Raw genomic sequence first — 72,089 nt, forward strand, 5'->3', positions numbered from 1 at the left:
CACACACCCAGAATCACTAACTTGTTTTTAATTAAGGAATATTTCTTGAAATATTTTAGAAGGCATTTTGGACATTTTCTTACTGCAATGTAATCATTGAATTTAGGAGACCAGAAAAGATAAAGAAACCCTGAGCACTCAAAATACAAAAAAAAAAAAAAAAAAAAAAGGCCGCCTGGCTGACATGACAGAGTAGAGCGTGCAACTCTTGAATTCAGGGTCATGAGTTGAAGGCCCATGTGGGGCATGAAGCCTATTTTTTAAAAAAGAGAGAAAAACACAACAAGAACAACAATAATAACAATAATACTTACTGAACACTCCCTGAGTGTCAAGCACTGTGGTAAGTGCCAACAACGAGTTGCATCCTTAACTAGTATTTGTACTACAATTAACAACCAACAACAACTTAACATGATCTAATATCTAAAAAGATATGAAAATTCAAATAGTCCAAGAATGAAATCATTTATGTGCCTTACAACTTTCTAAAAAGGGACATAACTTTCAATAGTCTTCTATTATCTAGAGAATTCTGTAAGTCACTCCTGAAAGAAGCATTATTAGTGAATTAAGCACAAGCAAAGGCTTGGAAAAGTTTCAGCCACTTACTGTATGCAGAAAACACAAGTATTTGCTCTAGTGTAATATTTATTAAGTCTTTACCATGTGCCAGTTCTGCATACTTTCAGTGCATCAACTTGTTTAATCATGACAACAAATCCACTAGGAAAATAGCGTTAGCATTATGGTCAACATAGAGTGAATCTAAATGGATTGGTTTGAAACCTTAAAGCTAAAAATAGTGCTTAGGTGGCTCAGTCAGTTAAGCATCTGATTTAAGCTCAGGGCATGATCTAATGATGATCTCATGATGAGCTCATGGTGAGTTCGAGCCCCGCATTGGGTTCTGTGGTTGGTGAGTTCAAGCCCCACATTCTGTGCTGACAGCTCAGAGCCTAGAGCCCTCTTCCAATTCTGTGTGTGTGTCTCTCTCTGCCTCTCCCCCTGTGTTCTGTCTCTCTCCCTGTCAAAATTGGATAAACATTAAAAAAAATTTTTTTTAAGATATAAACAGTAACACTTATTATTCCTGATTTCCCACAAAGGAAAGCTGAGGTAAGTAGAGATTTGAAGAGCCATTACAGAAGTTTTTGTTGTTGTTGTTTATTAGAGGAGATTATATATATATATATATATTATATATATATATATATATAATACATATTATATATGTATATGTATAATATATATATATACTATTTGGTAAACAAGTCTTTGATGAGGTCATCTCTAAAGCACCCGAATTTAAACAATTAATGAGTCTAGCTGTATCTAAAGTTTTGTATCTTGTGTTTTTTGTGTCTTGAGTTTTCTATTTCAAAACATTTAGGGTGATTTTCAACAAATAGATTTCTCTATGAATATTTAAAGAGAAAAAGAAAATTTATAAGTTTAGCCTTGTTCTTCACAGAAAGGCCTCAATTATTGTAGGCTTAATTCAATTGCCATTTGCTTAACTTTCAATTTAAGTTCAAACTTACTTTTTGACTAGTGCCTGAGAAAAAGACAGTAACAGAGAAATTAATGACCTTCAGCAAGTCCCTATTTCCAACTGCAAAGTCTTTGTTATGATGGAGAAATACTTTATTTTGGAAAACAGGCATTCCTACTTAAAGTCTGGGATTTTTAAAGATTGAAACCTGGAATATAGCACCAAATCCAAGAAATTTCATTCCTTGCAAAAGCACCAGCAAGAATTATGTATATTTACAGCAAAACTCCAAAATGCAAATGAAAATAAATATGTGCTATGTGAGAATAACAGAATATATGCCATATTTAGGTTAGTGCTGAGTAGAAAAACTAAATAAACAAAACACCACAAGGGAAAAACAAAGGTCATAGCAATGTAGGCAAAATCTAAGCATAAGTGTCTCTTTAAAATAAACAGACATTGCTACTGTACTCACCTGGTAGAACTATGTAAAAGAACTTCAGGGGCACCTGGGTGGCTCAGTCGGTTAAGTGTCTGACTTCAACTCAGGTCATGATCTCACGATTCAGGAGTTCAAACTTCTCATCCGGCTCTGTGCTGACAGCTCAGAGCCTGGAGCCTGTTTAAGATTCTGTTTCCCTCTCTCTTTCCCTCCCCTGCTCGCTCTCTCTCTCTGAAAAATAAATAAACATTTGAATATAAATAAATAAAAAGTAATTTCAAATTAAACTCTACACTTTTCTATGTCCAGATGTTCAGCAATATACTATGGTGTCTGGGAACATGACTAGGAAACATACTTTTGGTAGGTTGACAAGATTGGAAGGGGAATGCCTTGCTTATTATGTCTATGAGAAGCTAAACACTCTGAGTAAGAACTTGAGGCTCTATTAAAATGGACTTAACACATTATCATCACTTAAGAAAGAAAAACATGTGCTCACTCTAATAAGATAAGAAATTTGTGTCTGTTGTTGCCCAATTGCTTATTAAGTTTCTGCGGGTTCCAAATGAGGACTATTGCTTAATCATCAGCAAAGGAGAGCTCTTTTGTGCTCTGTAATAATGATGACATTGAATTTATTTAAGATATTTCTTGTGATGAGGTCCCTGGACTTCCACACTGTCTCGGTTATTCTTAAGTGCTGGAGGTCTGGTTCCACAGCTACTCTGTCCGGAGACACCATGTTTTCCTGTGCCGAAAGTCCCAAGTTTTCTCCTCTCTTGACTGCATCTAACAGTGTGGAAGGAAAGATCCCGAAGGATCCAAGTCCCAGGAGTGGGGCTAATGGGTCTCAGCAGCTGACAAAAGTTGAAAATTACTACTGTGCCATGTGATAGATGAGCGATACCACAGCTACAACCATTTCTTTGGAACAGAGGGAAAGTTGGCCTCTCAATAGCTCTTATAAGGTTTTTCTAACAATTTTACTGAAAATTCCCTCAACTTATTTGTCTACATGGGAATCATACAACTTCCCAAGTGGCCAAACACTCTCAGAAAACATCACACAGAGGGGCGCCTGGGTGGCTCAGTCGGTTAAGATTCTGTATCTCCCTCTCTCTGACCCTCCCCTGCTTGAGTTGTCTATGTTCTCAAAAAATAAAAAACATTTAAAAAAAAAAAAAGAAAGGAAACATCACATGGAAATAGAGGACCACCGCTACTGACACAAAGCTGCCAATTTCAAGTGGGTCCTCAGCACGGCCACTATGATCTTAACTGTCCTGTCCCTTCTCTTCACTCTTACTTTCTACAACGGCTTTTCCTACTTTCTCTTCTCTCTTTAATCCTATATCCCCTGTCTCAGAGCAGATAATCTTGACTTCTACTCCACAAAGGAAGTAAAGTAAAAGTCATCAGATTAGATATCCTTTATTCAGATATGCAAGCTTACTCACACATCAGTTCTTCTTCCCTTTTGTTTCAAAGGAAGAGATTTACATCCTCTGAGACCTCTCCTTCTGCCTTCCCAGGATTTCTTATTTTGATGATCCCTCTATCATTACTTTATCTATCTCATCCTTTCTTTCATTTCTCTCAAAATCTCTCCCCTCCCCAGCCTCTATTCCATTTTAAAACCAGTCAAAGAAACTGAAAAACAAGACTCTCAACTCCATAGCCTACTTCAGCTCTGGGCACTCCCACCTTCCATAGCAAGGCTTCTCAAAAGAGTTAGCTTCAATCACCCTCTCCATTTTCTTACCTTCCACTCTCTGCCCAACACATTTCATCTAGTTTTACACACAGTTCCACTGAAATTTTTTACCAAAGTTAGTTATGACCTCTTTGCCATTGAGAGTCAATAGACATTTTTTTCTGCCTTCATACTACTTTGATTCTCAGGTGTATTGGGTCTCGTGACCATTCCTTTTTCTTTGAAACTCTCTCTTAGCTTCCTTTGGGATTACTTAGTCTTGGGATTAGTTGGTCGGTTCATTTTCCATCAGCTTTTGTTTGTTTGTTCATTTTTTAGTTTTCTTTGCTAGTTCCTCTTCTCTTTAACTGGTTTTTTAAAAATTTAGAATGTCTCAGGATTCTCTCCTAGGCCTTTTTCTGCCTTTTCACCCTCTCACTTTAGGATCACATCCATATCCATAACTTTACTGACAGTCTACATGCCTATGGTTCCCAAATCTAGAACTAGCCAGGCTACCTTTTTGAGCTCCATTGGAACTTCCAACTTCTTACCACATATCACTGGATGGATGTATGACTGTATAAAACTGACTTGTTTCTCTTCCCCTGCCTCTTAATCTTGCTTCTACCCCACAGTTCCTTCTTTCAACATATGGCCCTCTCTTCTTTTGGTGATTCTTGGAAAAATCTGGAAGATAGTCATGACTCTTGCCTCTCCTTCACCCCTGAAATATGTAACCTATTATTTCAGTCTCTCAAGTACACCTCTTGTAGGCTTCGATTTCTCCCGTCTCACTGCTTACTGCTTCCTTACCTAAGCCAGAGACTGACACCAATACTCCCAAAATAGCCTCTTTCCTGGTATCCTTATATCACACTGACTCCATTTTACTCTTCCCAGTGTAATCAGTGATTGGATAAAAACACTTATCTGATTCCATCATATTCCTCTTACAACTTCCATTGTCTTCCCATTGCCCTTAGAATAATATTTTTTAACATGACTTACAAGGCCCTCCACATTCTGACTTTACTCTGACACCCTCCATTTCACACACAACATGTCTTAACGACACTGGACTGCTTTCAGTTTTTAAAGAAGCCGTATTTTCTTTTGCCACTGGATCATTAAACATACTGTTACCCCTACCTAGAACATCCTTTCAAAGTACACATTTTTCTGACTATTAGTTCCATTTTATAGATATTGGTATAGATAGAAGTATAGAAATGTAATAGTTAATCCTCTTTTATATATTCCCACAGCAGTTGTTACCCCCCCATTGTTATGAACATTTCATTTATAATAAGGTATTTGCAAAGTGTCTATACTCCTTGTTAGAATCTATACACATGAAGGCAAAGACTACATCATCCCTGTTTGCCTTCATTTTTCCAGCATCTGACATGGCACCTGAAACACACTGGGTCTTGAAAACATTTGCTGAATAGGGGTGCCTGGGTGACTCAGCTGGTTAAGCATCCGACTTCAGCCCAGGTCATGATTTCACAGTTTGTGAGTTCAGGCCCTGTGTCAGGCTCTGTGCTGACAGCTCAGAGCCTGGAGTTTGCTTCAGATTCTGTATCTTCCTATCTCTTTGTCACTCTCCTGCTTGTGCTCTGTCTTTCTCTCCTTGAAAAATAAACATTAATTTTTTAAATTTGCATAAAAAAACATTTGCTGTGTGGAAGTTTTCTGCATGTTTTACTCATTCGCTTTTGGAAACTTCCAAGTGAAAGGCACTATACTCAGTGTGAAGCCTATAAACAACCTAAATTTTAGCTCACAGGTTTTAGAAAGGTGCATTACATCACTAGTATAATACTAACACAAGGCAAAATGATATTTTTTGAAGCACTATGCAAATCCAGAGCAGCTAAAAAACACTTCTAACTGGAAGAATCAACAAAGTTTAAAGCATAACATTGCCTTTGTAGTAAATTTGAAGTGTTGAGATAGGGATATGGGGCACTGAGTAAATGTCCGTGTGAATGGATCACATGTTCTAAAGTTTCAGAGTGAGAAAACACAGTTTTACCCTGATAAATTTGATTTTAGGACAGGATATGTGTAAGAGTCGGGGAAATGGTATGCTAAGCCAGAAGCTGACCATGGTGAGACTTGTCAATTCAATAAACTTCAACTGTATTGTCCAAGTAAAGGAGAATCAAAAGAAATGTTTGGAAAGAAATGATAATCAGAATTGTACTTTGGGAAGATTATCCTGATAGCAGCAAATGACTGGACAGTTGGCTGAAAAACCTCTTTGATCTAGAAGAGAGGAAGGAAGGGGAGTTCGAGTTGGAGAGTAAGTGTAGGAAAGACAGATTTAAGAAACCTTGCAGGAAGGAATTTTACAGAGAAGCAACTGAGTTCAGGTTTAATACATACCTTTTACACATGCGTAAGATTAAAAAGGTTTTCATTTTAAATCAAACTTTCACCTGCTCAAAATAAGAAATACATCAATGTGGTTGGTTTTTAATGAAAATTTGCTGATTCTTAATCAATTCAAATAATGAGATACCAACTTGAAGATTAAAAAATTCACATGAAATTTCAGAAGAAAATAAAAGGTGACACATCTTTAAAACCCCAGATACAAGGTGGAAACAGGCTGTCTCTCTGAGGAGTGTATTTAGCGGCTCTAACATACACAGTGACCTCTATAGAGTTCCCAAGAGGAGAGGCTTGATCTATTTTAAACCACTGCCTTCTTTCTAGCCTCTGAGTACAATGGCAGAGTTCATTAGATATTCAAGTATTTTTGCAGCCATGGTAATAACACAACCCATTACAACTAAGCCAATATAAAAACGGTGGAGAGGTAAGATCACTATACTTCACTAGCCTCTCTAGAAGAACCATTAAAGGAAGAGATGCCAATTCCATTAAGAGCTAATTAACTCATTGTATTTGGCTCTGCTTCTCCAGGACATCAAACATTCTTAGACTACAGATAAATTAAGCACATAACTACAATAAAAGACATTTAGATTCATCTCTCCCACTGACTCCTACTTATCAAAGCAAAGGTAAAACTCATTCACCCAGCAATAATTTAATGTAACTAAATCAAGCTCTGTGCTAGGTAGACCCTGAAAGTATAATAAAAAGTAAAGCCTGGTCCTTTTTATCTTCAAGGATACTAACATTTTGAGACAGGAGACACAGGGGCCCTAAACTGAAAGTTCATTGAGAGAAGGAAAAGAAAATGAACTAAGCAGATTTGGGGGAAAAACTTTGTAAATAAATAAGAAAATAAAATTTTATAGAAGTTATGATAAAAAAAAAGTTTGCAAAGTACAACGTGGAATGGGGTAAAAAAGTTTTCTATGTGGGAAGGACAGACTTAACAGAAAGAATGCAAGTATGTTGCACTTTAAGAAATCAGAAAAACATTTTGTCTTCTCTAAAAGAATGAGTTTAGGTTGGATGACCTCTGTGATCACATCTAGCTTCAAAATTCAGTGATAATATGTTGTAACATACACCTTCTTTAAGAGTTTGTATCTTAAGAGTTGGTGTCTAACCTGGTGGAAGTTTCTGAGAAGAAAGGGAAATAGTAGAGTCATTATTCTATAATGGACTTTGATGGAAGAAAACACACATTGTATTAAATGACTACAAATATCAACATGCTTGGCAAGATGACCATATTGTTTCAGTGTGTCTGAATCTCTTGTTCAAAGTAAATATCTATTTCACATTGTTTTTCCATTCAAAACTGTCACCCTCCCTCTCCCTCTCTTTCCACTCCCTCAACCACACTCCCCACTCAATATATCCATCTCTACCTAGCAGTTTCATTTTTAAATCTAAAAGCAGGTAAAATGGCATTTTTTAGGAAAATTCAGATATCACTAAAGCTAAATCCCTACCAAGTAATCTGAACACTCAATATAGTACTATCTTAGAATATATTTTTGAAGAAAAATTAAAAGCATTTATAAATGAACACTACAGCCATTTGCCAAAATGATGTTAACATTAGCCAAAGGAATACAAAAATATTGATTTCAATAACCAGAGTGGATATTTCTGACAACTACAATATTTCAGCAGTAAATATTTTAAATGCACACTTACTTTAATAGAACACAAATGTGTACTTGTGTGACCTATTAAAGCATCCCTAGGTGTTGTTTTTTCTATCAGGACTTCATTAACATTCTTACTTGTCAGATTTTTTTTTACCTTTCTCCTAAAAATTCTCCTTTTCCATATCTATGCAGTATATCTACTATCATATGAATATTCTAATATATAATTACTGGCCTGCATCTGTGGGGAAATAGGTTCTACTTACATAAATGGGTTAGAAAAAAGCTTAGGGAGGAAATCCACCACGAAGGGGCAGAAGCCCCCCAAGTTAGCTAGCGAGATATTGTAATAGGATCACGAGTAACTTGTTACATCACCTGCAAGAAAATAATTTCTGTCTGACACCAATACCACAAACTCCACTTGCCCCCCCCCCAGATCCTTTGCTTCTTACACACACAAGTTAATGGTTACTGTCTGATTGTTTTCTCCACGTTCACATGTGTAAGATCTTTTCTTCACGTGGGTAATATCTTGAGAACTCAATACATATGGAAACAATATCTCTCTTTGGGGCTCTTGTCTCCTTCTGGACATTAGCCTCTCTTATATTCAATTCTGCATCCACTCTCTTGCCGGGCAAGGTCAATTTGTATTTCTTTAGTTGGAGATGATCTAAACCCATAGTCTGCAACACACATCTTTTTTATTTTTTCAAAATTGTTGCCTTCCTAAGAATTTCAAATTTGTTTGAAAATTGTTTTCTCCCAGGGTACATCAGTGTTAATGTCTCTGATGTGCATTAAAGAATATTGAGACAGAGGAGGTAATGATAGCAACACGACTGAAATGGCTGTGACTGAGTCTGATAAAGTTTTAGTAAAGACCAGAACTTGGAGGTGCCTGGGTGGCTCAGTCAGTTAAGCTTCTAACTCTTGATTTCAGCTCAGGTAATGAACTCATGGTTGTGGGACTGAGCCCTGCTTAGGATTCTCTTTCCCATTCCCTCTGTTCCTCCCCTCTCCTGCTCCTGCTTGCATATTCGTTCTCTCCTCTCTCTCTTAAATAAAAGAAGTTTTAAAAAAAGACTAAAATTTGAAAATGTGGCTCTGTGTGCATGCTTATCCATAACTAAATGCATTAATCATAATTCAGGCTTCTGCTTTTGATACCATGCATAATGAACCATGCTTCTTAATGCTTTCCCTTTCCATTTACTATTTAGTTTATGAGTCAGTTATTGGATTTTGAGGGTTTTTATAAAGGACTGATAATAAAAATTGATTGCAATGTACTCTGAAAGCCTCTCCTGTTAACTGTTCTGGAGAGAAAAACAGGTTTTTACTTTCTGTTCCTTCATAACATTCCCCAGAAGATTATATATTCCAGAAAGAGTGTACCTGCAACATAACTTCCTAGATTTTCTTAGAAAGTAGTTTAAGAATATTGTCCTTTACTTCAATTAAAAATCTAGTATTTGCCTTGAAGCGTTACTGCACTGGCAGCTATCAAGAAAAATAAGACTATTGGTGATCATTTTGATTAAACTAAATCGCTCAAAGTTTCCAAATAACTACTAATACACAAGGAGGAGATCTAATTTTTAATTTAAATTAAAATAACCTAACTAATTTCAAATAAAATTTAAACTCCTACTGATTTCTGGAGGTTTGGCCTGCATGATGATTTAAGAGTGAAGTATTATTTTTACAAAATAATTGCACACTTTTTATTACAGGCCTATATAATTTATTGACCTTTATAGTATACATGACAACATAACCAATTTGTCCCTCCATATGTTAATCAATCTTAATTAATAGCCTTTTGAGGCTATTGCAATTTATGTAAGTCTTTGGATACTAACAGAAATAGAGTAAGTAAGCTATTTGATAGGTCAAGAAAAACTATTTAAGACAATTTTCCTGAGAAGCCAACACATAATAACAGTTGCTGATTTAGATTTTTTAAAAATCAAGGTCTATTTGTATTTATTTAGTTGGGAATAATTATCAAATCCCATAGCTCCTTTGTATCTTACTTTGTCTATTGAGAGATGCTGGTGATAAATTATAGCTTCCTTCAAGTCATACTTAAACAGTGAAGTTAATTGAGAAAAATGAGCCACATAAAACAGGACCATGTTTTCTACTTTTCATTTTAAGTCATGAGCTCTTAAATCCATGAGGCCTGCACTTAAGACATCAGATGACAGCTGCTTCCAATCACTGTTCAGGTACTTGGTCCAGAACCAATTGCCTTGATTTATACACTGTGTTCCAATCAGTTTCTAACCTTTTTATTACTGATAACATTTGTCATTCTTCAATTTACAATCTAACTTTGCCTTTCTGCCAGGTATTTTACCCTGTTTTTCCAGTATGACCTTGACCATCACTTCCTGCCTGGAATTTTCTTCTATGCCGCTTCATCTTTGCAGAGTAACGCATTTAGTCCAACCTCCTGTGGGTGGCTCTCCTGCCTGAGTCTCCCCAGCCTGAAAGCAGGATCTGCCTCTTCCTCAGCCAGGGGTGCCTTGAAGGAACAGCTTTCCCCACTGGCAAAAGCCATAATATGGAGTGGTGGGAAGGGCCTCAGGCCTGCCAGACAAAACTCTCCTGGCAGCCAACCTGAGATTCCAGCCAAGGATCATAAGTGTTGCTCTTTAAAAATAACTTTGTTTTTAGAATCCATATCCTCCTAGCCGCCATTCCTACCTTTTCCTATTGAAATAATTGTTTTCCTACATGATTATTAAGAACTCAAGATTTCTTAAGATTTCAACAATTGTACTATAGCAGAACAGATGGTGATTGGTAAGATTTTTATGTTGCTTGTCATCTGTCTTCGCTTTATTCTGTTATAGTACTGAGAAAGAAGGAGGCATTTACCAAAGTTTTCCTTTCACCAACAAGAGACTGTACGTGCAGCAGAGAGTGGCCCAGGGGTGATGGTAACAGAAGTGATGGAAACTAACCAGAATAAGAAAAATCCAGATGGACCCAGGGAACAGTATCAAGCCTGATCCTCAGCAGATGATTTGAATTCCTAAAACCTGGGATGTACTGAGTTTTTGTTTCACTGTGGAGGTTGCCTTCTTTACACATGCCTTCTGAGCGGGAAGTAGATTTTAACAAGATTAAGCCTTTTGTTGCCTGGAAAAAAAGAACACATTGGTAAAAAAAAAAAAATCATCAAAATACATTTAATTAAGTACATAAGCTACTTAAAGCAGCATAGCACTTTCTGGAATAAAGGGAGTCCTAGCCATGTTGATTTGGGGTAGCAGTCCTGAGAGGGCCAATTCAGGTGAGGTAGCCCTTGGCAGTGGGAGGACTAAGAACAGCCTGTAATAAATATGGGGATATATTGGGAAGAAATCACCAGTATGATTAAGAGGTGAATAAAGGAAGGGCAGAGGAGAGCTTAACCAACTTTACCAATCTGGCAGGATTTACAGCTAATTTGTTCTAAAGATGTATGTTCTTTGCAGAACAGAGGAAGCAACCAGGGAAATATACACATATGATGTTGTATTATAAAGAATAATTAATATGTACCCCCAGGCCCAGCCTCAAAATTCAGATGGCCTGGAGTCCACTCTCCCTTCTTCTCCTATTCCTGGGTCTCACGCATGTGGACACCCCAACCTGAAGGTTTCATCTAGCTCCAAGACGATCCTGACCAGCCCATACACCTGCAGTGTGGGGGCCCCATTAACAGGGAATTCTGGAATCCTAGGTGGCTAAAAAGCAGGGATCCAGGTCTGGGTAAAGGTGGTCTTTGGGCCACTTAACTCCTCAAATTAGGAAGGGCAGGGCAAGAAAAGGCAGGCACCCTTAAAAGTATGGAACTGTAGCCTCCTCCTTCCCACCTCCCAGCGGTGACAATACCCTGGTGTTATATACACATGTGGACAATGCTAATTTAGAGTGACTTTCAATTTAGTTCAAGACATGTACAAGACTTCATTAACACCACTTAGAAAAATAGGGAACATCTCAGTGAATGAGAAAGCACTGTATTAAGTGTATAAGTATGGGTAAAAATAGTGATTTCTTTGGAAAAGGTCAAATGTGTTCACTGGATCATAGAATAATCAAGTTTAAAGCTCACGTTTCATTTTACAGCGGAGAAGAGTGAAATCGAATGAGTTTCGATATCTAGACAGTATCTCATACCTGGTAGCAGCTTATAAATATTTACTGAATGATGAAATTATTACCCCAAACTAGAGAAAGTGGGAGAGCCAGGAGACTCCTGATTCCCGCTAAGTTGTTTTGCAGTACCCATCCTCACGTCTTCCCCAGCCATAGTCAACGTTGCATTCAGACGTAATCATAGCCCTATAGCTCCAAAAGCCAATATGTGAAGGGAGAGGGGAAAGCAAAAAGACCCCCTCCCCCCCCCACCAATCACAGGAATATGTCTTTGTGCACTTCTAGTTAAGAAGAACACCATAGTTCCAATCCTTTTAAAGGGCATAACAAAGCGACCCTGGCAAAAAGGAAGCCATTGTGTCTGCTTAAAAGGGCTTAGAAGAAGTAGTTTAGCTTCTTTAGCCCAAATACACAAACAAAAAAGATATTGAAGTATATCCAAGTGTACCTAAAACCCCTTTCTTCTAGAGAATTACTGAACAAAAATCTGGCCTACTATCACTTTCTGGGTACCTCGGCAAGTGGCCTGTGCCGAATTTATTTTATAGTATCAAATATTTTATCTAAACACGGTAGTTACTTGAGACAGAAAACTGGATTTAGTAAGTCTTTTATTAGCAATCCATTGTTTAAAAAAAATAATACAACTACAGATCGGCTAAAAGCATGGAGTCATTCTCTATGAAACCAATGTTCCAAATGTAATTCCATCTGCTTGATACTTTGACATTTTAGGTCTGGAAAAGCACAGGGTGAAAGATGGCAGAGAGCAGGGAAATTTTAGTTGAGAAGTGCAACAGCTCACTTAGAACAGAGCTTCACGAAAGCAGAACACAAAACCACTGTGACTAATACATTTTTCAGATTTATTAAGTAGAAAGGCTCAGAGGAAAAGAGAAACAAGAGGCAAACAGAACTGGCTCTTGCACCAGCTCTTCAGGATTCTGGCATGAGGCCCTATGATTATTTTCATAGCTGGGCAGGAATGATAGGTTGTAAATGTATAACTCACTGGCAAGACAATACTTTCTGAAAATAGTATTTTCTACTGAGATATCAACAAAAAAATGGGTGTAAGAGTCACACCAACTGTTTCTCTAGATAGGGTGCACCTGTTTAAGAAAGAAAAATGTCTAAAGAATTTGTTCTCCGATTTCACATCTCTTGACCTTTGCAACCATTAACTTCACAATGCTAATAAGGGACAGCCCAAAAGTTTAAATGAATCTGTACTTGGAAAGTATATTGGATGTTTATTCACCCAGACCAAATAAAACTCTCTTCAAAAAACAGTCAAAAACGTTTCCTTATTTTGCACAGATATAACTGGAAAATCCATATTGAAAGGGCTAGACAACAGTGATTGTTGCTTAAAAATTAATACCTTCACTTTTGGTAACAGCTTTACTGAAATGCAATTCATGTGCCATACAATGATTTTTAGTATATTCACAGAGTTGTGCAACCAATCAACACAGTCAGTTTCGAAGCATTATATCACTCCCAAAAGAAATCCAGTAGACTTTAGTGATCACCCCACCCACCTAGACTCTGAGCCCGTCATAGGAAACCACTAATTTACTTTATGTCTCTGTAAATTTACCCATTCTGAACATTTAATATGTGGTATTTTGTGACTGATTTTTCTCTTAGCATAAAATTTTTGTGGTTCATTTATTTTATAGCATGTATCAGTAATTCATACTTATTTTTGACTGAAGAATATTCCACTATATGAATTAAACTACATCTTGTTTACCCACTCATTAGTTGATGGACATTTGGGTTATTTTCACCCCTTGGCTATTATGAATAATGCTTCTATGAAAATTGGTGTACATATCTTTGCATGTATATGTTTTTACTTCTCTTGAATACATACCTAGTAGTGGAATTCTGGGGTCAAATGACAGCTCGATGTTTAACTTTTTGAAGAACTGCCATGTTGCTTCCCAAAATGGCTGTACCATTTCACGTTCCCACCACTTACGTAATGAGGATTAAAATTTCTTTACATTCTCACCAAGACTTGTCATTATCCAGCTATTTGCCCACTTAGTACATGCTTTATCTTTTTAGTATTGAATTGTAGGAGTCCATTCTATGTTCTAGATACTGTCCCCTTAGCAGATATATGATTTGCGGATAATTTCTCTCATTATCAAGAGTTGTCTTTTCACCCTTTTGAGACTGTCCTCCGAAGCACAAAAAATTTTAATTTTGGTAAAGTCTATTTAATATTTTCTTTTGTTGCTTATGTTTTTGTAGTGTATCTAAAAAACCATTGCCAAATCCAAGGTCATGAAGATTTATACATATGTTTTCTTCTAAGAGTTTTATAGCTTTAACCTTTTGAATATATTTGAGAGAGAGAAAACACACACACGTGGGGGAGAGGGGCAAAGGGAGAAGATAGAGAGAGAGAAAGAGAGATAGAAAGAAAGAGAATCTTAAGCAGGCTCCACACTCAACACAGAGCCTGACACAGGGCTTGGTTCCATAACCCTGGGACCCTGACCTGAGCTGAAATCAAGAGTCAACCAATTGAGTCACCCACGCACCCCAGTTTTAGCTTTTATACTTAGGTCTTTAATATATATCAAGTTAGTTTTCACATGCAATCTTGAAGTAGTAGTCCAACTTCACTCTGTTCAAGGTGGGTATAAAGTTGTTTTAGTGCCATTTAGCAAAAATAATCTTTTCTCCATATTGAATGGTCTAGGGACACTCACTGAAAAGCAATTGACCATAGATATGAGGGTTGATTTCTAGACTTTCAATTCTGTTTATGGATCTATATGTCTATCTTGATGCCAATACTGTGTTGTCCTGATTACTGTTATTTTGAGTAAGCTTTAAAATTGGGAAACGTAAGTCCTTCAACTTTTTCTTTTTTAACATGCCTTGGCTATTTTTGGATACTTGGCTTTTACATATGCATTTTTGGATCAGTATGTCAGTTTCTACAAAGAAGCTGGCTGGAATTCTGATAGAAATTGTGTTGAATTTATAGATCAGTTAGGGAACTATTGCCATATTAGTAATATTAATATGATATTATATGATATAATATACATATTATATGTTATATTAATATTAATATAATGATTTCCAATTCATGAACACAAGATAATTTTTTGTTTAATTCATTAGTTTCTTTTTAGAATATTTTGTAGTTTTCAGAGTATTAGTTTTGCATATATTTTTTGTTAAATTTATTACTAAGCGTTTTGTTCTTCTTAAAATATTTTTATTATTTCTTTATTTGTTTATTTGAGAGCAAGAAAGAGAGAGAGAGAGTGCACATGATCTGGGGAGAGGGACAGAGGGAGAGAGAGAGAAAGAGAGAGAGAGAGAATATCTTAACAAGCTATCAACAAGGAGCCTGACGCAGGGCTCAATCCCATGATCCTGAGATCATGACCTGAGCCAAAATCAAGAGTTGGACACAAGGAACTGAACCATTTAATCAATCGCAGGGTCAGCAGTCTTTTTTAAAATATTTATTAATTTTGGGGAGAGCACAAGTGGGGAAGGTACAGAAAGAAGGGGACAGAGGATCGGAAGTGGGCTCTTTGCTGACTGGCTGACAGCAGTGAGCCCTACGTGGGGCTTTAACTCACAAACCCTTAAGTCATGACCTGAGCAGAAGTCAGACCGACTGAGCCACCCAGGTGGCCCACAGTAGTCTTTCGTTCAATAAAATAAACTTCTTTATAACATGATTTTACACAGAAATCAAAAGTACAGAAGAACAGTGTCATATCACTGTGCAGTAATATAAATAAAACAACAGAACACCTGTCCACAAAAGATCAATTAAATGTTTAATATATGTATCCCCAACATCACAAAATGTAAATAACTGCCACATACGGCAACTTTTCCCATCTACATAGAAACCTGTTTCTGCAATCACTTTGCAACATATTGAGTAAAAAACTACAGCATCTGGCCCAAGACTGATAGCAAAGCAACAAAAATTAGTGAAGAATTATAAAACAGATTCTGTGAACACTGAGGCTTTCAACATGTCTCTCTGTCTCTGTACAAAATGCATCTATCATTCCCGTATGGCTGTCTTTATTAGGATTATGTTTCTGAGGCACTCATTAGCTGATGTGTTATCCCAGAGGGGACTGAGGTCAAGGGCAACCTCCTGACCCCAGGATGTGGTCTCCAGAGCCAAGGAATGTTGCAAGAAGGGAGACCATGAAGTTTTCCTAAGAAAATATGATCTCTTTTAGGGAGTTTTATCTGGAAGTTAGAAGACAGATGCTGCAGTGAGAGCCAGGCTAACATCCCTCATCAGAAAGGATAGATTAACCTGTGACACACCTTTTGTGCTGTGCTATTTTGTATTATGTGCTTGTATAAAGGAAATGTATATAATTGCAGGGAAAGTTTAAGCAATTAGTCTTCTAGTCTGGCTGGCTGTATTTCATATTTTTGACAATTACCCACTCACACATTTTTTTAAGACAAAGGCTTAACTGTTATAAAAACAGTTATTGAATGCATATTACAATTTGGCAGGGCTGATAGCCTATGTTATCACTAATTCATAATAAACCAAACCGCAAGAATGCTTACTTACAAGTGACTTATCCGAACATGCCCCTATAAACTGTATTGAAATGCTGTTGATTTTAATCTCAATGGAGCACTGGAGCATCCTTATTAGTGAGAAGGTAGGAAAAATCAATCTAGAATTGAGTTAGCTATTATCCAGGATGATCTGAATTTTAATCTTGATCTGACTTTTAATTTTAGATCTACCCTTTTGTGACTATGTCATATTGGATAAATCAAAAAATCTCTTTTAAGGCCTGGTTTTGTTTGTTTGTTTTATTGGTAAGCTAAAAGTAATGAAAAGTACTTAGTTTATGAAGTATCTTAAAGGATGAGATGAGAAAGTGCACATAGAAAAATTCAGCACAATGCTTGGCACATGGTTCTCAAATAAACTTTGGTTCTTATTCCTGTTCTTAGCCTATCAGAAAATCTTAATAATTTATATGTCTTATACTCACATTTACTTATGATTAAGAACTAATAATACTCTATAGTTTCCTCATTTATAACATATGCTTTGATCCTATCTATTAGTAACGGTAATGAAGTACTTTAAATTAAAAAAAAAAAAAAGTAGAGGTGCCTGGGTAGCTCAGTCAGTTAAGCGTCTGACTTGGGCTCAGGTCATGATCTCATGGTTCCTGCATTCAAGCCTCCTGTCATGATCAACTGCACAGAGCCAGACACTCTGTCTCCCTCTCACTGCCCTTCCCCTATCCCCACTCCAATCCCCCATGCACTCTCTCTAAAAAATAAATAAACATTTTTTAAAAATTTAAAAGATAAATATACAGGGGCACCTGGTGGCTCAGTTGGTTAAGTGTCCAGCTTCGGCTCAGGTCATGACCGCATAGCTCATGAATTTGTGCCCCAAGTTGGGCTCTGTGCTGACAGCTCAGAGTCTGGACCCTGCTTCAGTTTCTATTTCCCTCTCTCTCTGACCCTTCCCCACTTTTACTCTGTCTCTCTCTGTCTCTCTCTCTCTCTCTCAAATATAAACATTAAAAAAATTTAAAAAGATAAATATATAATACAGATTATATTTTATATATACTATATTGCTATATATAAAGCACATATATACTATGCTATATATAGTTATATATATTTATACAATATATTATAGTATATCTATTTAATGCAAATATATTTTATGTATATACATAAAATAAAATTCCATCTTTATACCTTAGCATTTGGATACTAGCAGGCAACAAACCACAGCCTACACTGAACCATATGCCCCCATTAATTAAAAAATGGCTATTATGGCTGGGGTATGTCTTTTCCACAGGTTCTAGGAACACACTAGATGAGATAGAACAAGTCCATTTTATCTATGTATCACCTCGGGCTCTTAGCATAGTACCCAGGAAGTCGTAAGAGCTTGAAAGTGTTCAGGAAGCAAAAATTGCATCTCATACGGATGAAAGATAGGGGACAATGATAAAGTAGATTAAAATGCTGAAAATACAAGGAAAATGTCACATTGGATATGCTATAAACATAAAAATATTTTACTTAGTAAATATTACTGAAAATTATATATTGGTACAATAGTAACTTTACACAATTTATAAATAAAATTATAATATTAAGGATGTGTTCTCAAATAAGTTTTTATTAATATGGTCAGTTTCAAGGGTACAGAGACTTTGATGGAGGTGTTCAAGTATTTCTCATCCACATACCTATACTTCTATCTACATATTGATCCATCTTTGTTTTTAGCCTGAAATTTCTCTCACCTGAAATTTTTGTTCATATCCAGATATGATGGAAGAAGGGAGCAAGAGGTACGACTGTCAGTGGGCATAAAACGAAATTTGCGAAGTCTCCGGGGTGTCTAATTCCCCAAGTCTCATAGGGACCACACAAATTATATCCTAAAGGAACTCTGCTTGTCAAACTCCTGATATGTATTTAAGATACTTCACAACTCACAGTTGGAGAATTTACCTTGATATGCTCTTTGCATCTCTGTTGCTGAATGAAAGCAATCACCTTCTTTTAAGTTCGCAATAAGATTTGTAGGGGTTTTGGTTTGTCTGTTTTGAAAAAAGGACAATGACCATCTTTACTTGTGGGTAAGCCCAATACCCTAATTCAACTACTTATGATCTTTCTTGTCACTAGTGTCCTGTCATAGATTGTCCCCTACATAGGTGGTCTTCCTTTATCAATGTAAAATATCAATAAACATATATAATTATAACTTAAATATATTATTTATATATAATGTGTATAATGTTTAATATATTATACATAATACAATAGGTTATATAATTTATACTCATATATAATACATATTATCTAATACTATATATAACATATATTATCTGTATATATGAAATGGACATTGAAACAGAGATAAAATGTATCTCACAATGTGTTAAATAATTGTTATTTATCAATATTTCATATAATGTTGATCTCACTGACATTATTTTACTTTTTTGTTAACGTCTTGATTTTTTTTAAACTTACTTATCTTGAAAGAGAGAGAGAGAGAGAACACTTGTAGGGAAGGGGCAGAGAGAGTAGGAGAGAGAGAATCCCAAGCAGGCTCCATGCTCAGCACAGAGCCCAACATGGGGCTCAGTCTCACAATGCGGAGATCATGACCTGAGCCAAAACCCAGAGCTGGATGCTTAATCAACTAAGCCATCAAGGCTCCCTCACTGATATTTTTTATTTTTTTATTTTTCTTAATTTTTTAATGTTTATTCAATTTTAAGAGAGTGAACCTGTGAGGGGCAGAGAGAGAGAGGGAGACACAGAATCTGAAGCAGGCTCCAGGCTCTGCTGTCAGCACAGAGCCCAACATGGGGCTCGAACCCACAAACTATGAGATCATGAACTGAGCTTAAGTTGGACACTTCACCAACTGAGCCACCCCCATGCCCCACTGATATTATTTTAATTGAGAGCAACATGATCGTTTTTTTTTAAATTAGTTTGAGCCTTTGAGGTACAGCAATTCAAGACTATGGCTTTAAATTCAGTGTGTTTTAAAATATGATTTTAATGAAAAATATTCTTCACAAGGCCCATAGACCCAGAAGAGAGAGGTGCAGTGTAGGCTCTGCTTCGCAAATCCCAATATCATTGCTCAATCCCATCTGCCAATTATATAAAAGATTTTTTAAATCCAGCATTATATCTCTATCTTCCCAAAAACAACTGGTTATTTTTTCATGCTAGTTAGAAAGTACTTGCATCTTTAACTAGAGGAGGTCTCATTTCCTCCAGTCCAGGACTTCCTACCTCACCCTCTAGTCCTGGACCACCTGACTACCTCCAAAACCACATGTCAGTGAAAAAGAAGAAAATGGTTCTTCTCTCAAGGCTGCAAAAGTGGGGAGGGGGGGGTACGCATATATGTATGTGCGTGCGTGCTCATGTACACATGTGTATTGATAGATATATATGTGTATCAAGGTTTGTTAAAAGCATATAATTGAAAAACTAGCATTTATTGGTTTACCTGTGTCTCAAAATGAAGGTTTACATGAAACTCAAATGACCTTTTCTGTGTTAATAATTCTTTGAGATATGCTAGAATAAGAGGGAAAGAGGGAAGGTAGGAGGGATGAGAGATGGGAAAAGAGATGTTTTATGCTACAGCAGAAGACATATTTATGTCATTAAAATGTAAAAAGGATCGACTGCAGGAGCAATAAAGGTAGAGGCCATATCTATCTCCTTCCTAAGTGCTCCATTTAGAATCTGATCCTTGTGTGGTTTCCAAATCCAGCTGTTGAAACCAACCATGATGAATGGACCGTAATAATTGTGTGATACGCTTCATATGGTACCTCTCAGAATTGCACATGATCTGCAGCATCATTTAAAGAGGAAAAGAATGTGCTTCATCCGAGCCCTTCTCAGCTTATAAATTGGCTTCATAATAAAAAAGAATCATGAAATCAAATGTAAGCACATCTAACAGTAGTCTAAAAAAAAAAAAAAAAAAAAGGCAGCCAGAGAAGCTTCTTACTTTCTATGGCCAATTCTATTTCTTCCAATCAAAACTTGATTTTCCAGGTAACTTAACAGACTGTACCTGGTGTCATTTGCAGGTTTTTCAGTTGGAAGAGGTAGAGTGGACCTCCTCAGTTCATAGTGCGAGTATAATTCCGGCAACGTCTGCATTTCCCTTAGAGCATCCATATTAGGTATTAAAAAGTGAAAGGTTAACTTTAATTAAAAAAAAAGTCAAAGGAATAACACTCAAGGAGTGAAATCTGCAGTACATTGAATCATGCTTTAAGAAAATATGACTGACTTTCTATCGTGACATTTGAGGTTTTGCAGTGTTCCAAACTTCAAGTCGCTACAGTAATTCTCAACATGGGTGCCTGGGTGGCTCAGTCAGCTGAACTTCTGACTTTCACATTTTTAATTCACAAGACAGCAATAGTTAGTAAACCCTCCAAGTGATTCTTACACAGGCTAATATTTTGAGAACCACTGACCTAAGGAAATACATATTTGAATGTTGGCATTTAGGCAGAAAAAAAAAGTACTTTGGGGCTTTCACAGGTCTGAAGGAAGTCTCCCCTGAAAGAGAAACACCTGATGAGGGAAATGAGGTAGCTGGAAACTTGGGGAGAATAACCCTTGGGGGCTGAAGCAATGTACAGAGGAGAAATGCAGAGCAGTCACCTGCTTTGGGCCAGCCCGGTGTATTGCTCTCTTGTAGGTTGTTCAGGCAGAATATGCTGGAAGACCCCTTCTGGAGCGGTAGAAAGGGGATGCTATAAGCATAACCTTACTGGCGACTTTCAGGATCCCTTCTTACCCCTGGGATTCCACTGTTGTGAACGGTCCCAGGAACACCCCTCCCCCCCGCCAAATGTCAAAAATATAAATGAATTTATAGATGGGGTTAAGAATAATCAGGTTTGGGAGGGGAGGTGGGTGTGGCCAGGCAGGGGATGATGGAGGGAGAGTGCTGCCTGAGTCAGTCAGATTCAGACTTCATTCTGATAGTCCCTTCCTGGCTGGTGATCTCAGGCAAATTACTTAATCTAACTCAGGTTTGTCCTTATCTATAAAAGGGGATAATCATACCTACCTCAGAGAATTGTTGTGAGGATTAAAAGAGATAATGACCCGCTTGGCACCCAGTAGGAGCTCGATTGTCCAAAGGCAGCTGGCAGATCTAGCTCTCCCTCAGGCATAATGGAAGCAGTCCTACCTTTTTTCTTAAGTAGAAGCTTTTCTCCATGGGTTTTGCGTTTCATTATCTGCTTTGTCTTGCATGAATAGAAATGGCCAGAGAGGAAGAGCTGTGTCCTCCCCTGAGAGAAGGTGGGAACGGGTTAGCAGTCAGCTTGTTCTCTCCTCCTGCTCCCCAACCTTCCCAGGCTCTCCCCTCCAGCTCCTGTGTGGGTGGGGGTGGGGATGCTGCCATAGGCGTGTTGACGTACTCCAGCACTCAGCTCTGCTGGGAGGAGAATCGGTCTTAATTACTCATTTACCTAGCATAACTCAGCAAATCTGTGTTTTAAGGAGAATTATCCTATATAGACCTTAATTTCTCCATTTCCCACTTGGCCTCAGAAAGGTGAAATGGACTATTCAGGATAGAGGAGGTTAGGTCTCCGTTTTTGTTTCTTCCATCCTGTTTTGGATGTGTGAATTCTAAAAGTAAATACTTATAATGCATGGATGAATTCTGCATGCCAGCTACCTGTCAAGTGTAGCAAGAACTCAGCCAGCTACTGCATTAGGTTTTGGTTTAAAGCCACTCTAAATGATTTATTGTTTTTAAATTATTTATGTGGCATTATTCCTTTCTTGTAAAATGCAAAAGTGCTGTCAGGAACAGCACGGCAGCAAGGTTATGAATGGTACTACAAGTAAATCAAGGTAATTAGAGGCTTCAAGTTGCAAATACTGACAAGTTCTCCACCAGCCACCACTTCACTGATGATAATAAAATTTGCATGATTTCCTGACATTATACTCACCACATATTTTCACTGCATGCTCACTGTAATTACTTAGGGCATGATCTCACACTCATGGCAAGCAGAACTCCCCCTGAACCCAGCTGTGACTATTACAGATGCTTAGAAATGAAGTGAGTGGAATTAAGGGAAGAGTTCCCTACATAGCTTTAGGGATCTGTGATGTATCAACTGAATTTTGACAGCTCAGCAAAAGGAAAGTAATCTCAACTAGTCCTAAGTCACAATCAGGTCAAATGATTGTGGGACTAAAGTATCTCAGAGACAGGATTTGGGTCTTGGGTTTTGTGGCTATTGATTTCTACAATTTGTTTTTTGTTTTGCTTTGGGTTGATTTGGTTTTGATGTAAGAAAACATCAAAGGTTATTTTAATCTCTGATATGACAGGACATATAGGCATAACTCTAGGTGTAATTATGGAAAGAAAACTTCTGTGTTCTTCAAGGATCAGAATCGACGAGTAAAAGGGATTCAGTACACTAACGAGCCCTTGGGCATCTCTTAAGGTCTGAGGTAATTCAAGCAGGCCAATTCAGTATCTGTAATCATATCTAACCTTTCATTTTGTCAAGTTATTCTTCAGTGCTCAGTGCATCCCTCATATATGCCAGCACATGCTCTCCATGCTCAGGCTCAGAGACACAAACGTACATCTGACCATTTGCTCTTTTTTAAGCCCTAGGAGAGAAGGGAACATTTAGGTCTTGAACCATGCAATATATAACAGAGTTCCGAGGATAAATATACTGTATAAGCTAAAGCTTGGAATACAGAAAGAAAAACAAAAACGAACAAAACCTGACTTGATTCTCATCTTTGCCCCACGATCTGAGGAGATTGATAGAATCCCTCTGCCTCAGTTTCACCAACCTAAAAAGTGAGAAACTACTCATTTACTTGAAGTAGCTGTGAGAGCTAAAAAGATAACGTAAAAACACTGGGCACAGCACCTGGCCCTTAAGACATAGTGGTCAGTTATGAAAGAAAAGATAGAATTAATTATCCAGAAGTGTCCTATTTTATTTTATAGATTTTTTTAGTAAGTCCGCATAGACTAGAAAGCCTTACTATGGGAAGTTAGTGTCTAAGTTAAAACTAGAAAATAGCAAGAAAAGGAGCTCTGTTTTCTATATTTTAATAAAACTCTCTCAAATCTGAAAAGGAGGATTCTAGAGGCATAACAATAAAAGCAACCTCATAGAGAGAATTCAATTTTAGACTTTGGAAGTTACTGCTCCACATCATAGTGGTCCTAAACCAAAGGCATATCTACTGGTAAATCCGTAAAGTAATGAAATCTTCTCCTGGCCCTGGTCAAAGTTACAACCATTATTACTGATGTTACCTTCTGTGGAACAGTTACAATGTAGGTATCTCCTTTCTTTGCATGAGTAGTTTAGGGAGGGGGGTCACTTTTGTAAAGGTAAGCTATATGAACTTGTAGTAACATATATGCAATCTTTAGAAAAGTAGAATAAAAGTCCATTGTAAATAGTTTGTGTTAATTACCCCAAAAGATTACATCAAACTCTGCGGTAGGTTTACTCATCTTTAATTATATCCATTTTTAGACCAGTGGTAACTTATGAGATTTCTGGAATGTGTTTAGTAATCCACTGAGGAGACTGACTCAGAGTCCCAGAAGAAAGATACTCAGTATGTCCAATTGCCGTGACTGTTGACTTCTATCATTTGTTACCCACACTTTAACATGAATAGGGAATGCATCAAAAGTACATAGTTCAATTAGCACAATAGCAAGCATGAAGCTATTATGTAGATGTGACATATTTTATGTTGAATCACATGAGTGGTCGTAACTTCTGCTAAAAATATGCATGTCATTTTTCTTAAAGTGCCCTTTCCTTTGCCCCCTACTGTATTTTGAAGACAAAACAGACCATCTTTTGTAGAATTCAACAGTTTGCTCATTCTTAACAATAGTGTTCTCATTTCTTCAACTCAAGATCTGTGGAAAATTAATCCTTTCAGCCCTTCCAGAGACAAGATCACAAGCTTTCTGAATGAGTACCTCACGACTGAATGTGTGGCTTATCACTACAATATTTAAGCACATCTTAATGTCATTTCCTGTGAGTGCTATTACCATAGTTTTCCACGTCTGTGAGATTTTGAACAAATTATGTAAATTCTAGTTACTGTAGCAGCTGATCAATCAACATGTTTTCAACTAGTAAGTTTTACTTAAATTTTTTAAAAGCTTACATTTGGATAGTGACTTTGGAGCAATTTAATCCAACTTGCTGTATCTTAATGTATACATTTATTTTTTGTCTTGTTTTTTGTCATTTTTGTGGTTATAACTATTAGATTTTTTTTTCTCCTTTTCATTTGGAAAGAATTCACTCTCATGAGACGTAAAAGAGTCTTAGAAATGAGCTTAGGGGGCATCTGGGGGCTCAGTCATTTTAGTATCTGATTCTTGATTTGCGCCCAGGTCATGATCTGGTTCATGAGTTCAAGCCCTGTGTTGGGCTCTGTGCTGACAGTGTGGAGCCTGCTTGGGATTCTCTCTCTGCCTCTCTCTCTATCCCAGCCCCACTTTCACTTTCTCTCTTGCTCTCTCTCAAAATAAATAAACTTAAAAAGAGAGAGATGAGCTTATATATCAGTAGATTAATGGGAACTAAGCTAGGATGTGTGACCTATTTTGAGAGTCAAGATGAAGACAAAATTTAAATACAGTGGGAGAGTTCAAAGGTTTTGCTTATCTCTACATTGGAATGATCTCATCAGCTTCTTTTACTCCAGAGTGGGATAATGTTAAAAGACCTTTGACAGTTGGCCTATAGCAGCAAAGAAACTAATGTTCATTCATTTTTTTCATTCACTCAATTAACTGCACTGATTGAATTAAACATTTATTACTGGCATCCTTTCCTCCCTTCTCACTAGTCTGTAACTGCTAAATTTTGAATTCCTAAGTGTACCACAGTCAAAAGTTTCAAGAACTGTGTCTTCTTACAAAAGACTTTTTCTTGTCCCTCTCTGTCCTCAGGGCCTTTCTAAAGGGAGCTTGCAGAAGTCTCCAAAGTTTTGGTGGAAGAACAGAGTTCTCTATGATTTACAATCTGAAAGGAGGACAGCTCTAACGGCAGCCCGTCTGGAAAGTGAGATGAGGTGGAAGCAGCAGAAATCCCAGCTGTGGTGGTTAGGTTCATCTGGAAATTAGACTGGGCTAAGGAACGCCCAGATGACTGATAAAACATTATTTCCAAGTGCATTCGTGAGAATGCTTCTGGAGGAGCGTAGCATTTGCATCGGTAGACTGAGTAAGGAAGATAGCCTTCCCAAGTGGACGGGGCATCATACAATCCACTGAGGACCCACATAAGGCGAAAAGATCGAGAGAGTATAAATTCACTCTCTGTGTTTGAGCTGGGGTACTTGTGCTTACAGATGGCAGATTATGGGGTTTCTAGGCCTTCATAATTACATGAGCCAGTTCCTATAATAAAGCTCTTAGACATACATATCTATAGACATAGACATAAATACCTATTGGTTCTCTCTCTAGAGAACCCTGACCAACACACCTGCTCACTTTGTGGAGGAACTTTACAAATCAGCAAGTTAAGCTCCCTTAACAAGTTCAAACCCTTCCAGTGAACTCATGGAAGTGCTAATGTCAGGACTCTGACCCCCATCTGCCCCCTCTTGGTTCTTCCCATTACAGAGCAGAGAAGCCAAATGGCTCCCAGTTTGGGAGAGCTTATATAAAATAAGACAATATATATGAAACAACCAAAGGAAGAATTAAGTCATCCCTAGTCATTTTTACATATCTGCACATAGTACATGTTTGAAAAATATTATCTAATAATAAAATGTATGGTTCCTTAAAATAATAAAGCGGGGTTTTATATAAATCTATTTTTACTTGCTGCTGACCTATATGATTTGAAACTGATATTATTTAATAATGAATGTATATTTGACCTCCAAAAGGAAATAAAGCATAAAGATCAAGCAATTGTCAACTCAGTTTGCTGAGTCCGATAATGAGGCTATACCACCCAAAACTTCAATCTGTACTGCATTGTTAGTGGTGGACATTGGACCTAAATTATCTCAGTCATATTTTCATTTCTTTTTGCCACAGCAAATACAACAAGACAACTTAGTTTGAACATGATTCAGTTAAAGATGGTTGCTAGAGGTAAAAAATAAGGATTAATATCAGAAGATACAAGAAAAAAGTGTGCCTGGCACCATAAATAAGAACACATTGTGACTTACGCATAATGCTTCAATCTTTTGCTTCATCTGTAGAATCAACTTTTCTAACTCTGATGTTCTGGAAGGATAAAAGAGTCATTTCTGATATAACCCGGCATATGCAATTTCTAAAAATACCTGCAATATGCAGAATTGGGCAAAAAAGACCATGGGACCCACGAGAAAATGGGGGTGGGAACACAACACTCAAAACTTCATGAGAAACATGTAAAAAAGGATAGAAAGCTAATTAAAAAATGATAGTACAATTTATCCATGTTACATAGTTAAGAAATACATAAATACTATAATTAATGCGGCATTCTACTTTTTAAAGGGTCTTATGTTTGTTTACATTTACTTAAGCTTCCAGTGTAACAGAGAAAGAGAAGAAAGAAAAAAAAGTGAGACCAAACTTTTATCATAAAAGAGATGATGAAAAAAGAGTAGAGAACAGAGGATGTGAGAGAAAAAGGCAGAGGGGAAAGAGGAGGGGGAGTTGTAGCTTACGAGTTACTGTCAGGCGGTTTGCGTTAGTCAGCTGGGGCTGTCATAACAAAACACTACAGAGCCAGTAGCTTAAACAACAGAAATTTATTTTCTCACAGACCTAGAGGCTGAAAGTCCTAGATCCAGGTTCTAGCAGATTTGGTTTCCGGAGAAACTTTTACCCTGGCTTCCGTCTTATTTGAAAACTGACCTCTGTGCCCAGGAGCTGAAATAATGTAACACAAAGAAGCAGAGTTGTGGATCAAGAAGGAAGATAGTTTATTGCTCTTCTGGGCAAAGGAGGCTGCAGCCGGCTAAGGCCTTCAAAACTGCAACCCCACCAGGCGGAAGGGGCTGGGGGCATTTATAGGAGATACAGGAGGACCGAGCCAGTTTAGACAGGAGTTGCCTCGGTGCGGCCAGCCTCGTGCTTGTTTTCAGGGTGCTATGGGTGTGCCTGACACAAAAGGCTCAGAAGGGAGCAGGAGAGGTTGGTGGAAGGGAGGGGGAAAGTTAGTGTAAAATCGAGCCTGGCTGACTCATCAGTGTAGCCATTTTGATTTTTTTGTTCAACTTTATGCTTTTAAGCAGTTTCACACAGAGAAGTGCCTTCTTACTTTGTCCTCACGTGGCCTTTCTTTGTGTGTGTGTGTGTGTGTGTGTGTGTGTGTGTGTGTGTGTGTGAGGGAGAGTGAGCTCTGATGGCTCTGCCTCTTCTTACAAGGATCCCAGTCCTATGAGATTAGGGCCTCATTTAACCTTCATTATCTCCTTGAAAGCTCTAGCTCCAAATATAGTCACATTGGGAATTAGGGCTTTGATATTTGAACGAGGAAGGGGGTTGCACAATTCAGTCCATGACATGATTGGAAGAGGGGTATCTGAAAGCAGGTGGGAAGTCGTAAAACCACATGAGGACAGGTGTGGCTCCCTGAGTGAGGCAGGCGTAGAGGGTGTAGAAGGTGTAGAGGATGCTGTGTATTCCTATGCAGCCTGGTTCGACTGAAAGGCCTAGTATTTCCGACAGATGGAATCACAGAAGCAAACCTCAAATTCACATCACGCTCACATTGTTCCGTTATATAGCAGGCGAGTGAGAACAAATTAATATGTTCAAATCAAATGCGGTAACAGGGATGACTGTATTCATTCATTTAATCAATAAATATTGAGTATTCAAGGTACTCACACCTACTGAGGGGCCGACTCACATTCCCCTGGGGAAACCTATAAACACAGAGCTATACAAGATTGTTAAGGAGTGTGAAAAATGACCTAAAGATAATAAGATGACGGAACAGAGTATCTTGGGGAAGAGACTTTATATAGAGTGGAGCTCCAAGGAGAGGGGTCAGTGAGGAACTGGAGGGAAAAGAGTCCAGTCCCCTGCGGTTAGAGTACTGAGGTGCACGGACAGCAGGAGATGTGATAGCAGAGCAAAGGAGGGACCAGATCCAGTCTAGTGGGTTGGGAACCTGCTGGAAGGTTGTAAGCCAAAGAATGACATGATTTATGTTTTAAAAATTTCACTCTGATTTCTCTATAAAATCCATGCCAGTGGGAAGGAGGAGACCGGTCGGGAGGCTTTGCAATGGATCAAGGTAGAGATGAGGGTAGCTTGGACCAAGGTATAGAATAGAGAGAAGTGGTAAGATTTAGAATTTATTCTGAAGGTTTAGGTGAAGGAGTCACTTGTGGCTTGGATGAGGGTTATGAGGAAAAGGGAAGACACAAGAATGATTCCTAGATTTTTGGCTCAAGGCACTGAATAAATAAATCATCATGCTTTTATTAACCTGTGGAAGTCAGGAAGATTAACCGGTTTGGGAACTGGAGTTGAGTTCCAGACATGCTAGTTTGAGATTCCTGTTAGACACATAAGTAGTGATGTGAAGTAGGCAGTCAGCTTGTGAACCTGGAACTCTGGGAGGATTGAGGCTGGGGATTTAGATTTGGGGAGTCATCAGCACAGAGAGGGCACTTACAGCAGAGGTGAGGTCACGTAGAGAGTGAGTTCAGAGAGAGAGAATAGAAAAGAACCAGAAACAGCCCTGGGGACCTGAATGGTTTAGAGGCCAGGTAGAAACAGAGTTAGCCAAAGAGACAAGGGTGGAGTGGCCACTGAGCTGCGAGAAAGACCAGGGACTTGTGGCACTTTGGAAAATTTGTAAAAAAAATATGTTACCTCAAAGAGGAAGTGATCGACTCTCAGAGACTTTCAGACTTGTTAGGGATAAGTCACCAACTGATTACATTCCCTGTAGTATTTTAGGACATACAGTCCATGTGCTTTGGCATAATACACATACACACACAGAGACTCAGAACTAATACTTTGTGTGGTAGAGCCAAGAGTTAAAGCCTCAAGTTCACACATGGAATAAGTATTATTTTAGGGTCCGTATAGGCTATGACGCTTCTGAATTTGTCACTGCTTAGAACATGAAGATGTTAAAATATGTGCCTCCAAATGTGAAAGATCTTTCTAGATCCTCTTCTTGTTCCCCCTTGAGATTTCCTTTCAGTCCAGCGATCCCCTTGGTGCTTACTGACCGAAATCCCTTTAGGTAGAGAATACATTTCTGGTAAACAATCTGTGGCAGAGAATGACACTCATGTTAATTGGGGAGGGCTCTTGCATTATGCCTGTAAATAGAGTGGCTAAATGTAATAAATAAAAATACAGGATGCCCATGCAATATTTAAATATATAACACTAAAACAGTATTTGCTTTTTACCTAGGCTTCAAATGTAACTGAGTGTGTTGTATTTTATCTGCATCCTCACTTACTACAAAGTTAAGAAGGCGGGGCAGAGGGAGAAGGTGATCTTGGACACGGTTACAGCAGCAGCTGATCCTAGCAGTGTTTTGGAGCTAGTATGGCCCTATATGTATTAACAAATTGCAGCAAGTGGGCCAGGCCATTGTATCTCTGAATCAGCCAGTCATTGATCTCAGGGTGCTTCTGGAGTAAACTGGACGGGACAAAGTTGTTCCCCAAGGTCCAGGGACACAGCCTTGAGCAACTGCATCTCTAGTAGCTGGGAATGAGTGTCCCAGAACTGAAGAGGAAAGCTGCATAGAGCACTGCAGTATCCAAAGTCTAATGCCAGCACTTTAGAAGCTATTCATCTCTCTTTATCTTTTTAATTTTTAATTTTTTTTATTTTAGAGAGAGAGGGAATCTTAGGCAGGTTCCCTGCTCAGTGCAGGCCCAACGTGGGGCTCCATCCCATGACCCTGGGATCATGATCTGAGCCAAAATCAGGAGTTGGCTTAACTGACTGAGCCACCCAAGCACCTCTTCTTTCTTTTTAGATAATTTCCTTTTATATCTAATTAGACAAGACCCAGGTCCTGATCACGGTTGATGAGTTTGGTTGATGAGTTTGAGCCCTGCCTTGGGGTCTGTGCTGACAGCTCAGAGCCCGGAGCCTGCTTCGGATTCTGTGTCTCCCTCTCTCTCTTCCCCTCCCCTACTCATGCTCTGTTTCTCTATGTCTCAAAAATAAATAAACATTAAAAAAAAGTCACGTGCTCTACTGACTGAGCCAGCCAGGTACCCCTACACTTTAAGCTTCTTGAAGGAAGAAACCATGCCTTATTTATCTCTAGTTACCCAGTCCTTAGTACTATATTAAGTGTACAGTAGGTAGTCAGCCAATCTCCATAAAAAGCAAACAAGTAGGAAATGAATAAACAAGCCATCCAAATTGTAATTTATAACAGCTAGATCCAGCCTCCACTAGGTGAGATGTCATTTTATTTTTTCTCTTATTTTCTCTAGTGACACAAAACCGGCTCTATTTTCTCTGGCCTTTGGATCTCTTTATTAAGCAGTTAGAAACTTGACCAAACCCTGAATCATTCAGTTCATGAGATGCTTACTTGGTGCTCTACTGTTTTGATGCACAACTCATGACATGTTTTAAAGAGTTAAGGAGACAGGGATCCCTTCCCCCTTTGGTCCTTGCTTTTTGGGAACTTTGAGGATCCTTCCTAAATGGAACACAACATTATAGTTGCCTTAACCATGAAAACCTGGCGAGGAGAACAAGAGGCCTCTATTTCTCTCTTAACCAGCAACCTCACCTCATATGAATGCTTCCTTCCATTAACCCTTGAGTGAGTCACGCTGATGCTTGATGATAACCCTCTGGTGGACATGCTTCTCCTCCCAGAATGAGTGTTGACATGAAGAAGTCTCCAGATCCCCTACAGCCAGACCAGTGATCCCAAATTTTAACTACATTGGATCCTGCCTGTACATCCTGCCTCTGGCTCAACACCCACCTTTACGCCCACAGCACGGAGCTGTGACCACAGAGGCAGATACTTGCAGGGTGGTCCTCTGAACACACCCTCGGGTCAAAAGACATGAAATATTTATTGACTGCAGGCCAACGTTGCAGGCACGCTGTCTGAAACCATGGCAAGGGTGCCTCTGTAACACCCAAGGTAGACAGGGCAGCATTTGCCAACCCCCTCACATGTCCTGGGGGAGGTTCGTTTGTACGAATCCTAGCAGCCCCAAAAGCAGCAGCTGTTCTCAAGACAAACAGTGGGAGGTAGTGTGTTATTATTTTTTTAAGTGCTAAATTGTTAACAATTTTCCAGCTTCCTGCAAACAGGTAAAAAGAGAGCTGAAAGGTTAGGGGGGACTCGGGGCCACATTCACTCTTTCATTTTTTAATGCACACATGTTTCTATCCTGTGTACATCGATGTCTTGGGAAATAAATCATACTCGCAGACACAAGTCAGTTTTTCCCATTTCTGAGCAATACAAAAATTAGATGGTCATTGCTCTTCTCATCATATCTGTCAGGTCAGGGTTGGTCTTAACCAATGGAATTTGAGGTCTCCCTACATTCCATTTTCCCATAGTCTATCAGACCTCTAATTATCTTTCAATGAACACAGAATGATCTTGCATCTTTGTCAATAATCAGTGGAAAACATGCTACAATTTCTAAAAGAGGGGGCCAAAGAAATTGGTGAAGTACTCCCAAAGCATGCACTGTCACTCACAGCTTAAGCTTTTGAGTCTACCGTAGTAAGCAGTATCCTAACATATCAAATTTCTTTGACAAGAAGAGGTGTCATTTTCAACTCACTGAGAACTGAATGTATTACACAGAAGATATGATCCATTTCCCTGATAATAAAAGCCAGAGTATGAGTTTTTTCCCTACAGGTCCTTTATTTAATTTTACCCCTAGAATCCAGCACAAGACAGTGTACTGTCAGGGGTTAAATGGACATTGAACGTTTTCATTAGAAATGTATTTGAGATTATGGCCATAAATTATTCGCAACCAAGAATTCATTACTCTTTTTGTTGGAGCAGCCTCCTTTGGACTGGGGAGTTTGCTAGACTGAGTTGATTTCACATCATTAAACATTAAACCCCCTTGACTAGTAGAGAGATCTTGTGGTTTGTGCTCTGGGCCAGCAAGCTGGGGTGTGTGTGTCTCTTTGCCATTTAGTCTCTTGCTCTCCAGATGGTAAAGGCTGAGAATCTCAGAAAACATGATTTCTTTTCCTATTTTAATGTTTATTTATTTATTTTGAGAGAAAGAGGGGGAGCACATGTGCACATCAGCACGCAGAGGAGAGGCAGAGAGAAAGGGAGAAAAAGAATCCCAGGCAGGCGCCCTGCTCAGCGCAGAGTCCTATGCCGGGCTGGATCTCATGAACCATGAGATCATGACCTGAGCTGAAATCAAGAGTTGGACGCTTAACTGACTGAGCCACCCAGGTGCCCCTCAAACAACATAATTTCTAAGGTGAAAACTGACACTCTCTGAGCTGATCCAATTTTACCATCCATAGATACGACTCACGTGGCAGCACATATGCGCTGACTTTCTTTCCTAATCATAACTGACAACAGCTGCAGCCTCGGAGGGGCGTCGTCGTGGTCATCGACATGACTTCCATTCTGTCCTTACTTCAACAGAAAACGTGCTCCCACCTCTCTGCGATGCGTCCTTCAGGCATAAAAAGGCATAGGCTGAGAACCTTCGTCTTGTATGCTGCTTTTCCTTTCTAGCATGTGAACTTGTTCTGTCCCGTGGTCTATTAGGTCTGTTAGTGAGGTCTTGGATATCTTTCTGGTCCATTTAATATTCTAGCATGCAGTCACGTTTACTCTCAGGGGCCCTTTATTGGGGACAATGTAGGACAACAGTGAAGCTTAAAAATGTGTAACCTGTGTCCAAGTATGAAAACAGATTATGGAATACAGTGAACCTTCAAAGAGAGCCCTATGGTAAAACGAAGTGCTGCTGTGGAAGCAGAGACATAATTGCACTCCAGAGAGTAAAAGACATTGTGTTGCCTCCTCGGCAGAAATTCACCCCTCTTTATGAAAATCTGATAAATTTTCCAGTTTCCCACAGAGAAAACTATGGAGAATTTAATGAGAAATACATTGCAACTAGACCTGTCACCTTGTGATTATGTAGTCACTAATCTCTCTGTAGGATACAGCAAACATCGGTCTTCTCTGAGAGAGTTTATCTGAATTAAGGGAAAAAACACATCTAGAAATAAATTACCCAAAAGAAATGTCTTCACTCTCCCACTGATACCTACTGATGTCCCACTGGACTGCTTGCTTGGCCTCCAAATAGCAAAAGCATCAGAATTTGCACAGTAAGCTATTTTTATGATTACCAAAGACATTGAAGTTTCATACAGTGAGTACTTTCTTCATACTTCAGAGCAGCTTGCACGTGCATTTATAGTTTGGACTCAGAATTTGTGTATGAAAAGTCCAAGTACAGTGAGAGGGGGTAGCAGGTGTTCCTTTTCTTGTAGGAGCCATTTCCTATGTCATATGAACGTCGGTTATATCATTATCTTCATCAAATCTTACTCAACACTATATCCATTCTGTAAGCATTTCTGAGCACCTAACGTATGCTAGAGACCTATACATAAATACAATTATATAGCAAGTTCTGGAATAAGTGGAATATTTCACAGGCTTCCTAGAGTCTGTAAGTCAGAGAGACATGTTATTCAAAATGGCTATCCTTGAAGAGCGTTTCTGAAGTGCTTATCAGCCTGAACTTGGGTTGGGTAATGTGCAACCAAGGCAGATATACTCCCTCCAGAAATTCAAACTCTGAGTGTACATTGATGTTAACATCCACAAGCAACATGCTAAACAAGGAAGGAGCAAATAAAGGAATGTTTCACTAGTTGAGGGCCTTGTACAACTGTATTTCAGAAAATACTGTCAGAATAAAGTAAGGGAATGATAAGGAAATTTATGTGACAAGTTACACTTATTTGGAGGAGTGGTATCAAGATGAGATTACTCATATTCCTTTATGAATTTCTAGGAGGCTTCATGGAAAAAGTGGGATTTCACTCAGAACAGAGATGTTGGCACGTTTGACAAGGTCTTAGAACTATTAATTATCAACAAGGATACTATTCTGACCATTCCCCTCTGGACTCATTCAAATTTGCAAAGTCCTTCATAAAACGCTAAGCCTAGGCGTGATCCCCATTTTGTAAATCTCTTGCTCCAATCTCATGCTAAGTTTATTTTTTTTAATCCAAACAAATATCTCTTTTAAAAATATCTCTTGTGTATCAACTCATTGGCAATTTTTTTCCATGTGGTTATCCAGTGTAACCTGAACATCAATTTTTAGTTTCATCTGAGAAGGAACCATGTCCTTTTTTCGGTACCTCAACATTTTAAGGTTTGTACGTACAATCATTGATGACAAAGCTGGAAATTACATTAAAGATCATATGGTAGATGATAAAACAAGGCCTAGAGAGTGATGTGGGACAAATATATGGCAGTCAGAAAAAAAGAATAATTTAACAAAATAAAAAGTATGTAAGAGCTCTTGATCTCTAATCTACTATTTTATTACATAAAATTACTTACATATGGCTGGATGATTTGTAGCTCAGTTGCCTCATGGTGTGTCTAAATGTTGTTTGTGATTCTTAGATGTAAAAGTACCTCCATGACTCAGCTCAAGCTGGGCTCCCCCCCACCGCCCCATCCTGATACTTTCTAATAGGCAGAGTTAGATGGAGGAGCTAAATCTTTTCTTCAACAAATATCTAATTATTTGATAATCATATCTCAAAAACTGGCTAGTACAATTGGACTGACTACTAAAAGAAAAATTAGATGAGTAAGGTCTTAAAGCCTCTCAAAACTTTTTAAAATGATCATTGGCTTAAAAATAGATTTCATGTAATCAAAATTAAGATGTCACAATGAAATAAATCTTAAAGGAGGTGTAGAATCCCTTTAAAAAGTTATTTTTGTTTACTCCTCATTGCAGCAATGCTGGCAGTACTGTTTTGATTTTAAAATTGAACTGTACAAGCAATGTCCTACAACTGTAACAATGGTGCCAGAATTCAAGGTTTTGGTTAGTGCAATATTTTCATTTAGTTAATAAAAATGTGGGAAATCACAGCTGGTTCCTCCATTCTATGGAAGAGTAAAACATGTTAATGTAAGAAAATTATTCAGTTTTCTAGTTCAAATTCAATTTTATAGAAAATTTACCTGCCAGATTGATGGTGTTTTATTTTCAGTCACAAGAAATAAAAGCATCTAAAACAATATAATTATTATATTTGAAAATAACTTTTGTCGGTATCCTTTCTTATCATCACATAATCTTGAACTCCTGGCCACTATAACTCAGCAAACAAACTAAGACAATTTATATACATCCACCCTCTCAAATTAGTTTCTTCAGAAAGAAGGGATGGTATTATTTGTGAAGTAAAACCAGTGTTATTACATCTTACTGGAGCCCTCTATTTACTTCTATAGACATTCCAAATAAAGAATATCTTAAACATAATATAATTAATAAAACTGAATTGTCAGTAGGAAAGTATTTGCGTCTCTCTTCTAGGCAAATTAGGTTCCTAAATTTTAATGTCAAATTCACTGACATTTTTAGATAAAGGTAATCATGATTAAACAATTTTATTTGATGTTAGATGGGCCAAGTTACTTAAAAATGATCAAAAATGACATAAGCAAGGACCCCTTTCAAATGTTCTAGGTATTAGTAAGGAGTTACATGTTTTCTGTACATGAGTTCATTCAATTAATTAATTTAGGTAACTTTAAGCTTCAGTGAGCATTAATTAAATTTAATTGTATATGGCCAGTAAACTGAAGATAAGTGTAATTTAAATCTTATTTTTAATTTTAGCTTGGCTTTAAATTTTGAAATTAATGAGTCCTGACTTGCATAATATATATTTAGTAACTATCCTACTTTAACTTTCATATACTAATCAAATCCAACTAGGAGTACAAGATAAGCTATTATTTTGTGGTTTAATGTAAACTACCAGCAGCATTAGCCTAATGGAATATATGCATTAATTTAGTTTGTTGTTAATCATCATTAATATCATCTTTTCCTTGCCTATTTAGGAACATGTGTCTACTGTTCTGTTTTATAATTTTAATTTTTCATGTGTACTAAGAACTTGATACACGGTGTGTAATTCTTAACATACATTAGAATAAACTAGAGGGTTATTTTCAGCTTTGTACTATGTATATAAGGTGATATGCTAGCTGGACGAGAGTTGGACATATTTTGTTTCCAAAATCTTGTTTCATTTAACCCAAGAGAATTTTAATTTATAAATTAAATAATACTTTTGTAGCATTTCATCTTATGTGTTTTAAATTATGTATTAATTGCAAACAATGTTTAATCAGACTCTTGGATTTATAATAAAACACAATATTAGACTATAGGTATGATGGTTTCATTGATGGATGATTTCATATATATTATGTGTATAGTTAATTTCTATTTAAACAAAGCAATCTGCTTAAGTAGTAGTAAGTTCAACTGTGATAAATTTCTACTTTGTGTGCCAAAATAAATTTTAAAAAAGTTTGTTAGTATCCTTTAAAAGAAAAGAAGCATGCTTCAACACACAACACAAGCTTTCTGTGAATTCTTTTGCTCTTCCTATGAAAGACATACTTCTAAGCACTAGCTGTACCTTTTCTTCTTGGCGCATTTCTGATATAAACCCTTATAGTTTATAGAACTCCATAGAAATGATTACCCCAGAAAGTAAAAAATATTATGTAAATTCTCTTGAGTTAAATTTTCTGTGATTTATGCCCAACATTCAGTATGTGGGTTGAGAATTAAAGCGCCATTTTGAATCATCAAATTCCCAAATTACATTTCCCATATCGCATGGCCACCTTTTAAAAAATATACATCAGAGAGTATCTATTCTAAAGGGATAGAACTATTCACTAGAATGGTTACCTTTAGGATAGCAAACTCAAAGGTTGTTTGGCTGAGTAATAAGAATATTTTTGACAATAGGACCTGACGTGCATAACTGTTACACGATTCATCCTCTTCGACTCTCCATGTTTTCCTGCTAAGTGGGTTGCTCCCCGTGGATCTATACAGTGGGGACAGCAGAGGGTCATGAAAGAGGTATTTTTAAGCACTCCGGTTTCATAGTGTGTGCTTGATGGACAGAATAAAATGTATTCCTCCAGCTGTTCAAGAATGAGGGCAGGGGGGTAGATAAAAGGAGAAATGAAGGCAAGACAGAATCAGATCCCAGTAAATGCTGCAAACTTAAGTGTGGTTGTGCCTCAAATTCTTTCCCTTACCTCCGGTGTATGATTCCATCAAAAAAATCTTTATATTTTCTCTTTACTCCTAATCTATTATAGTCCAGCCACCAAAGGGGTAGGATTCCACATAGTGTCATGAATTTACACACACACACACACACACACACACACACACACACACAGAAATCTTAGCTGAGCTTTTTGTGCTGTTGAAGACAATTTAAGCATGTTAAAATGATGGACTAAACTTACATTATCTGAGGTATGGTAAAAAAAAATAAAAATAAAAAATGAAAGTGCAATGAATAAGAAAAATGAAAAAAATCCACGTGTTACAAATGGGCTATAAACACATTTATATTCATAAACTGCATTCAAATGGTTATGTCATATTAATTAAAATAACAAAAGTAAGAAAATATGCTCAGTGCACAGGTACTTTTTTTAAAAAATAAAACAATAAAAAACAAAAAACAAAAGTTAATAAAATATTTTATCTGCATCAAAATATTCTTTGGAAACCAAAAATAAAAATGTATCATGTATGTTTTTTCAAGTTGATCTGTAAAAGTCAGAAAAATACATAGTCCATGCTGCTTAGCTTTCTCAAAATACAGAGTATGCACTAAGCATAAAGCAAAAGACTTTACGTCATCCTGAACTGAAGCAGCGTGCACCCTATGTTGGATAAAGAATTCCAGTTCAGTTCCCATTGGAAAACGTTTTTGTTTCAGTCGCACTGAAACAAATGACCTGATTTCACTGCAGTGGAGCATAGCTGAAGCTGGATCCGAATCTTCTCTTCAGACCAGTAAAGACACCCAAGGAAACTCCTGAGGGGAAGGCATGGTTTCTCACAAGGCCAAGACGAATATTATCCAAAGCGAAACTTGAGTCTGTATTTTACGGTGTTGGGACTTTTCCGAGGTGCAGAAAGGGGAACCTTTGGCTTGACGGGACTGGGTGGTTTCTTCTTCTCGGGGACGGTAACCGTGAATGAAAGTTCTGGCTGCTCTACTTGCTTGAATCTTGGCAGAAAGTGGGTAGAGATGTGCTGGGGTTTAACCCGGGGGCTGCAGCCTCGCTTAGCTTTCCCTCTCTTGTTGAGGGCCACGTACCACTCCCGGCCCGCGGGCTCAGTTCTGTGTATTGCTGAGGCATAGGTATTATAGCTGTTTTCTTGGAATCGCTCCCTGAACTTGCAGTCATCTGTAAATTTGGCCTGGTGGAGGAAGGAAAGAAGAAGAACTTTTAAATAGTAATAATATTTCAGCATGCAATAAAATGCGGTCTTGTACTGTAAAAGAAAACCAAAATTTCCATTGACCAAAGGCTTCCTCCTCCATTTGCTCTTGTAAAGACATATTGGCCTCTTTTTCTCCTGGTTTTTTTTTTTTTTATTTAGTTTGAGAGAGACAGAGAGAATGTGAGCAGGAGAGGGGCAGAGAGAGAGGGAGAATCTCAAACAAGCTCAGCACCGTCAGTGCAGAGCCCAACGTGGGGCTTGAACTCAGGAAACTGTGAGAGCATGACCTGAGCCAAAACCAAGAGTCGGATGCTTCACTGACTGAGCCACCCAGGTGCCCTAAGACATATTGGCTTCTTTTAAAAAGTTGCCTTAAGTTATTATTTTCATTTCTATCTAACTACTTTATTTGTCTTTGTAATGCTCATTTCCATTTACTGTGTACTTAGTGAAATAACATCCATGTATATAAAAATGATACCAGGAACTCTTAATATATTGAAAGTCTGTTATAGTGTTTAAAGTGGTTTGAGATTTGCAGTAAAAAAATTAACCTGTAACATTTTAATATTTCCCCCTCTTAAGCCATCAAGAAAATAAATAGAACTGAATTATTAAGGAACAATTGCCTGATAAAACATGAATTCATGTTTTGAGAAATGGGGTCAAATTATTCCTTTGAAATAAGAATACATTTTTCAATGTTATCGGTGTGATTCATGGTGCTGAGAGAGGGGTAGCATATGGCCCTATTAATATTGCATGTGTTAGAGTTCTTTAGGAAAAAATAGATCTTCACACAGTGATACAGGAGAGAATATTTGATGCCAAGAAGAAAAAATTACTTTTGGAGTCACTAGCAATACTTCATCCAGATCTCCCTCTCTCGCTCTCTCTGCCTCTCTACAGACACAGACAGACAGACAGACAGACAGACACACACACACACACACACACAGTGTCTGCCCTTGAAATGTTCCCAGAATAGTGGAAGAAGCAGACAAGTAGACATCCGTCACGGCACAGCTTGATACAGGGAATTAGGACAGCAATATGCAGAGGGCACAATGGTAGCATAGAATCTGAGAGCATGGAGGTGGCTGGCAGAGGGCAAGGAAGTTTTCTGAGAAAAGGTGACATTGAGCTGAGTCTTCAAGTACAAAATATTAGCAAGGCAGGTGACGTGAGACAGGATTCTTAGGGAGCAGAAACAGTGTCGTCACAGATCAACATGACACCTACTATCGGTAGTAGGTAGTTCAGTGAGACTTCCCTGGAGGATGCATGGTAGAAGGAACAAGAGAGAAGGCTGAGCAAGTAGGCCAGTAAGAGCTCTGAAAACGCTTATGTGCCATGCTTGTAATGCTGATGACTTCTGTTTACTGTGCACGTAGTGAAATAATATCAATGTATGTAAAAAAAGTCAGAACTCTTAATATATTTCAGTTGTGTTCCTGTTTTTAAATGACTTTGAAATTTCTAGTTAAAAAGTTAAATTTTAACAGAAGATTTTGTTAAGGAATTAAAGGAAGATGGTCTGGGAGGTAGCGTGGAGTCTGACAGATCTGTGATTAGATACCAATTCTGCCAATCAATGTCTTAGCTTTTGGCTTTTTACCCACAAGTCTTATACCTGGGGCTACTGTAAGTACCCAAATATTCTTCTAGGGAAGAGATTGGTAGCTTTCATCAAACCCAAAAGAGGCCATAACTCCCAAAGAATAAGAATTTCTATCCTAGACCAGATCACTGGGTTTCAGAAGTTCAGGGATCATCATTGTATAGAATTCCTTGGCTTGCAAATACCAAATACACTGATGTCTATATAGAAAAACACTCAATATATATATATGATATACATTCTATATCAGACCAAGAGAATTCTATACTAGAATTAAAAATTATTTTTTCTTACTTATTCTAATGATGCCAAGCTTTTCTCTGCAATACAGATCACAATGCTGAAATCTGAAAGTCAGAACAGTGCAAGGCAATCTACATAGATCTACTGTTGATGGTCTTATGAATTTTTTGACTCATGCAAAGTAGCAACAATATTGGAAGACAACCAATTTCAGAGCGCTTCATGTTACACATGACAGTTTATCCAACTTATTTACATTCAAGTATAGTTCAACCAGTAAAGCTCTTTATTTGAAGACTATGAAGTAATATCTAGAATCTCTACAAGTCTACTGGTGATTTTCCTGGATTTGATCTCTAGCCTCTGGAAACAAGTGTCTTAGAAAAATATCACCTATGGCATTCCTGTCATCTTGTCATACCCTACCAGCCTATGTCTAGGCCAAGGGCACTGTGCTGATATCACTGTCCTATTTTTTTTAAGACTTTCTTACAAGTCAAACATAGATTTTTTTAAATAGTTGCTTAGCTCTTAAAAGGACTTAAATGCGTTCTTATTTCATTAGATAGTCCCAAAGCCTTATCTTAAAATCAATGCTACAGCCATCTGTAATGTTTTCTGCTACATAAAAGGATACGCATTTTAGAGAGGTATAGGGGGTTTCATCAAACAGACTAGTAGGTATGTTTGCCCTGCCTAACTTTTTTCAAATGTATTTGAAAACCTTTTTAAAGGTATATAATACATTATACCCCAACCTGACTTCTAGTCCTATTTTGCAAAAGTCCATTTTCTGAAATAAAGATAGCAGTGACTATCCAATTTTGACAGTTTTTTTAAAAGTGGACAGAATTATTTAACCTTTATGAACACAAACACACACACAGCATGTTGAATTAAACGTATAGCAATTCCATCTTACAATCTTCAGATGAATGAAAGCCTACCAACTCCACCTGCTAAAATTACTTCATCTAAAACCATTCTCTTTTTCTCCTTATGTCCATAAGTTCTTTCTTAGAGGAGCACTAACTGGGCTCTAGATGTTCACGGGTCACCTAACTGTCACCAGGGCAGAGGAGTTCAGAACCCCGGGACCCGCACGACACGTGCAGCCCTGCAGGCTTTCCGAAATCCCACTTTAGAATAGGAGTAAAAGGCAGTCAGACTATTTTGGCTTTCTTAATTGACTTCTAAATTAATGTTTTGTCTCTGAAAAATTCTTCCAGCTGTGAGGGAACAGAACCATTTGAAACAAACATTTCAACAATTTTTTTTTCATCAGAAGATCTGGTTTCTTCTTGAGAGATTGACTGTTCCTGTCACTATTCCCAGCCTTGTTTATTCAGACAAGATGGTGACCCTAAGCAATGGATTTCTGTCTCCAATATCATGCATGAATCAGTTTCATAGCAAAGAGTCACTAAGCAATATAGGTCTTAGCTACAGGTGTTTAAATATATAGACATTTACCATGACAACACATGGTTTGGATAATGAATTTTCCGGGCTACTTTTAAGTTTTTAAATCTCCTTTGAATTACAAGAAGTCCTTTGGCAAAATTATACTTTTAAAATAATAGAACTACGTTGTTTCCCTGGAAAGAGTGATGTTGGCATAAAGACTTTTCCTATAGTTCAGGTATGAGGTAGCAAGGTGAATGAAATTTCAAAGAAGTTGTTGAAATCAGGACCCCCATTACCTCAGCGCACAGGCACCATCAGCCACAAGACCAAACATAAAGAATTTGTATCTTTGTTTCAAATTCAGTTTTTACTAGTCTATTCCACAGATGATTATTGACTATGTATCACATGCCAGGCGCTGAGCTAGTTGCCACTTTTATAATGAAAACCAGTACAGATATGGTCCTGTCCATGTTCTTTGTTGAGTTAAATTATATGTTTTTCTCCTTTTTTTTGATGTTTATTTATCTGACAGAGAGAGAGAGAGAGAGAGAGAGAGAGAGAGAGAGAGAGAGAGGGAGGGAGCATGCACACACACACACATACGTAAACACACAGGCAAGTGTGAGCAGTGGAGGGAGAAAGAGAGAGGGAGAGAGACACAGACAGAGAGAATCTCAAGCAGGCTCTGTGCTGACAGCCTGAGGCAGGGCTTGATCCCACGACCCTGAGATCATAACCAACACTCTGGCACTCCCCTCTTTAACTTCTCCTTGATCTTGCAAGTGTAAAAATAAGTTACATTCAACAAGTCATAACTGAAAAATTAAAATTAAATGTTCAAGTCTGCTAATTTTTATGTAATTTAATATAGTCCGAATGGACAAAACAAATAAAACTTAAACAAATTAAACTGTTTTTGCTTGGCTAGCCTAATATTCAGAGAAAGGGAAAGAGTGCAATTAAGGTAAACAAGCAATTTCGAATTAGCAGGGCACTGTGCCTTGGTTCTCCTCATCTCTTCACACACCGGGAACACACGATGGATGTTTAGAAGAAAGGTCAAATTCAATTCAAAGAAGGTAAAACTTTGGTTCACTGGGATATTTTAGAAAAGACTAATTCTGCTTAGTTGAAATCTGAGGGTTAAGGAAGCCAAACAGACAATTCTTTCTGAAACAGTATTTTTCAAAAGCTTTCTGAAATCTCTTAACATAGTGTGTGTAAACATCATGTTGCATGATGATTGAGGATCGTGCAGTGAATGAGTCGAATCTACGCAGATAAGTGCCAGTTCTTACTACGTGTAACGATACAGGCAAATAGGTAGTATACGAAAGAGGTATGGTGAGAAGGAGTCAATCTGGACCAGAATGGGCATAATCCTTGGAGTCTACGGGGGGATTTAATCATGTTTAGTTCTTTATTTCACTTCATTTTCTTTGATTTGTCTCCCTCTTTTGGAAAACCCTATGAAGAAAATAATTAACCAAATACAAATAATCAAAATGTCACTGTGGGCCGAAATATTATTAAATAATTAAAATATTATTATAGACTGCAATAAAAACAATTATGAGCCAAATGGTACTGTAAGCAAAGGTTCCTGACTGCATGCATCCCTGCTTCTGGTTCCCTACCCATTTTAGTGCTTCGTGGTTTCCATCTTATTCCCACCTACAGGGCTGCCCGGCCAGGTGCCCTTAGCCGAGGCTGTTTTGTGTGGTTGTGTTAAATATTCCTTGAATGAAGGCACACACCTTTGGTGGCGATTAAAGGCCGAGAGGCAGCCCCTGCTCCCATTGCTTCCAAGCAGAAAAGCCCAGGGGGTTACACCCAAAGGGCTGCCTTTTACTCTTCACTACCTAGGCTTTGTATAGGTCAGTTGCAACCATATTATGCTATCTCCAGGGCATGGCCTACTTCCTGCTTGGCACCGGACATTGTTTCATTCTATATCTCAGTTCTTCATCCTGAGCGACCCAGGGAACATACAAGTTGGATTTAATAATAAAAATTCTAAAAAAAAGCAAAACAAAAACCCCAGCCTGAAGTAATATAATGAAGAATAACAACCACAGGATTTCTCCCCCTCCAAACTTTATGAATTGACTTAAAATTACTCCAGGAGCCAGTTCGAAATGCAGATTCCCCATGCTCTATCTCTAGAGGTCTTTAGTAAATCTAAGGTGAGACCTCAGAATTGTGTCATAAACCAGCACCCCAATGTGATTTGATGCAGGTGAGGTGAGAGTGTTCTCTCTGATGTTTTTAATAACTCAGAAAGCGGGGCTATTGAGAGCTACTATGCGCCAGGGGTTTTACATCTATTTCACCTTCACAATAATCTCATGACTAGTAGGATGTTATTCTCTAATTCTCCAGTCAGAGAAGTAAAGACAAAGATTCATCTAAAGCCCCATGTTTACCAAGTGCCAGGGTCCGCACCTGTGACTTCAATCTCCCATCTTCTGATTCTTAAGAGTCCAGCTCCTTACATCATACAGACCCAGGGCATCTCCTAGACTTCTGGATAGTCCTACCTATCTTGAAGTTGCTGATACTGATAAAAATATTCATAAAAAAAACAAAACAACAACATCATTCCCCCAACCATTGGAGAAACACCATCTCTCGCTGTAGGCTGAAACAGATCTCTGAAGTTCATCGCACCCAGATTTTCACAATAAAACTGGCTCTCTAGCTAGATTAACATAGTGTGAAATTAAGGGAAAACTGGCATTTACTGTAAAGGCAGAACCCTGAACCCATTTCTGAGCCTGAATTACTGGACATTGGCTTTACTACGTAAATTGAAAGCCTTTAGAGGGCAAGAGAAGTTTCTATGCAAATGCCTTTAGAGGGCTCGGGGTCTTGACTGGGAGAGTGAAGTGCTTAATAGGTAATTTTTTTTATGATGGTGGTGGTAACTATTGCTCAAGCGTCCACTTCCCCCTTCAGTAAACAGGCCCGGCTCCCGGGGCTGCTGACTCCTGCTCACACTGCCCCCAGCGCAGGAAGTCCAGTCCAGACTCTCACCCCAGGCAAGCCAGCTGGCACCCTCCGAAACCAGGAAAGGAAGACGTTCTAGTCCTTGCTTAGGGCTGATCAAGCACACATTCCATGCCTGTTTCGTAAACTCTGCAATTAGCTTTCCTTCCAAACATGATCCCTTAAAACCCTGAGAAACAAAAATAATTCTACCACATGCTTTTCTCTGGACCTTTAAAATAAGCTAAAATGTTTTTTCCCCCAATAAGTAATGTGCTCTTATTCCTATTTTATGAAAAGGCCAAAAAATATATTATAACCATTTTTTCCAGGATTTATATTTTCTTTAGGAAAAAAAAACAAGACGCAACAGGGCTCCAAAAGTGTTATGAGATGACGATCATTAAGAAATCCTAGCCTCTTTAAGAGCTTGAATCTGAGAATTCTGCTTTCAAATTAGGCTCCTTGAAAAAAAGAAAACTCTAGAAATAAGGGGTTCTTGTTGGCATGAAAAGTGCCTAAAAGTTGAGCTAAGGAAAAAAAACCCCAGTGATAAATAGGATTTGGGGCTGGTTTAAATATCTGAGGGGTCACAGCTGCCTGACCCCCAAATCAGAGTGTCTTCTTCTGAGGAGACAGGATCATCAAACAGCTGCCTGAGAGCAAATTAAGGAAGCTCTCATTTAAATTAAATGCGGAATACTTCCCAGGCACTATTCTAAGTATTTTATGCATATTATCTCATTTAAACTGCTCAATTATCACAATAGATTGTTATTTTATTCCCCCCTCCTTTTATAGCTCATAAAACAAAGGAAGCGAAAGATTAAGGAAAATGACTAGTTTTGATTTAACTAGAATGACACCATCTAACTGCGTTTGTAACCATCACCCTCAAGGTCTCTCGCTCCTACATCTGCACCCACCTCAGATAAATCCAGAAAGGCGCTCTATGGGGATTTCCATAGAGATAACAAACCTGAGGAGAGAGCAGGAACAGAGTGAGGAGGGAAGGGAAACAGGCAAGCAGTCAGAGACAGAAAGAGGAGGGTGCTCATTTCCACAAGGTACCTCAGCCCGGAATGAGTTCAGGACAGTGGAGGTCACAGTGAAGGCTTTGACTCACCCTCATGGCTCTTTGGGAAGCAGTCACCTAGTCCCATTCTCAACAATGCCCAACACATCTTGAGAAGGAGACCACACATCTTCACCCTTGTGAAGGGTGCAGAAAACCCTGCATGGTGAGAATCTGGCTGCACTGTGTATTTGGAGTATACTAGCAAAGATTTCAAAAAGAGCTGCGTGTAGATTGCGATGTGTGTAGGTGAAAGAGTCAGGAAGTGGTGCACATCAACATGGTAGAAGTTCAAATAAAATTTCTCTGCTGAGTTAACAAATTTAGCGCAAGAAAAAAATCAGCACAAATACTATCTAAGTGTACCCATTCTGGGCTCATACTTCCGTTTACCATCTTTGCATCTACTGATAATGAAGCATTTTCTAAATGAAAATTTTCAGTGAATGAAATACAGCCCTCTTCTGCTTTTAAGTTCATCTTGAAAAGTGTCTCCTATGTAATGCATCATTACATTGAATAACCAATGTGTGTAAAACTTGATAAGTTCTGTGGCAAACTCAGAAACTGAAGACACAGAAATAGATGGAAAAAAAGATTCCAAACAGATAAGATAGGGAGGCACAGCACGAGCAAAATATTGTAAGGATGCACCACAATATTTATTCTTTGACATGGGGTATAAAAATATTATTAAACTATGCAATTGTTAATTCCCATAAAATAATAGGTGAAAACAATGTGATTGGTTCCAAACAAAACTTACTTCTCTCAACTGAATTTTACCTACAAAGCATTATAGCATTTACAGGGAAACAGAATCTTAAAAGGATGGTTCTGGTTCAATCACGTGTTAATTGTGTTAACTTACAAAATTATTTAATATCTCTAAGACTCTTTCCTCACCTAATCATGTAATGAGATAATGTGAGTGAAAGAACTTTTAAAGAACTATACAAATACATTTTCTGTGCCCAGCAACTAATTTTTAATATTCTAATTGTTACTATAAAGACTAAGTTGAAAATCTACAATTATCCATGAATATTTCTTAATACAGTACAGAAATTACTTTCCCCAGAATTATATGAATGCTTTATATTTTTGGTTCATATTTATTTTACAGACTAAACCTTAAAATTACTCTATTAATTTAATTTTTTTCAGTTTTATTGAGGCATAATTGACATGTATCATTGTGTAAGTTTAAGATGTACAATATGATGTGTATATATATATACATCTATATGGCAAAATGATTATAAAGGTACTCTTCAAATGCCGCTGCAGTTACTAATTTAAAGCAACTCACAAACTATACATTTAATCCTAAAAATATAAAGATTTTTAGCATTTTTAGTGACTGCAATTTTATGAAAAAACTAAATCAAATAATTATATCTAAAACTACAAGAGTAATTTTTCAACGTGTTTAACTAGAAGAAAACAGGAAAGAAACCATCTGGGCATAAAACTGATAATTGCTAGGATTAATACTATTTCTAAATTCAACTTCCTTAAAAAGAAATCATGTTATAATTTAATTAGGTTTCCATCTAAAGAAAAAGTGCTAATAAAAGCTCAGATAAGAGAAAGTGGGGTTGGACAGTAGGTTTAACACAAATCCACATAATTATAGGGTTTAATTTTTTTTATCTACAATTCAGCTCAAAGTCATTAGAATGACTTTTATATCAAAGAGCTTCAGTGAGTGACAAGAGCAAGACTTGCTTTGTACTGTTTAAAAGTCATTATTCCATTAAATAACTTCAGCCTGCCAAGATGAGAAAGAATAACAGATGCTGTTTGTGCATTATCTGCATTATTTCAGCCAGCCATCCTTAGACATTTGGGTCAGATTTCTGGAAATTTGTTACTTGCATTTGACAGAGGAGTCATGTATCCTCCCCTCTCAGTGTGACCTTTCTAATTGGCCTCCATTTGTAATACTTCGAGTTCTATGGCAATTATCCAGAAGCTGGCCCAAGTTTGGTCTATTTTTTGCATGTACTGGGGCATAACTCAGAACAATTAAAAAATTAAGGTGCTCACCCAAAGCAAAGCAATAAGAGAAAGTTTCTTTACATGCACCGCATTTTATTATGATGCTTAGATTCCAAAAGTGTTTCAATTTTTTACAACCTTAAAAGTAGACTGGGGAAAAGGATTGTGTTCACATGTGTTTGATAATTGTTTTTCTATTCTGCACGTGGATTTTTAAAATCAAAAATTTTTTTGATAAAATGGCATGTTCTACTTTTCCACAGTGATGTGGAAGTTTGCTCCTCAAAATAAATAATCAAAAAGCGATTACTTTATGAAAACTATAGTACAGCTTGCTAGAATACAATAACTCTCTCAGAAAATGAAGTAAATCTTTTTATAATTCTTACAATGGTGATTAAAGAGACTAGCAAAAGTTTTCCATTTATCTCAACCAACTGAAACTTTAGAATCTATTATATTTAGTTTACCATATAACAGATAGTATTTCTTGAGCACTTACAATGTACCTAATACTGTTTTAAAAGCTTTAAAGGTATTATCTCATTTAATCCACAAATAACTACAGAAGTAGTCTGAATTCTGCTATCCCCTCCAAGAGATATTAAGAATCACCTTGAGATGCTAGAGCAAAGAACACTGAAATTCTTACAAATTGAACCAAGTGAAATTCTCACTGAATGTTTTAAAGCTCTGTAAGTAAAAAATCATAAATAGCAACTTTCAATTTATTACACTCTTAACTAAAAATTCCTATATAACTTCAAACTCTGGAAAAGTGATATTTCCCCAATTTATTTAGTAAGAATTAAAGAAAATCAGAAGTGAAGGACTAACCCTAAATAATAATTACTTTGTACAAATGACAAAACTACAGAAGGTATAGACATCACCTTTAAGTGCTGTGTGTATGGACTAGTACACGCCAAACCTGTGAGTAGAAAAACTGCGCTATACGTATTTTACTATCTTCAAAATGTTTTAATGCTTCCCAAGTAATGAGCTTTTCAGAAAAAAAAAACATATAAATCTTTAATTTGTAAATTAATTACAAAACATATGTGGCTCAAAGAAACATTTGAGTACAAAATTAGTCATCATAATTTTGAGAAGTATTGTATTTGATGCAACAAAAATACAAAGTGAGAGTTACTCAAAGTGAGAGTTTCTCCAAGAAACAAAAATCTTCTCATTATTGGTTTCCCTCTATGCTTACTGATATGAAAATAAATTACATTACTTAGACCTAATTTTTTACATCATGAATAGCTTATAAAACTGAGTAAGAACCTGATGTACTAAAGATGCACACACGGTCACCATAAACATGTATGTTTAAATTTTTATATATTATTTCCATAATATTTTTCCTTGGTTGGGCCAATTTTAAGAAATAAATAATAGCGATCAATTTGAGATGCTAGTTTCAAATACATCCATCCTTAAAGTTTTTTATGGACTGTATATCATCTTTCCAAGTAAATAAAATATAAAAATGATTACTTACAACAACATGCACAATCACATTGGGTAAATGTACATATAATAATAAAAAAAAATTAAGTCTTCTGAGCAAATTGTCTGTCTACCATTGTGGAAAATCACTTCATTCCATTCTATAAATGTAAAACCTCTGTAACACCTTCAACAAACATAAAGTGGTTCTACTTACACTTGCATGGAGTTTTCCTTTTTTTGACATCGCTAAAAATTTGTTGCTGAAAACTCCTCGTATTCCTACAATCCCCTGAGACACAGCAAATATTTCCAAAATACCTAGGATGACAGAAATCCCAAAATAAAACACAGACTCTTCTATATGCCATTGTGAAGAATTAAATTTCTACACAGATTCTTTTCATTCTTTATAGTTGTGATTTAAAAAAATAACAGTATTTAACATCCTTATTTTTCATGACATTCGTTATGTTAAAAAAGAAAAGCCTAGTACTCAAGTGTTCATTTAAAATAACAAATTTTAAGATTCAAAAATTTAGTCCTCATTCATTAATAATTCTTTTTTTACCTTACAAATGATAAGTCATTTTTAGTAAACCATGTTTAACAATAAAATCTTCTCAAGTTGTAAAGGAATCGAAAATTTTTTTAAATGTTTTCAAAAGAATCCCCATCTCTTGTTTTCTATCAGAGATAATACACTGCTTTTAATATTAAAGCTCATAAAGTTTGGACCCAATATTAATATAAACTATTGAGAGACAGAGACAAATATTACTTACTTACATGAAATAAATCCCTCTTCTCAAATTGTAATAACTATACAAGTACAAATCAATATATACCATATTCAATCATTCAGTGAGTAGTTTATTTAAAGACTACACATAAAAAGTTGTTGAAAGCATTACAAATAATTTGGAATTATTGGCTCAATGAGTGTTTAATGCATTATGATTTGAAACATCTTGTATTTTAAATGGCTTTTCTGGCAAAAAATTAATAAGTTACTTTATTACATTATTGTTTATATTTAGTATTTCATAGTTAGCATTGTCAAGTCAATGTTCCTCTGTCTCCTACAATAATTTGAAACTCCACATCCACTGTGTCAGGAGAATCACATACCACAGTTTACAGACGATGAAATTTATAGTCTGCATATAATTGGAATTCCTGCCTGTTTATCATAAACTCATATATAATGTCATATGAACTTGAAAAAATGGTAGTGCTTTTTGTTAACTGCTTACATCAAATTGCAAAAAAATTGGGGGGCGAAGACAAAATAATATGTTCGCTATGGCTAAAAAGAGACCTGATCTAGGAAGAAAGGAAGAAGAAAGGATGGGAGGTAGAAGAGAAGGAAATCTCAACCTTTCAATCTATTATATTCTGACTATGTATACTGATTAGATATTTTAACAGGATTCTGCTGAACAGATAAATTCACCAGATTTTCTTGAAGTAGCAACCTCCCCTCCAGTATTTGGAGTACATGTAAAATTATTCAATTTATTAAAAAGGTAGTATTGTGGATATCGATACATATAAAATATGTAAGTACATATATATGAATATCTGTATTGAGTACTTTTTTTGCAAAACGAGGGCTAATACTTACAAATGTAGCAAACACTGCTTATTTATTTATTCAACTTGACTTCTTAAACACACTTGATCAGAAAGTTCATGAGGGGGAAAAGGTAGCAGGAGAACTATTGTTTCTATTAGAAGAGTATTTAGTCCGGAGTAAATAAAACACATCTCAAGAAAACTGCCACTACCACTTTTATTAGTAGATGTTTCTTCAAAACAAAACTACTAGAAAGGAATTAGTTTTACTTTTAGGAAGAAACTCCAAAAAAAACTGTCATCTCATCAAGTATTTTCTTCAAAATGTTTTCACAATGCTCCTTTCAATAAATTTTGCCATATAAATTATTTGATTGTGATGCACACCCAAAGGTTTGAAAGCATTACCATCTTATCAAGTAGTGACAAAGCACACATAATGCTTTGTAAAGTTAGATACAATATACAATGTAATATACTGTAATAGTATAATTAATAAAGCATAAATAGAACATGATTTAAAGTTATATTCCTACCATAATTACAGAATGATATTAAAAACAGCATTGATGATTTTAGAGACTTGGAAGATGGGGGTTGTGACTGTGAAATCTGTGTAAACATGTGTTAAAAAACGAGACATGGAAACATGATAAGTTTCTATGTGCGGAACAATAGAAACAAAAGAGACGATACGGGATTGGTGGAAAAGGAGAGTTGGTTGTATGTTTTCCTCCAATTTACTCATGGTTCTACACTGGTAGAGTGTTTTCATTCCATTCTTTGGAAAAGCACTTGGCTTTGTATGTGCAAACCCTTGTGTTAGGAAAAAAATACACCATAGCATAAAAGATAAAATTCTTATTGGATAGATATGTATATAGGTTAACACTTGAGAGATCAAGACAAAGGCTCTAGAAATATTTGTTTAATGGGAGCATTAATGCTTTGTCTATGCAAGCTACAGCTTCTGACAATAACATATCCCGGTTTTAGAAAAAAAATTTTTTGAGTCATTTAACTTGTTTCCTAACACACAGTACATTCTGTGTGTATATGTTGTGTAAAATTTCCATTGTGATAAATTAGATGGGAGGGATGAAATAATACATGAAAAATGCTATTATTTTATTACATAGTGCTTAGTTTCTTTCCTTGCAAGTTCTAGTATAAAATTATTATTTGCCTAGGAATGAATGGGTGTTATAATTTTTTAAAGTTATATTTAATTGAGAGCTTCAAAATATACTTTTAGATATATTATTTTATTTAAAATTATGAAGAATGCAGGAAAGATAAAAGATGAAATCAGATGAAATAACACATAAGGCAACTTCAGTATGATCTTCTAAATCTTAAAGTAATTATGATGTAATATTGAGAATGCTATTAAGATCATAATTTCCAAAGTAATTTCAACAGTAATTTCACAATGTCTTTTTTACTAGAATGTTGGAACAGATTCTACAAGCCCCAATTCAGCTTCCTGACCCCACGTCCAAGAGATCACACAATTATTGATTTTACTAAGCCAAATCTCAGTAACTCACTAAAAAGTCCTGTCCAATATTTTAAGCCCATATGCATTAAATCACAATTATAGAAATCCTAGAAAACATTTCTCTAAAACTAAATTTTTCTCAATTTCAGTAATTTCCTGACTTTTGCTGAGGGTCAATAACAATAAATTTGATCAGAATTTACAATTCACATTATGGATACCAGGATGATATCCCTAAAGCCAAATTGTGGAAGGCGAAGTGTATCTCACAGATCATAGGTAGACAGTGAATGTTTGCTAAATTGCATTGTTTTCTTTGACCTTCTCACTACCTCTCTTTCCTTTCTCAGGACACCCTATGTGCATGGACACAGGTTTCACTTTCCTGCAATTCTGCCCCTCTCCTGCATGGGGAGTGGGGCAGGGAGACAGGATCAGTATAATTATTTCATGTTAAGGTGCTAGTGACAATGTGTTTTCTTTCCTAGAGTGTTCACATGTAACAGGACTGAAAGAAAAAAGCAGTGCTGAACAGAAAGAATTATCTTTTTCTTGATGGAATTTGGGCATTGACATCGAGATTGAAGGAGACAAGAATTTATAAAACATTGTTTAATCCACTTACTTGCAAGCATAGACATATATTACAAAGTAAGTTTATTTCAGGAAGAAAATATATGTCTATGTTTTTACCTAAGTTCCCTCCAGAGTTCTTAATACAACAGGACTCTATTAATAGTGGTTGATAAAATTATGCAGATTTCTCACTTTTTTCTTAGTAAACAACATAAAAGAATGACATACATAACCCATGTATTCAGAAGCTTTCAACAGCCCATTTGAAAATCCTCAAAGAAAAATAATTTAAAACTGAAGTTTCTCTACTTGTGTTCACATGGCCATTGATGTCTGGGTATCATTATCAAATCTGACTCTTAAAATACCCAGGTTAGCAGACTTTGATGATTAAATTGGTAATAGAAATTTTCCATTTGAGTTTTTCTATTCAGCAGATACAGATTCTGGGGGACTATGTGGGGTGCCTGGGTGGCTCAGTCGGTCAAGCAGCCAACCTCGGTTCAAGTCATGATCTCATGATTCATGAGTTTGAGCTCCGTGGCAGGCTCTGTGCTGACAGCTCAGAGTCTGGAGCCTACTTCAGATTCTGTATCTCCTTCTCTCTCTGCCCGTCCCCTTCTCACTCTTTGTCTCTTAAGAAGAAATAGACATTTTAAAAAATTTAAAGAACATTAAAAAAAAAAACAGATTTGGGGGATTGTAGAAAGATTGATTCTATAGGAGACTAAAATTGATAGTGAACTTAAATGTCTAAAGTTAGTAAAATTGAGGATTCAGTTTAGTCAGAATATATTATTGTAATTTTACTATTTTATGTGAACATTTTGGCTTTGTATAGCCATAACCTTCAACCTTTGCTCCCTGAATTGATAATTACTTGACTGTGTATTCTTCAATGGCCCACCATAAGCCAACAGAAGCATTGAAACTAAACTTGAAAGCTCACGAATTAAAGCAAAACCTTTGTTTTTATTCAATAATTGGATTTTATCGTCTGTCTTGTCTTGTCCATCTTTCTTCATTCTTCCCTAGTAGTTCTTCATAATAAGAACGTATATGCAATGAGCTTGATTATTTTTTCTGTGTCCAAGACTTGGGCTGACTACTGTATAAGAGAAGCTAAGGACATATTAAGTAGTATACCTCAACTAAATAAACTGTGTTTCAAACTCTACTGCTTGAGTGTACTTCTGGTGGTGAAACTAGAAAATATTCACAGTTTGCAGAAGTTTTAATGTCAAATGATAGCTGCAAAACATATGTATATGTATAGATACATGTATCTGTCCTGATAAACATTACAGAAAATTATTGAATTTAAAAGAACCTGTCAGATGGCAGTTTGATGGCAAAGTTTTGACTCTTTCTGACGTAGCATGCTGTGACCCAAAAAAAGAAAAAAAAAAAGAAAAGAAAAGTTCTCTGTCATTGCCAACTCACAGACAGTAAAATGAGATGATGAAGTAAAACTCTAGCACATCCTCTATGGTTTTTTTTTTGGTCCCAGCTCTCAGTGTCTCTTGTGAGACTTACGCAATTGTTTCCTTGTGCACTGTAGCCAACAGTCCATGACCAATACTTTAGTTTATTATGTGTCAGGAAACTGACAAGTGCTGCTTTCAAATAAGTATATGACCAGCCAACAATTAGCAGGCTTCCATTTCTCTTTCACAGATATTGAGGGCAGAGACTCATTTTAAATGTCCAAATTACATGCTCTCCCACTAAACATGACATATTTCATAAATTCTTCATCCACCAGTGGTAGAAAAATCATAGTTGGACACTCCAGACATCACAAAGCAGAAAATCACTGTAATTTAAACACTTGAGTTATGGTTTCCTCTGTGGGAAAAATCTATGGAAGGCAAAAACAAATTTAAAAAAATCCTCCAACTCCCAAAAGCAATCAAAATATCAAGCTTGATGAGTTAGGTAGCCTATTATGGGTGCAAGAATGAATGAATGAATGAATGAATGTGTGAGTGATGGCAAGCCAAATAAAAGATACAGACTAAACTCTGAAAAGCTATCCTAAACTGGAATGGATTAGGAAAAATAACAAATTAAGGAAGTTTTTTAAGGCACTGTTTAGTAAACATCCTTGTTCTTTCTAAGTATCTTTCAAAGTGGAGTTTAAAATAAATTTTACCTTGGAAATAAAAGATATTGGTCAATCCTTCTTTAGCTGAATGTATTCTTTGTTGATGTGTTCTCAATTCCCTTTGTCTGCTTTTCTACAACTTCCCCTCTGGCAAGGCCTAAGCTGCAGTATCTTTGTCTTTTGCAAGAGAAGAGGATAAATATCTTGGAAATGAATCTGGTCTTCAGAGATCCCTACTGCACCAAAACCCACCAAATACATTTTTTTTTATTCCCCGGTGACCCAGAGACCAAGTCTGCAGCTTACTGCATGCTAACTTTGTGTCTTCCCTTGGGAACACATAAGTTACCTAGTGTTGGTGCTGATTTCCTGGGTAAACTACAAGAGCAGAACAGAAACAGTTTTCCTGAAAATGAAAGGTGGAAAGATTACTAGAAGTGGGGAATGAGCTCTGGTGTCTGATGGAGTAAACAGTTGTGGGGGGTGGGAGTAGGAGAATGAGAAAGACAAATGGAAATATTGAAGATCATGTGACTCTCGCCGCCCCTGAAATCTTGGAAAACTCCCCTTCACCCTAACAGACCTTGCCCTTCATCACCAAAGACGGTGAGTTGTTTCATAAAAATGAAATGAACCTTAAAACATAGAAACAGCCTCCTCCTCCACGGAGCGTGTGGGAGCCCCTGGTACTCGCTGGGGCATAGTGGAGGAGCCCCCTCTCTGGTTCAGGGCTCCAGGCCACCTAAACACGTGTAACACCGCCAGCTGGAGCAGCAGAGCTCAAAAGACGGGTGTGGGGCAGAGGCGGGCGTGGACCCGATCCTCTTGCGGAGAACCGACAGGTCTTTCCACATCCCGCCTCCTGGACCCTCGGGAGGAGGCTGACCAGCGGGCTACCCCTTGGACGTGAACACCTCCAACCCTGCCTGGGAAGCGGCTCCCAGACTGCCAGCCCTGCTGGGGCGCCCGCGCTCCTCCGCAGCTCGGGTAGCCAGAAGCCCACCGAACGGCCCGAAGGGTTGTGGGCTTGAAAGGAACCAAGCTAAGTACACCTGGGAGCTACCAGGCGGCCACACGACAGCCAGGTGACCCCTACGCAGCGCAATCTCCTGGCCACGTTCCCGCTCTTCCTGAATATCTCAAGGCCCCGGCTGTGGTTCTATCAGTTGGATTAATCCCTGCTGGATGAGCGATCTGGCCCTACCGAGGAAAAGCTTCAGAGAGATCGCCCCGGTGCCGCACACACCCCCAAATCATCTCTCCCCTCAGCTACCTAAAGGCAGGAGAAGAATCAGAGGAACGGCAGCCAGCGATGGTCTGGAAACACAGATGGTGTGGAAGGAAAGAGGTGATGGAAAGAGGGGGAAAAGAGAGCTAAAGAGAAAACTCAGAAAGAGAATAAAACTTAGCTTAAAAAAAAAAAAACCTACACCATGTACACCTGTAAGGAAAGGAAACTTCGCTGATCTTCTTCCAAAATAAAGAACTTTTCCTTAATTGTCGTTGGGGACCAAAGGCTGGCCACTTCCTCACAAGGTGTGTCATCGCGTCAACATACTTAAACGTTGCTAAACCCAACTCTGGAATTAATAATTCGAATGTCCATCACGTATTCCTCTCTAAACGTGTCCAGTTTTCCACTGTCTTCTTCCAACCAGGGGATGTCTGCTCTCCTTTATATTCTATATGTAATAAAGTGCAAATATGCATGTACAATAGACATAGACGGATACACAGATGTATAATATACATTACTTCGGGGTTTATGGTGGCAGTTGGGGGGACCGGCATGGGAGATTTGATTCTTCTTTAAAAAAAAAAAAAAAAGAACTGTTCAGTTATAGGCAAGGAAGGGGGATGCACTTTGATGCCTCATGAAAAATGTTAGCCTAGTAAACAGAAGCAGAAGGTAAACAGAAACTAAAGGAGCAGAAAGATTTTTGTTTCCTTCTCCAGGCATAGGCTGGAGGCTTCTCTTTGGGCCCCGGGCAAACTGGAAACAAGGTACCGGTTTTGGGCACCAGCCTCTGCTAGCCCACAGCTCAGGAATCGCCATTCCTCATACACACGAGAGGGGTGCGCGTGTGCGCGCCACACAGATGCATCTCCACCCAACCCGCCCCGCGGTTTCGAGGGACAGCCGTGTCCCAGCAGCCAGGGCTCCGGAAGGTGCGCCTGCGGGCCAGGGAATAACTGCTGTCCCTCCCGAATCCCCCCACCGCCCGCTGAGGACGCGCTTGGCCAGGAGGGCGAGCAACTCACTTAGCATACTGGCTTCATGGGAGCCATTGACTTTGCCATCCGGGTAGATCTGCAGATGGAAACCGATGCCCACTCTGCAGTAGAGGCTGCCGGTCCGGCGCCCCGAGGGGCTCCACTGGAAACTGCTCTGCTCCAAGCCGCTTCCTTGGTTGCCCAGAGAAGCCGAGGGGGAGGAGACGGAGGAAGAAGAGGAAGACGTCGTGCCCCTGCTGCTCCTGCTGCTGCCGGCGCCTGCCGGGTTCCCACCGCTGGCTGCGGGTCCGGGTTGCCCTTTGGGGGCGAGGTGCTTCTCCCCGTGAGCCCAGGCGCTGAGGATGAGGTGGCTGAGGAAGAGGAGGAGGAGGAAGGGCAAGCTCATTCTTCCAGCCGCAGGGGTTCTAAGTGCATCTTGCAGGGCAGGTTCTGGGCTCCGTAGCCCTCGCGCGGCTGCGTGCCTCTGGCGCTGCCCCCCTCGCCGCACCGGGTGGACATAGCCTCGGGGAAGAGAGGGAGGGATTGAGAGAGAGAGAGGCCACTTGAACGGATCTCGGCGCTGGTACTGGGATATTTATAACGCCAGTGATCTCACTGCTTGGTGCACGCCTGCGAAGCTCCCCCTCACCCGCCGCTTTGTGTACTCTCCGGCCGGTGCGGGGAGGGAGCTTCGCGGCCCCGGGGGCGGGGGGTGTGGAGGAGGGAGGAGATGGGAGCGAGTGAGTGGGAGGAGAAGCCGGGCGGAGAGGAGCTGTACCCCGACGCTGGGCACGCGCAGACCGGGGCCACGCACCCCGGCAGTTCTCACGCGCCGCGCGGCCACCCTCCCCCTGGAGCCAACCCTGCGCGGAATCCACCGCCGCGCCAGCGCTGGAGCCCTCCAGGGGCGGCAGCCGAAATGGGGGCTTCAAACGTGGAAGTGAGTTTTTGGCCTCGCCCACCTCTGCTGTGCGCCCGCGTCCCCGGAACGCACTCTCGCCTACCCAAGACCCCATTCCCAGGTTGCCTCGCAGACCCCGCCGGCACCCCCTGGGCTCCGGGAATCCCTCCGGAGCCAAGTCCGGCGGAGAGAATCCCAGCTTCAAAGTGCTGGCGAATCCCAACCAGGATTCGAAGTCCAACTTGGGAAACATTTAGTGTGGCGCGGCTGGAGGAGAAGGCTGCTGTTGTTGCCGTTTGTTGTTGTCTCTAATTTATTGAAAGAGCGAAGGGACGGGTTTATTCGGCATTTAGAGAGTCACCCTGAGCCATTAGGCCACGATTCGAGTCGCTTTCCTATTGGAAACTCCGGGTCACTCTAAATATTACGCCGCATTTGCTTTTTCGTCTGGGAAGTTTTTGGTCTGTGTCCGGGAGGGTGAGCGCACACGCACACCCGCGCTCAGAACCGGGCAAGAGGGGCAGGTCTGGGCACCAGCACAGGTGTCTGACTGTCCAGTTGTCCTCTTTCACCCCAGGATCCCCTTGGCAGGAAGGATTAGCTAAGGGCTCGCTTCGGCTTACTCAGAGCTGCAGTTGACTGAAGGATCCACCCCAATGCATGATTAATGATGCGCGCGCTGGGCTTCAGGAAACCTGAGACCCGAGAATTTCCGTGTATGCAATGCCCCTACTGTCATTTAACTGAGAAATATACCTGACTTACATTCTTGGAATATTTCTGTCTGAAAACATATTTGGAGCTTTAAACTACACTCTGATACATTATTCATCGGTCATTTTAATGAAAAGGCCGTGATTTTGACCTAGAAGGTCAATTTATATAAGCCAAGGTTGATGTGAAGATATGGCCTTATCCATTATTGAATACCCATTTAAAGGTTCCTATCTCAATAATGAAAAGCTTATAAAATACATGTAGATTTTCCCGGATTGGAAATATTCCACAACTAGAATACTTAACATCAAGGCAGCTGTAAAACAGAAAGTCGCCTGTGCAGTTCAGTGAAGCCACTGTGGGGAAGAAAGGTCATATGACACATGGGTGTGCATAACGGGCACACGCCACTGACACACTATGAAAGATGCTGTCCTGGGCTGAACACCCTTTCCCTTTCCACTGTTCCAGTCTCAAGCTCTGTGCTTGTCGCTTTAACTAGTGTGGGCAGCCAGACCCTTACAAGGCAATCCTGAAAACTGGACACGGAGAACAGATGCAGAGTCTCTCAGAACGGGGTATACTTCACTGAAGTCTGCTTCCTAAGTGAATGCTTATGGAAGGCTAACCTGGGCACTGTGCCTTCTGCAGGTGATGCCCTTGGTTCTGTGACAAAGCTGTCAGAGTTAAAGGCCCACAGTGCAGCTGGATGTCATAAGTTCCCTTTCCTGTCACAGTCTATCCTATGCTTCTAGGGACAAAGATTTTCCAAACAAGTCCAGTTGCTGTTTCTCCTCCTCCTCTTCCCTACGAGCCTGATGAAATGGAGGAATTCTGGCCCCAGACTCACTATAAGCCTTTTCTCCAAACCTGGGAAGCCAAAAACCACTCAGCTGAGCTTCTGGAGTCTGAGATCTGGCCTGTTGTCCCTTCCTTCCCTCCTTCCTTCCTTCCTTCCTTCCTTCCTTCCTTCCTTCCTTCCTTCCTTCCTTCCTTCTTTCCTTCCTTACATCCCCATTGAAACAACCATGCTTGTTATCCCTCTTCAGCTGCAAGATTCCATTAGAAGATCAAACTTTTGTCTAGGGATGACCCAGGAAAACCAAGACACCTGCTTGAGCTTCAGTCCAGCTAAACCTGGTGGCTGCCGAGTTTCACTTAGACTTCCTCTGGGGTCCGAAGATTTTAGGAAGAACCAAGCGTTTACCAGAGGAGTGACCGGCTCCTGTGGGCAGGGATTGAATTTGGCAACCAGACTCGGGGTTCTTTTTCAACTCTCCGGGTTACTGGCGCAGAGGTTGGGGGGATTGGAGGGATGGGCGGATGAGTAGTGTGCCCTGAATCCTCGTGGTATGCGCAAGAAAGCAGGGTGGAAGCCACTGAACTTTTAAAATCTATACAACAGGGTTAAACATGTATTGGAGTCATTAAAAAAAAAACAAACCTGCATAAGCTGAACTGTGAAAGAAGACTGACAGTGCACGTGTTTCGCGCGCGAAACCGGCAAGACTCCTCCCCCACAGCTGGGCAGAGTCAGGAACCATCACCCTGTGCTCCTGGGCTGCGCCCGCCTGACCCGCGCCTTGACTAACCCTCTCGCAGCCGATCCCGCTGAGCGTCTGCTCACAGCAACTGTGCAGTCGGAAAAATTCTCATTTCACCCTCTCGGCTACTCCGGGCTATATGCTCCCCTAAACTCCACCCAAAGAGCATGCGAGTCACCTTTTCTCTAGTTACTTCCGGGATCATCGAAAGCCCCCTGGCTGGAGACATCCCTGTGGTCCACGCACAAGTCGCAGAGCCGGGTCAAGGTCTCCGGGGCGCTTGCGGATGCGCACTCACCGTCAGGCCCAGAACGCTAGAACCAGGGGAAGGTGCGTGCCGCTGGCTACCTGCGGAGGCAAAGCAAACGGTCCTCAAAGACTAGTTTCCACTCATAGCCACCCAACGTGAACCGAAAAACGAATCCACGGGTTACTGGGTCCCACCATTTAGCCTCCAGGTTCCGAATGCGTCGGCGTCAGCTCGGTCCTCCACCCCTTTCAGGGTTACCTGCCACTGTCCCCATCTGCCGGAACTCACTTTCTGCAGCTCTTCAATCCTTCCGCCTCACGGTTGGTGGTCCTCCACCTCTGGATCACTTCTCCTAGCCCCAGCACCTGAGCTTTCTTTCTAGGCCTTTCGTAGTTCTGTCTGGGAAACCAGGTGGGGAATTTCTCTTACGTCTTCCGCAGCTGTAGGTATGAGCCAGTCACTAGGAACAGGAATCATAACCTGTCTCCTCAGGCTGGCAGCCAAATGCCTAAGGAGAAAGAGAGAGAGAGAGAGAGGTCAGGGCAAAAAAGTCAATGCCAAACTATTTACAAGCTGCTTCTGGTAAACAGAGGCCAGAGTTTCTAGTGACCAGAGCACAGAGGTAAGGCCAGAGCCTGGTCCATCCTACCTGCATGATACTGAGACTAAGAGAAGGACAAGCAGCCAGAGTCCTGGGAGGCCCTGCAACTGGGAACCAGGCTGCCACCCTGCTAGCAGACCGGGCATAGACATTTGTTTGAAGAGTCTCAGTGATGCCAAATCTCTGTTTCTGGAAGTACTGCACTCTGTGAGATTTGTCTGGTCAAGGTTTGTTACACTGGAAGGCAAGAATGGATTTTCTTTGTTTGATCCAAGTTCCTGAGAGCCCAGAGGTTTTCAGTGTTTTCCTGAGTACACTGCTTGAACCTGGCCCTCAAGGCCCCTGTGGCCCTCCCTCTCCATTCCTGCCACCCTTCCACACACAGAGAGGCTGTATTCAGATAGCAGGGCCCCTTTTTGCTAACCAGGTCCCTGATGACCCTGCAGTGATTTCTAGTTCCATACAAGTTTTAATGAAGGCACAGTTGTATTGTGGGAGGAGTCAGGAGTTGACCCTATTGGGGCCTTCAGTCCATGTTCATGCCAGGACCCTCTCTTTCCTCCAGGCCTGGCTTCCCACCAGCCAAGTTGGCAGCAACTACGTAACAAATAGGCTGTGGCTGAAGGAGCAGCAAACAGGCTGGAAAGCTGGGAAGGCACTGTGTGGGAAGGAAACAAAGACAGAGTGCACAGACAGGGTGGCAGGGGTGTGATGGGAAATTCTGCAGGTCCTGAGGTTAGACCTCTCCCTTTGTCTCCAGCATCTATTACTTCCTTCTGAGGTGGCTGTTGTTGTGAAACGGCCACAGGCAGCTGGTCTTCTCTATTTCATGTGGAGTCAGAAAGCCAAACAACTTTTGTTAGTAGAAGTGGGTCTTTTGTGATCTGAATTGACTCAATGAAATCAGTTACCTTTTCTTTAAAAAGGGGGGGGGGTGGGAAGCTCAACTATAAAGCTCAATTCAGGTGCTTTCCAACTAACCTAGTGACTATTTTGGCTTTAGCTTCTGATAAATCTATGTGCTGAATCCCAAAGCACTTATAGGCACCTAGGTTCCTCAGCATGCAATATCCAATTGCAGGGAAGTCACTGCCCTTAAGGTACTAGAAGCCCCTTTTCCTGTCTATGGCTAGCCACAGAAGATGAGAGATGTGGTTCCTTGTGCTTATTACATAGGTACAAAAAAATATGTGTATTTGTAAATTTTTTTATGTTTTTTAATTTATTTTTGAGAGACAGAGAGAGACAGCATGAGCAGGGGAGGGTCAGAGAGAGAGGGAGATACAGAATCCGAAGCAGGCTCCAGGCTCTGAGAAAGCTGTCAGCACAGAGCCTGACGCAGGGCTCAAACCCACCAACCGTGAGATCATGACCTGAGCCGAAGCCTGACACTCAACCGACTTGAGCCACCCAGACACCCCAATATGTGTATTTTTAAAGATCATGCCACTATTCTTTCCCCAAACTGGGCCCACTCTGCCCTTTGTAACAGGTTTTGGTCCTGGCACATTCTGCATTTAATCATGTTTACAGAGGCCATTCTGAGCATATTTGGAGAGACGTGATCCTTCTAGTCTTATTTCCCCATGCAAAGAGTGTTTGGTGGTAAGATGAGGGGGGAATCAGAGACTCTTCTCATCTATGAGAGGAAAAACAGTGAAGCAGAATTCCTGCTATTGGAATAGCTCTAGCATTCTGGATGTTTGGTTTGTATCCAGAGAGACAGGCCATAAGCAAATGGGCACTCACTCAAGAAAAATAAGGGTGGGGGATTGAGAGAAAGGAAGCACAGTGTCCTCTTCTAGGACATCCTTCTTGTGCCAAATGAGACAGGAGGGAAGAGAACAGAAGTGAGACCAAGCCTGGTACCAGTGATAAACAGATAAGAAGCTGCCGAAGCCCAGGGCGCATGGTCTATCCATTTACCAGACAGTCAAAGGCCATTTGTTCAGAAAGTAATTTGATCAAAACTGATTTCTCAGACCAAGTCTGAAAGCCAGTCCACACAGACTAAATTTTTCCCCCAATAGTAAGATGCTCCCCCCTCCCAATGTTAAAGGGATAAAATATGACTTTTTGGCCGGGAAGTACACAAAGTTGTAAAAATATCTTCAGCAATAGCATGTGGATGTTCTGATTTTGCTTAGTTTTTTTTTTCCCCCAAGAAAAGTTTAGGTATTATATTCTAGAAGAATACTCCTTGCATACTTTTCTAAAATCTGCAATTTTCTGAGAAGTCCAAAACCAAAAGCTGTTTTAAAAAAAATACAAAATAAATAAAAACTAAACTTAAAAAACAAACCAATGACAATGAAAAGAAAAAGCACAAAAAAGTATCCCAGTCCTGTGACCTTTAGGAGAATTATTTGTGAACAGTCCTTTTTGTTTCTTCCTCTTTTTTTTTTTCTTCTCCACATTGCGAAACTGCTAACTCAAAAATCCTAGACCATTGTTTTGATAATCACATTATAAAAGCATTCAATAATCACAGTACATAACAGCTAAAATTGAACTACCCCACATGACTACCCTCTCAGCTCCCATGTAAATGTAAACATACAAGATCAAAACTGAAACAGAAGGACCTAACACATATCATTTATTTTGAAGAGTGTGATTGTATATGTATAACATAAAAGTCATGTTGATAAAGTCCATGTCTTTTTCTCCTCTATTTGTGTCTTTGCCATTGGCCCATACTAGAATAAAGCAGTGACAGGCTCTTCAGCTCCTGAAAAAAAAATAAATAACATACTCAGATTTTTTAAAAACAAGAATGTGCCTTACGCAAACCACTCTGGCATCTGCCCTGCCTGAAGCTGCGCTGTAGTCCTTAAGTGAGGGGTTGAGGAACATATGCTGTATCGCTATCAAGACTTTTCTGGGTTGTAGATGCGGCTGTTTCCTGCTGGGAGGCCAGAGGGGCGCAGTGCAAATCGGTGCTGTAAGGAAGGTCACGACCAAATGTATCGTAATTCGGTTATGCTTAGGCGTGTTTCACTCTTCTTATGGGTATGGATGGTCTCCTTCCCCAAAGGCAGCCTCTTTTCAGAATACACTGCTTGGTAATCCCCCCAAATGCACCGTAATGTGAATCCTAAATGAGGATTCCTACCAGGAAAATTTCTTCCCAAGAGATAAGAATGTTAGCATTTAAAAGTGCATTCCATATTAATTTTGTTTTGTTTTGTTTTTTAGATTCCACAGATAGGTGAAATCATATGGTATTTTTCTTTCACCTGGCATAATACTCTCCAAGTCCATCCACGTTGTTGAGAATGGCTAAATTTCATTTTTATGGCTGAGTAATATTCCACTGAGTATATATGCCACATTTTCTTTATTCATCAATCAGTGGACACTTTTAGGTTCTTCCATATGTTGTCTGTTGCAGATAATACTGCAATAAATAGACGGTGCATATATCTTTCCAAATTAGTTTTTCCTTTTCTTTGGATAAATACCCAGAAGTGGAATTACTAGATTGTATGGTCTTTTTATTTTTAGTTTGTTAGGAAACATCTATACTTTGTTCCATAGTGGCTGCACCAATTTACTTTCCCTCCAAAGGTGCACAGAAATTCCCTTTTCTCTACATTCTCGCCAACAGTAGTTGTGTCTTATCTTGAGACTAACCATTCTGATTGGCTTCGGATATGTCATTTGCAAGTATTTTCTCCCATTCAGTAGGTTCCCTTTTTGTTTCGTTGGTGGTTTCCCTCCCTGTGCAAAAGCTTTTTAGTTTGATGTCTTCCCAATTGTTTTTATTCTTGTTTCCCTTATCTGAGGAGATAGATCCAGAAATATATTGCCAAGGGTGATGTGCTAGTTGTTTTCTTTTAGGAGTTTATGCTTTCAAACTAACAAAAAACAACAGAGAAACAAGGCTCATAGATGTGGAAAACAAATTCATGGTTGTGAAAGGGGAGAGAGGTGGGGGAATGGGCAAAATGGTTAAGGGGGATTGAGAGATACAAACTTCTAATTATAAAATAAATACGTCACCGGGAGGAAAAGTACAACCTAGGGAATATAGTTGATAATATTGTAATACGGTGATTGTGGTGAGCATTTCATAATGTATATAATCATTGAATCACTAAGTTGTACACCTGGACCTAATTTAACATTGGTTGTCCACTATCACTTCAATTAAAACATTTTTTAAAAAGTTTAAAGAAAAAATGCATCAGAGAAGAAATAAATTAAGCTATTTTTTCATTCTTATTAATTTTTTTAAATTTTTTATTTATTTTTTACATCCAAGTTAGTTAGCATTACTGCAACAATGATTTCTGGAGTAGATTCTTTAATGCCCCTCACCCATGTAGCCCATCCCCCTCCCACAGCTCCTCCAGCAACCCTCTGTGTGTTCTCCATACTTAAGACTCTCTTATGTTTTTGTCCGCCTCCCTGTTTTTATATTATTTTTGTGAAGCTATTTTTAAGTACATTGTAATGCTGGATGATCTGTAGTCTGCGATTTCCTCTACCAGGATTCGAAGGACTCCGGAGAATGGGAGCCTAGATGTGTACCGTTTTCATCGTTTGCATTACCATAGCTCTTAATTACAGTAATCATTTTCACAAATGGGCTTTGTTTTCTACTCTGGCTCCTTGGCTCTTGGCAGGCGGCACCAGGCAAACACCTGTTGTCTGGTTATACAGAGAAACACCTGTCAGTGGAGCCACTAAGTACTAACGTAGGGGCTGTCATCCAGAGTCTTGGGAACCTTTGCAATTGTCAGCAGAAAGAAGGAGCACCTGCTTAGGGCCCAGGAGGGCTGAATGATTGCTCACTGACTTCTGACAGAAGATGTCAATGAATCCAGTCCCCTTCGCCTCCTACTCCCAAGAAATGCAGCCACAGCCGCAACATCTGTTAATTAGTAAATGAAGGTGGTCAAATTCAAGGAAAATTCTTTTTTAAAGGAAGCTGTAATTTAACAGATATGAGGGCTTTGAGGCATCAAACTTGAAATGGCTTCCATGGATAAATATCCAGTTGATAGGAGTAGAGGAAGGAAAGCAAGAGGTAAAAAGAGACAATGACAAGAAAAAATGGGACAAAGAAGATTTTTTCCATATGATAATCTCCTTCAGAAAATCACCATTTTGAGTACATTGGTGTTATGAGCCGGCTTCTATGTAGAGACAGACATATCCAGTCTAATAGGTATCACTGGAGAAAGTCAGTGTCAGTTCATGAAGCAATCAGTTGTTCTTTAACAGTTTAGATATTTAGATATGGCTTATAACCATATATGGGAAACAAAGAGAAAAAAGTGGTGGAAAGATCCAGGAAGAGGGGAGGGGGGAGAGAAAAAGTCTACATTTTTCGAAAACAGATTTTTTTTTTTTACTGTTTGTTTATTTTGAGAGAGAAGAGAGAGAGAGCAAGCAGAAGAGGGGCAGAGAGAGAGGGCAGCTATCAGCACAGAGCTCGATGGATGTGGGGCTCGAACCTACAAACTGTGGGACCATGACCTGAGCCAAAACCAAGAGTCAGATGCTTAACTGACTGAGCCACCCAAGTGCCCCTCCAAGAGAGATTTTTAGCACCAATATTTATTGTTCAATTTCCTAACCTTCTGTTCCCTATGTCCAAGATACACAGAAATCCATACCAACTCAGAGATGTCTTGAAGCTGACTCATCTCATAAAAGATTACCCACAGAGCTGGGCATTATAAGGATGTGGCCATTGAACCTTCCGGTTTGTATCTCTCTCCAGCTGGGACTGTTCACCAGGATATTCTGTGGGAGGAGCTGCCAGCCTGAATTCCTCTTCCAGATGGGCTTTGCTTCTGTCTTCTGCTGCGCTGTCTCTCACAAAACCACTCTCCTTTCCTTACATTATAATTTTACGAGACTTTGGAGCTATCGTGGCATTAGACAAACAATGCCAAAGGGAAAAACAGAGGAGGGGTATGGGTACAACTGGTAGGAAGGAAAGCAGACAGGAGAAATCATTAAGAGGACTTGTAATTTTGGATTCATTTGTGACTTTTCTCTCACTGTATCCAGTTTACCAGGAACTCATTTTGGCTTTATCTTCAAAATGTATGTAGAATCCAAACATCTCTTCCGCTCTGCATTGCAACCACCCAGGCCTAAGCCATCATCACCTCTCGTCTGGGTGGCTCATCTCCCTGCTTTTGGCCTTGTCTCCCTACAGTTTATTTCAATGCTTTGTATTCTCCCTAAAGATTAAAGTCAGTTTATGACATCCTTCTTCTTCGAGCTACCAATCACTTCTCATTTCACACCTAAAATAAAAGCTAAAATCCTCCTAGTGGATTTCAAGCCCCTCCCTGAGCTCCAGTCTTACTCTATTCAGACCCTACTTGCCATTCTCCCAACTCAACAGCTACATGCTCACCTTGGGACATTCACAAAGGTTACTTCCTCTATTGGACTGCTCTTCCTGAACATATTTGTCTGACTAACTCCTTCAGCGTTTTGCTCATATATTTTCTTCTTAAATGTCATCTGACCATTTATATTATGACACTGTCCACACACTCCCTAATGCCCAGACGGCTTTTCTTTTCACTTTTTTCACAGCAGTTACTTAACAAATAGTTCTATAGCCCTTACACTGGGTCAGCGATTCGTGTCAGGTATTAATTCATCTAATGCACATAGCAACCTAATGGAATAGGCACTATTGTCTCATCATAAGAACAGAGAGGCACAGAGAGACTAAGTAACTTACCCAAGCCACACAGCTAGGAAGTGGTAGAGCTAAGAATCGAACTCAGTCTGTCTAGGAGCAGTACATCAACAACCATGCTTTCTGTCCTCCTCATTTTCTACCATACTATAGGATATACTCTGCATTATGTTTTTTGTTTACTGTCTGTTTTCCCCTGCTAGCATGTAAGCTCCATGAGGTGAAAGATCTTCTGTTCACAAATATTTACCAAACACCTAGAATGATGCTTGACATACTGCCCAATAAATATATGCTGAATGAATAGATGAACTTGATGATTGAGAGTCTGCTCCTCAGCTTGAGACACCTTATTTCAGGCTTATTACCGAAATATCCACTTCTCAGGCACCTCACTTTATCCTCTGTGAGACTTCATGTAGAGTAGAACAAGGAGAAAGGGCCTTCTAGTTCAAGTATCTTATTTCAGTCTAGAATGTGTTTGTTTATTGAGAGAGAGAGATAGAGACAGAGAGAGATAGAGAGAGTGCACAGGGGAAGGCCAGAGATAGAGGGAAGGAGAGAATTCTAAGCAGGCTCTGCACTGTCAGCACAGAGCCTGACCTTGGGCTCAATCTCACAAACAGTAAGATCAAGACCTGAGCAGAAATCAAAAGTAGGACGCGCAACTGCTTAACCGACTGAGCCACCCAGGTGCCTGCCCCTCACTCTACAATTTGTGAATGAGTGAAACTGCCTCAGAGGTGCTGCTTTCATTTTCCTCTGAATTTTTTTCCACCCTAAGTTCCCCTTACGACTCCACCTCCCTCTCCATCTCCTATTAGGGGCGGGTAGATGTGAGAGAGCGTTAGTACAGAAAGGAGCAGGGGGCTCACTCTCATTCTTACACATACATACTAAATACCAGTCCACCTTTCCAACCTGATTTCCTGTAAGAACTCTGTAGTAAGGATGACACACAGAGAGAGGGGTTTGGAGCCAGAAAATGAGGGCTCTATGGCAGAAATGCAGCTGGTGCTTTGCGGTGCCTGCACTTAACAAAACAAAGCAAACCTTATACACTCAGATTACTTAAAATCTCAGCACCATAGAGTGGAAGCCTGCAGGGCTTCAAAACAGTTCATTTTGTAAAGACACCAGGGGGAGCGGTAGAAAAGACCCCTAATGAGAACCAGTATCTCTGAATTCTAATTCTGTGGGCTCGCCTCTGCATATAAACACACACACACACACACACACACACACAGTAACAGGGAAGCCTTAGTTAAACCTGAGAGGCTCATTTTCGTTCTCTGTAAAAATATGGGAAATAACTTCTGTTCTGAAGCTTTGTTCTGAGAAGTAAATAAGAACACAGATATGACTATGAATGTGAAATCATGACACAAACTTGTTTATAATTAAAATTATGTAATTATAAAAATTATAATTTTTTATGTTAAATTTGTCAAAATAATGCATTTCCCTAATATACAAAAAAGTCTAACTTATGTATAAGCATAAAAATACAGATTCTTTTCTGAGGGAGAGAATGTATGAGAGTAGGGGAGACAGACAGAGGAGAGAGGCAGAGAGAGAGAGCACCTTAAGTAGGCCGCATACTCAGCATGGAGCCCAATGTGGGGCTCAATCCCACCATCATGAGATCATGACCTGAGCTAAAATCAAGAGGAAGACGCTCAACAAACCGAGCCACCCAGGCGCCCCTAGTATAAAAATATTTTGATCATTTCATCTTACCTTTGGAAGAATGCAGATAGTAAAATAAGTAAAGTGAATACTCTTGCATGTCGTAATTTGTGGCAGAAGAACTTGGTTCAGTCTCTGTTTACAAGGTTGGATTGTGACTTCCTACAGGTATTTCAGCAGCGGAAAGGCAATTCCAGAACATTTGTGAATTATAGAATGAATGGGATTTATCTGCCTTGTTCAGAAGAACGCTAAAGGAAAGGAAGATAATCAAAATAAAGAAGCCTATCTGCATTTTCAGTGGTTCCCTTCAAATAGTGATCATTTTTACTGCTAGAATTATATTTCTATGAAGCCAGCAAGAGTCAATGGTATGCCGTCTTTTCTGCCTCTGAGGCCCTGGCAGGTGCGGTGGTTTACAGGGTATAAGGATCTGTTCAGATGACTTGTCCACCCTTGCTTCAGATTTCCACATCAGAATGCCTGTTGTCACAGTGGTTAAAGCTATGTGTCTTAAAATCAAACAAATAGTCTCACATTGACTGAATTGAGTAACTTCACACCAGCTGAGGTGCTAGAGATCACGTAGAACAAACTCTTTTCATTTCTTTTACTCCATTACTAAAACTGAGATACCAACCTATTAGCTTTAAAAGTGTTTCTCATAGATGATTAAATTTTAAAGTTAATAAAAAGTATTTTAGACCCTCTTAATTCCATGAAGTTTCATCTGTAATGTGTTTTGATTTGTTGGAGAAAGATGAGCAAAAAGATTTTAGGTTTAATAAAACAACATTATAATGAAAGCTTTGGGACATGTCTAAGATTAAAAATGTTAAAGGTCAGTGTATTGTCAGGAAAAGAAAATGATAAAGGAATCATATATCTCAAAAGCAAAGTTTATGTTGGTTTGTTACCAAGGTAGAGCATTTTGAAACATTTGAAATCATAATTTAAAATATTGGCTTTGCATTAATTAATAAAGGGGAAGGAAGGTAATCTCACACTTCCATTGCGATTATTTCATACATAATGCCATTGAAAATCAGATTGGTAATAAACCAAAATTCTGGGGGACACTGATAGCTTCGTAAAGGGAATCACAAGAAACTACCTTCTATGTAAATGCTGAGGACTGAGATCTCAATAGGTATTGACACAAGACACAGGCATCCAACAGTAAGAAATCGGCACGCACCTAAACATCAGAATTAGAAGATGCTTGGCTGAATTCCTCAGCGTTACTCCTCTCCAGGAGCACAGCTGAGCTTGGCACATAAAACACACCGTCAGTCCTCTACATCCGGAACAAGGCTCAGAACACTTCCTAGCTCTGCAGCCTGGAGCAAGTTTCATTCTTTTTTTTTTTTTTTAAGTCTCTTTATCTATTTTGAGAGAGAGAGAACGAGAGAGAGACAGAGAGAGAGAGAGAGAGAGAGAGAGAGAGAGAGAGAGAGAGAGCGAGCGAGAGCGAGCGCATGCGCACAAGTGGGGACAGGGCAGAGAGCGAGGCAGAGAGAAAATCCCAAGCAGATAGTGTAGAGCCCAATGTGGGGCTGGATCCCCAGAACTGTGAGATCAGGACCTGGACAGAAGTCTGATTAACTAACTGAGCCACCCAGGTGCCCCTGGAGCAAATTTCTAAACCTCTCTGGTCCTCATTCTCCTCATTTGTAAAACAGAGTCAATAATAACCTCCGCTGTTTTGATTATTGTTGTGAAAACCAAGGGATGAGTGTCTATAAATGGGCCTGTATTGTCCTCTTCTCTGGCACATGTGATGCCTCCTTACAATTAACCACCAAAATGCAATTCCTTTTTTCCTTTCAGAGAGTTTGGAGAAAAATCATTTTGGAGGAGAGGGGAAGTCACATTTTGATGCAAGTCTACAAATACAACTAAATGGACTTTTCTAAGTCCGATTTCTTCAA

At 39.0% G+C, this 72,089-nt stretch overlaps 1 protein-coding gene across 2 annotated transcripts; it reads right to left on the bottom strand.

Annotated features, from left to right (window-relative positions):
• Positions 1–38,268: 38,268 nt before the first annotated feature.
• Positions 38,269–58,291, bottom strand: FGF5 (fibroblast growth factor 5). 2 transcript variants are annotated; one of them, XM_029926220.1, is made up of 3 exons: positions 57,829–58,291; positions 50,022–50,125; positions 38,269–38,984 (listed from the first exon to the last, which is right to left on the bottom strand). In XM_029926220.1, the coding sequence occupies exons 1-3, from the start codon at positions 58,184–58,186 to the stop codon at positions 38,637–38,639; spliced, it is 810 nt and encodes a 269-aa protein (XP_029782080.1). In that variant the 5' UTR covers positions 58,187–58,291; the 3' UTR covers positions 38,269–38,636. The 2 variants fall into 2 exon arrangements, with proteins under 2 accessions (XP_029782080.1, XP_029782153.1); XM_029926293.1 differs by lacking the exon at positions 50,022–50,125.
• Positions 58,292–72,089: the final 13,798 nt, after the last annotated feature.

This window comes from Suricata suricatta, chromosome 1 (genome assembly GCF_006229205.1).
Source record: "Suricata suricatta isolate VVHF042 chromosome 1, meerkat_22Aug2017_6uvM2_HiC, whole genome shotgun sequence".
Classification (NCBI taxonomy): Eukaryota; Metazoa; Chordata; class Mammalia; order Carnivora; family Herpestidae; genus Suricata; species Suricata suricatta.

Bases quoted from the DNA above. Each gene is read 5' to 3' on its own strand.
- FGF5 (XM_029926220.1), bottom strand. From the start codon at position 58,186: ATGAGCTTGCCCTTCCTCCTCCTCCTCTTCCTCAGCCACCTCATCCTC. The intron at 50,126-57,828 runs GTGAGTTGCTCG...CTGTCATCCTAG, and splicing joins CCATGAAGCCAGTATGCTAA to GTATTTTGGAAATATTTGCT. The intron at 38,985-50,021 runs GTAAGTAGAACC...TTCCTCCACCAG, and splicing joins AAGGAAAACTCCATGCAAGT to GCCAAATTTACAGATGACTG.